The 72,089-nt window shown below is 33.9% G+C and overlaps 3 protein-coding genes and 1 long non-coding RNA gene across 6 annotated transcripts; 2 read left to right on the top strand and 2 right to left on the bottom strand.

The window, feature by feature from the left end:
• The first annotated feature begins 21,079 nt into the window (after positions 1-21,079).
• Positions 21,080-25,032, top strand: LOC114173768 (ankyrin repeat-containing protein At2g01680-like). The gene is made up of 3 exons (XM_028058355.1): positions 21,080-21,650; positions 22,665-23,074; positions 23,940-25,032. Exons 1-3 carry the CDS (start codon positions 21,344-21,346, stop codon positions 24,807-24,809), a joined length of 1,587 nt encoding a protein of 528 aa, XP_027914156.1. The 5' UTR covers positions 21,080-21,343; the 3' UTR covers positions 24,810-25,032.
• Positions 25,033-26,101: 1,069 nt separating this feature from the next.
• On the bottom strand, positions 26,102-44,014 carry LOC114173670 (protein VAC14 homolog). 2 transcript variants are annotated; one of them, XM_028058179.1, is made up of 20 exons: positions 43,524-44,011; positions 43,288-43,401; positions 43,125-43,190; positions 42,312-42,401; positions 42,110-42,229; positions 41,987-42,015; positions 41,719-41,861; positions 41,535-41,629; positions 41,124-41,210; positions 40,867-40,974; positions 40,627-40,718; positions 40,424-40,505; positions 38,217-38,282; positions 36,360-36,475; positions 36,122-36,242; positions 35,029-35,190; positions 34,743-34,871; positions 33,565-33,633; positions 26,825-27,115; positions 26,102-26,624 (listed from the first exon to the last, which is right to left on the bottom strand). In XM_028058179.1, exons 1-20 carry the CDS (start codon positions 43,611-43,613, stop codon positions 26,523-26,525), a joined length of 2,172 nt encoding a protein of 723 aa, XP_027913980.1. In that variant the 5' UTR covers positions 43,614-44,011; the 3' UTR covers positions 26,102-26,522. The 2 variants fall into 2 exon arrangements, with proteins under 2 accessions (XP_027913980.1, XP_027913979.1); XM_028058178.1 differs by having other exon boundaries at positions 26,381-27,115; positions 43,524-44,014.
• Positions 44,015-61,351: 17,337 nt separating this feature from the next.
• LOC114173167 lies at positions 61,352-62,571 on the top strand. Of its 2 annotated transcripts, none has more exons than XR_003602456.1 (2): positions 61,352-61,483; positions 62,263-62,571. It is a non-coding gene; the product is annotated as an uncharacterized LOC114173167 (long non-coding RNA). The 2 variants fall into 2 exon arrangements; XR_003602457.1 differs by lacking the exon at positions 61,352-61,483 and adding an exon at positions 61,491-61,767.
• A 2,004-nt stretch (positions 62,572-64,575) lies between these two features.
• On the bottom strand, positions 64,576-68,857 carry LOC114168468 (tRNA:m(4)X modification enzyme TRM13 homolog). Its single transcript, XM_028053303.1, has 10 exons — positions 68,680-68,857; positions 67,962-68,135; positions 67,822-67,887; positions 67,387-67,722; positions 66,846-67,098; positions 66,644-66,701; positions 65,578-65,664; positions 65,342-65,473; positions 65,090-65,228; positions 64,576-64,969 (listed from the first exon to the last, which is right to left on the bottom strand). The coding sequence occupies exons 2-10, from the start codon at positions 68,036-68,038 to the stop codon at positions 64,750-64,752; spliced, it is 1,368 nt and encodes a 455-aa protein (XP_027909104.1). The 5' UTR covers positions 68,039-68,135; positions 68,680-68,857; the 3' UTR covers positions 64,576-64,749.
• Positions 68,858-72,089: the final 3,232 nt, after the last annotated feature.

Below are 72,089 nucleotides of genomic sequence, written 5' to 3'. Positions count from 1 at the left end.
AGGCTATATTGGCCTGCAGCTGGTAAGCAAGTCTAATTTTCTCTACTAATAATTCATTAACATCATCAATAAAAAAGGCTGAGGGCTATGATGCAAAATTGAACCACACAAACTTTCAAAATCACTATGCAAGGCCATAAGAAATTGAACCAAACATTGTGATTCCTTATGGGTAATATACAATGCAAAAAATACTTAATTATGCATGCTCAATCAAGGTAAGTTGATCCCATAGGGTTGTCATGAAAAAATAAAAGTCCTAAAGCTCATATCATTTTGCTTAAGTGCACAAATATCTGTCTCAAGTTAATATTGTTTGGCAAAATTAGACTATGTATACAATCGAGATAATTGATCCCATACCTCCTTTGCAGTATCATGTTTTTCTTATTGAACACCAATCTTGTGACAGAATTATTGACCCAAGTTATAATTTTAGAGTTAACAACTTCCCATACCTCTAAAGCAATAGCATAATCATCGACTTTGGTTTCAATCGATTTTGCCTTAATACCTAAAATATAATCCCAAATGGACTTTCCATGAAGAAATTTTTTCATAACATAACTCTAGTAGGAATAATTTTTACCATCCAATTGCACACTAATAGACTAAAGAGAATCATCTTTACAAGTCGCCATAAAAAATAGAATACAAAACAAAAATTCGAACCACATAGTGGAAGCAACGAAAAAAACATAATACAAACTCAATATTAGACAATTGCAAATACCTTAAAATGACATAACGAACATGATGCAGAACCTTCAAAAATGCCTTAAAGTAGAAAACAAAATTGCGATCTGGTGAAACTTAAATTGTGAAAGAGGCTCAAGGCTTAGGATTTAGGAAAGAGTATATTCTCAATCATAAACTTTGTGCAAGAGGATAAGGTCTTAGGGCTTAGGAAAGAGAAAATACTACAATAATCTCTTCTCAATCATAGATCGTTTAGGGTTCTTGATACCATGTTGAAAACAAAGAAATATATGAAGAAGGGGATTGTGTAGTATTGATTGTGTATAAAATATTACAAGAGGTGTGTTATATATACACACAAAGCTAACCCTAGAAACCACTAGTAAATGGACGTATACTAACAACATATTCTTGGATTTACCCCCTAGAAAATTGTATGTATGCAATTTGTTTATTAGCAAGACATAAAGCAATGCCAATACCCATCTCTTCGAAGGTTTGTCCTCTAGTTCTTCAACATTGAACTCTTTCCCATTTAGTTCTTCCCAAGTTTCAATTAGTGGAATCTCCACAACACACAAGCTACCATTTGAAAGAAATGTTGCCAACTGGTCCTTCGTGTTTTTACAATATACTACCATACTCGAACATGAGAAGAGAATTTCAGGCTAAATAAGGTAACAGTAAGGAGTGGAGGTAAATGTAGCCCCAATGCGTGCATGAAGAAAAAAAAGGAGAGTGGCATACTTACGATGCTGGCAAGGGCTCTAGATGCGATAGGTGTAGTCATCGGTGGTTGGATTAAAGAGGTGTAGGGGTAAAGATGAATAAGGGATAGAAAGAGAGAAATAAGAAAGGGAAAAAAGAAAAAAAAATGTAAAAGAAAACTAAAAAAAAAATTACACTTGTTAGTCATTTATCAACTAGCCACGTGTTAGCCAAGTGTCCACATCATCTTCGTCGCTACATAACTCATCAAAAAATTAACTTTGTTCAAAATGAAGGATGTATTCCATGCATCTAAAAGATATAAGGATGAATTTCATACGAGTTTTGAAATATGGACAAATTTCAATTTCACCTATAAGTAGAGGGTCCAAAAACATATTTAACTCTTTAAAATACAATTTGCGTGTAAATTCAACAATGGTTTTAGTGAGAACCATTGATATATGTGATTTTTTTTTAAATTTGATTTGTTTTTTTTTTCTCAAACTTTAAACTTTGAAGAATTTAATTCAAACATAGATATATAGGCACAATTTCTTATGAATTACCATACTGCAAACATAAATGCATAATTAAACACTAAAAGAAATTTCATTGAAGTATGTAAATCATTATAGATATAACAAAGTGTTAAGTAAAAATTAAAAGTTTTATAAAGATATAACTATAAAAAATATACTATCTTGTCATCTAATCTAATGTGTGATGAAAAATTACATGTGAGACAAAGAGAGTTCATTGTTCGAAAGATAGAAGAAGATATTTTAGAGTGTTTACTACTAATATATCTAATTATCGTTGTAATAATTAATTTATAATCACACCTCAATTAACTTAAAAAAACTAAATTATTGTGAAAAGTTTTGTGGAAAGTTGTATTTGCGAAAATTGAAAGTTACATGTCCCTTCTACTATATATCTAAGAAAATGTTAGGATAATGAAGTTACTGAAGTAGACATTCTCCTTCATTGACACGTGCGCTAGAGTAATGGTATTTTGGTCATTTTTCTGTTGTAGTGTTTTTGGCGGTGCAGTGTGTTAAATGGTCTGATAGACATTTGCTGTCAGATTTCAAGATCCTTCTTCTCTAAGCCAAGTTAGTTGTGTCCTTCTTCTCCAGGCAACTTTCTTCTTCGTTCCTCCTTCTTCTCTATTTCTCCTTCTTCTTCATTCCTTTCTTATTCTCCGTAAGTTCATTTTCTTAACTTCTTCACTACTTTTGATCTGTTGATCGTTGTTGTTGATATTTTATTTTATTTTTATTTAAAGTTAAATATTTTGTATTTATTGTTTTTTGTTCTTCATGCATTTTTCCTCTTTATCCATTGTTTTTGTACTTCATCATTGTGTTGTAGTATCTTTTAAAAGACGTTTATAGAAGTTTCCTTTTGTTTCAGATATTATTTGTTCATCGTTTTTAGAAGACGTTATGATGTTTTTGTTGAAAAGAAGTTTTTTTATGCTTTTTGTAGGATTTTTTTTTGTTCATTATTGTGTTCTTTTTGTTTAGAACTTATTGAAAGTCTTTTTTAGTTGTATGCACATTATTTGTTGACGAAAGTTTTTATTTATTTATTTATTTTGCGCTTTATTTTGTTGTTATTTTGTTGAAGATGATTCGTACCTTGATATTTTGTTTTGTTTATTTTTAGTTTATTTATTTGAAGTCGTTGTGTCGTTGGTTGAAACTTAACACCTAATTTATTATCATGTATTAGATGGCAAAAAAAATTGATATGATCAAGGATATTGATGGAAGAAGGGAAATATTGAAACTTGTTGTCAGAATCATAGATTTGTGGTATGTTGAGTCATGGGATTCCAAACGAAGTATGGAAATGGTTCTGACGGCTCAAAAGGTAATGTAAAGTACCATATTTTAGCATGTTGTATATTTTATTTTATAAGATGACAACTATATTTAACCATATGTGTTAATTTGTTCTTCATGGTGATCTTATTGTTGCAATGATTAAGAAGGAAGATATGGGTGTTTGGGAAGATAAGCTAAAAGAGGGTGAAACTTAAATAATGCATAACTTTAAACTGTTGAAGAACATAGCTCAATATAGAGTTTGGGAGCATCCATTTAAGCTGTTGTTTATAGGAGCAACGTCTATACGACCACAACCCATTGCAAGCATACCTAGAAAGCTTTGGAAGTTCAAAAGTATAAGGGATATCATTGATGGAAAGTATTGTGCTGATTTGTTGGTTGGTAAGTTTATTGTTGTATCCTAATGTATGTGTCCTATATTTAGTTTTTTTGTTGATTTTTTTCTTTTTTTACATGTTAGATGTGATTGGTGTGCTGGACAATGTAGAGGAGAAAGTCCATTCGAAAAATGTTGTGTTTGACCTCAGATTTGAGGTTGGTTTCATTATGTATGGTGTTTTATATTTACAGTAGTTTTTTAATTATTTGATAACTATTTTGTAATGTGGTGTTGTTATGTCATTAATGCAGTGGTGTTATAATCTGTTGCACATTGTGGGATTCATATTGTGAGAAATTATTGAGTTATTGGAGGACACGTCAAACATTTAATCTTGCTATTATTCTTACTCAGCCCAACATAAAGGTTGCATCAGGTATGAATAAAGTCATTACTATATTTAGATTATCATTATTATTTAATCTAATTTAATTAGTTTGTATAGGTCCATGGCCAGTGTCACTGTCTAATTCTTGGAATGGTTCGAAACTTATAATGGGCGATGACATACCTGAGCTGATTGATTTTAAGAAGCAATTTGCATAGTATGTTTATATGTTAGCCATCTATTCTTCATTAAAAGTTGTTTTCATAAACACTAACTAATGTGTACTGTGTAGAACCTCTGGCAGTGAAACTTTTGAGGAGGGGAGTCAATATAGTGGCTCTTCGCAGATTAGTCATGTTTATAGGTTTATGTATAAAACTGTTGTTAAAAGTGTTTCAGAGATTATCATTGTATTAGAGGTAGTTCTCATGTTTGTAAATTTCTTTTAAGTCCATTTTCTAATTGTTCATCATATTATTGACCTTTTTTGTATTGATATAGGAAATTTCTTGTGTTACTGTTGCACGTATACTTAAATTTAACTTAGGAAATGATGGATGGAATTATTTGGTGTGTAACGTATGTACGAAAAGAACTCATGAAGTTTGTTCTTTTAAGTGTCTTAGTTGTGATGCTTTTAACGATTCTCCAAGAATACAGTTATTAAATGTTAAATTTATATGTTATACCTTATGTCATAGTGTTAATTCTAATATAAATTTTTGTAGATACAAGCTGGAAATTCAAGTCACTAATGGGAAAAAGGTGGCCAATTTCATGCTTTGGGACCAAGATTGCATGAATTTAATTGGTGTATCTGCTGCTGATTTGAGAAAGAAAATGATCAAGGTAGAAGAAATGCAGTCTGTTTTAGAACTTAACTTATTTTACAAGAAACATTTTTGTAAACAACTTAGTAATAATTTATTTTGTTGTACTTGGTTTATATTAGCATGGTGAAGACGATCCTAAGTGTTTCCCAGAGGATCTAGATGTTATTTTAGGATGTACTTGGGCTTTTAAGGTTAAGCTACAAGGAAAGAACCAACCTGCCTCAGTTATGAGAGTTTCTACTAACGTGGAAATTATTGATCACGTTAAAGCACTACTTGGACAAGAGGAGGTAGTATTGCAATATTTTGTAGTCATAACCTGAAATATGAATCATAGTTTTATTACTAATTGATTTTGTTTATAACACTTTGCAGGCAAGCCAAGTTGGTGAATGTATGGTTAGTTGTCCATCTAACATAGTTCTTGATATTTGCAATTCCTCGGTAAGTATAGTTGAATTTAATTTTGTTTCTTAATGACAACAATGATAGTTTGTGTTTTTAAATTCTAATTGCAAATGAATTATGCAGGCAATGGTTATTGGTAAATGTAGCAATGCCAGTGTTTCTGATGTACCAACTTCTAGCGGGACTTCTTTAGTAAGTATTTCAAATATGGTCATTTTGGTTGTAAGATAAATTGTTATACAATGTTTGAAATTAATTAATTATATATATATATATATATATATATATATATATATGTTGTCAGGCAATTGAACTTGCTGAATGTATTGGTAATGCTGCATGTGACTTAACAGCTGATACTGATAGTTCATTGGTAAGTATAATTTTAGTTCAGTTAGCATAGTAATATAACTGATGCCTTGAATCTGTAACATGATTATGTTCTCATTGAAGATGTGCCTTTCTTCCACCGTTGATGATGAACCTGATATAGTTTTCTGTATGACGCCTACTGAAGATGTTTGTGCTCCCATTGATGATGTTCAAGACATTCCATCAAGTATCATGGAGTTTGATTTTCTGGAGGACATTCCTTTAGCTCAGTTATCAGCTACAAAGACTACAAAGCCAATCAAGAGTATCAAAAAGGAGAAATTATAAATGTATTAATATGGCCAGGAAAGTTTGTTAAAATGTTTTTGAAAACCTTTTTATCTTTGTATACCATATTGTAATTTCTATCGTAACTCATTCTCGGTCCTGTTTTGATGAATTCTAATTTTGAATTTAATGAATCACCTTTAATAGTTTTAAGGGTGCAAAATTGTAGAAGACAATTTCGAAGAATGCTATTATAACGTGATTGTTATTATTATATTTTAGATCTTTTTTTTTACAAGTAACTATATTGTTAAATTATGAAATTACTGCTATCTGTTTTGAAGTATTATTTAGTAATGACTTTAGATAAAAAATAAGTATAATGACTACTACACTTTTCGTTTATGGCTTATAATCAAGATTTTCTTTATTAAACTTCAATATTAATGAATACTACCATTAATTGACATTACTATGCAACATAATAATGATACTATCACAATATTGATAATGAATAAGCGCCCCAAAATAGATTTGTTGATTACAACTATAATAATACATTGTTATTTATAATTGATTAAATTGTGTGAATAAAGAAGTCATCCATGAAATATAATAATACAACACACAGGCAAAAATTGTAATAGTTAGAACTTAAGACACTTTTTGGTTTCGATGGGATGTTTTAGGATTCTTGAAAGGACATTCATATTGATTGAGAGGACATGCATTTAAAACTAATACTATTGTTGAACATTTAAATTTGGCATAAAAGTATGGAATGTACTATTACGGAGAAGTTGTTGATGGGTTTCCCTCATCAGAAAAGTATTGAACCTAATATTTCATTGTGGTATTAACAAGGTCATCTATAAATAAGCTACATTGAAAATGCAGGATAAGTGAAAGATAAGACATGTTAAGGTGAAAAGACCTCCATTTAATAACCCTAATTATATCGTGCGTACTAATATTAGTTTATACAAGTTTTATTTTTGGCGGTAAAAATTGATGGATTGTTCCATCCAGTAACATATACACCAAAAATTTGAGTAATGGTAATCTAATGAAGAATTTTGTAAAGCAAGTAGCAAAATATGGTAGAACACCAGATTTGTGAGGTTAGTAATGACTTAGAGCAGACAAATTTTATACTTGAGCAATGAAGAGTATTATTTGGCTAGTGGGTGATTTTTTAATTTCATCTACAATTGTTTTCTAGGAAGTTCGTCTTAAAGCTTTAATACCTATTACAAAACCTCTACATAACATTTACAGATTATTGGAAATGTTATATTGTTGTGTTAATGTTTTTCATGTACTGTTTTATCTATTAGGATGGATAATGAAAATACCAAGTTCAGTACAAGTGCAAGACTAAAAAGGAAACAAATAATCCAACAGAAGAGGATGAATGCTACGTGCATACAACAAAAGCACCCTGAAAAGAAAAGAAGAAATTGTACACCATTAGCTGATGTAACAAGTTGTTTTCTGAATGAAGAAAGGTCTCATAAAGAATTACCAATAAAAGGTCCACAACCTACTTTCGTGAATGAGCAAAGAGATATTGCTGGAAGCAGAAGAAAGCAACAAAATCTTCTTCGGAGGTTTGAAGCCACTGTTAATATGGTCACAATAACCAATGATTCCAACATGCCAACTTAATCAGTGCAGTTAGAAGATATTGATGAACTAGAGTTAGACCGAGATAATTCAGATTCATCTAATTTCCATGTACAAGGTAAAAGTAAGTTATAATAAGGAAATGAATATTGATATACTTTGTCAAACACTAAAATTATATCAGTATGATTACAATTGTATTAGATGAATACTTATTTTGCAAACAATCATGCAAAGTATGATATGAACTACGAATTCCTCAATCACAAAGAAAGATAAGGCTTCTAAAAACAATTATTGTAATATATTTTTACAATCATCTATGATAATATAAACTCACTAAGGTATTCATTTACGAGTTGTATGCAGATATAGGGGATCCAATCTATATTTGTCAGCATTGTAAAGGTCATATGTGGTATAAAGAACGTATTGACAAAACTCATCGAAGTATTAATCCCAACTTTCAACTGTGTTGTGGTAATGGAAAAGTGCAATTGCCAATGTTAAAGACCCCCTTGATGAGCTTCAACAACTTCTATTTCAATCTGATTCTAAACAAAGTCGAAGTTATCAACAACACATTAGAACATACAACATGATGTTTACATTCACATCTCCTGGAGCAAAAATTGACAATAAATATAACAATGGACGTGGACCACCAAATTTAAGAGTTCATGGCCAGTCATGTCATCGAATTTGTAGTCTTCTGCCACCACTTGGAAAACAGCCAAAGTTTGCTCAGCTATACATATATGATATTGATAACGAGATACACAATAGAATTCAATCTTTGAGGTAAACTACTATTATGGTTCCAGATTTTATTATATGATGAGGATATTGTTTTGATTTGAAATTCAATGTCGGTGTAGGAACCATAATGATATTGATGCTGAAATTGTAAGAACACTAACTGAGATGCTGGATAAGTACAATGTGCATGCCAAATCTTTCAGAATGGCTAGGGATCAATATGTAGAACAACCATTGTTAAAAATAAATTTGTCTAATAGCTCAACTCAGAAAGGGATCAGAATTGATTAATGAGTCTTTCACTTGGTTAAGTGGAATCTTGAAAGAATCTTTAAGTCTTATAACCCAATTAATCAATTCTGATCCCTTTCTGGGTTGAGCTATTAGACAGATATGTTTTTAACAATTGGTATCAGAGCTTCTTTATCTTCTCTTACAATCTTTCTTGATTACTTTAAACAGTCCATTAACACAAAACTGCGAAATTGATTAATTGGGTTATAAGACCTAAAGACTCTTTCAAGATTCATCTTAAACAAGTGAAAGGCTCATTAATCAATTCAGATCCCTTTCTGGGTTGAGCTATTAGACATATCTGATTTAACAACCATTTCATGATCTCAAGTTAAGGCTTATAGTAGATAGGCAAAAAGATGGACGAATATACAACATGCCAATGGTTTCAGAAGTAGCTGCATTAGTCATTGGTGATGTTGATAGCACTTCTCCTAAAGATATTATTATGGAAAGCAGAACAGGAAAGCTGCAAAGAATAAACGAGTTGCACACCAGTTATTTGGGTTATCAATATCCTCTATTGTTTCCATATGGTGAAGATGGTTATAGGCATGATATTAGTCATCGCGATTCTTTGGCATCAAAACGTAATCGGTTAACAATCAGGGAATGGTTTTGTTTTAGAATTCAGACTCGAGATTGTGAGGCAATGACTATTCTTAGATCTAGAAGATTGTTCCAACAATTTGTTGATGAGGGATACACAATGATTGAGTTAGAAAGGTTATCATTCATCAGAAACAATCAATCCAAGTTGAGGGTTGATAAGTATAATAACCTTTGTCAACCAAGTAATGAAAGCCAAATTGATGCCTCTAAAAAAGGAAAACGATTTGTGCTTCCATCAAGCTTTGTTGGTGGCAGAAGATTTATGGTTCAATTATATTTTGATGGAATGGCAATATGTGGTCATGTAGGATTCCCATATCTATTTGTAACTTTTACCTGCAGCCCGAAATGGCCAGAGATATCTCGAATATTAAAGACTTTAAAGTTAAGTCCTTTAGACCGGCCAGATATTATTGCAAGAGTATTTAGAATCAAATTTGATGAGTTGCTATCAAATTTAACAAAAAAGCATGTATTGGGCAGAGTAATAACATGTAAGTATTAATATTTTTATGATTGAATGTCAAAATTTCAATTACTATTTTTTTCTAATAACATAATTCTTAATTTATTTTTGACAGTCATGTATAGTATTGAATTCCAGAAACGTGGTTTACCACATGCTCATTTGCTAATATTCTTGCATCCTTCTAGCAAATATCCAACAGCATTGGATATAGATAAGGTCATTTCAGCTGAAATACCATGTGCCAAAAAGGAGCCACAATTGTATGCCTGTGTCAAAGAACATATGATACATGAACCATGTGGATTAGCTAATATATCATCTCCATGCATGAAGAATGGATCATGTTCCAGATTTTATCCGAAGAAATTCCAAAATACTACCACAATTGCAGAAGATGGTTTTCCTCATTATCGTCAAAGAAGCAACGAAATCACTGTTGTCAAGAATGACATAGAACTAGATAATCGTTTTGTTGTCCCTTACAATCCTACAATATTGGTCAAATATCAAGCTCATGTCAATGTTGAATGGTGTAATCGTTCCAATTCTATCAAGTACTTATTTAAGTACATCAATAAAGGATATGATAGAATTACAACTGCTATAGTTTCCAATGGAAATGATGAGAATGTACCTCAACTTGCAACAGATGAAATCAAACAGTATATTGATTGTAGATATATTTCCCCATGTGAATCATGTTGGAGAATATTTTTATTTCCTATTCAGGGAAGAAATCCAGTTGTTGAACGACTACTTTTTCATTTGCTTGGTGAGCAGTCAGTGTACTTCAAGGATGATGATGATATTGATGAAATCATGGCAAAACCAACAGTTAAGGAGTCAATGTTTACAACCTGGATGGAGTGCAACAAAAATAATTCTGATGCAAGGAATTTAACATATCCCCAATTTGTATCTAAGTATGTTTATAACAAGAATCATAGATGTTGGAAACCAAGACAAAAGGGAAACACCATTGGCAGACTTATCTGGGTTCTCCCAGCAACTGGTGAACTATTCTAGTTAAGGAGGATGCTAACAGTAGTAAAAGGTCCACAATCATATGTAGATCTTCGAACTGTTGACAACATAATATATGCTACATTTAGAGAAGCGTGTGAAGCTTGTGGATTTTTAGCAGAGGATACCGAATATGTCGATGTTATTAAGGAAGCTAAAGATTGGGGATCGAGACACTTCTTAAGGAAATTATTTGTAGTCATCCTCATGTCAAATAGTGTCTTAAAACCTGAAGAGTTGTGGAGTAAAACATGGGAATGGCTGTTTGATGGAATATTATACAACAAAAGGATTATTGCTACAAATCAAGGTAGAATCAATTAAAGCATATAAAATCTATGTTTCATGTTTCAAGTATGTTAACTAAATTTTTCTGTTGCAGAACTCAATCTCAATATTGAAACTCTTCAAAATTTGACCTTGATAGAGATTGAGAAGCTCTTGCAGAATAACAGGAGAACATTAAAGGAATGGTCATCTATGCCTTATCCCAATGATTTTGTGGTAGATTATTGTGGAAATAGATTGGTATATGCAGAACTTGATTACAACAACGATGATAAGCTACATATATTTGAATCTAACTTTAACCGTATGGCAAGTTTGTGTTCTTTTATACATGCATTATTCATCAAGACATTAAAATATAACTTAATAAATTCTGACCAATTGCAGATGAGCAAAGACATATTTTTGAATAGATAGATGTTGTCCATCATGAACAAGGGGGATGTTCTTTGTACGGTTATGGAGGAACCGGGAAAACTTTTATGTGGACAACCTTATCTTTTGCTCTTCGATCTGAAGGAAAAATAGTCTTAACAGTTGCATCAAGTAGCATAGCTTCTTTGTTATTGCCTAGAGGTAGGAAAGCTCATTCTAAATTCAAGATTCCAGTTCCTACACTAGAGCACTCTGTTTGCAACATTACAAAAGGTAGTGAACTATCAGACCTGATGAAATTGGCAAACCTTATAATTTGGGATGAAGCACCAATGGCACACAAGTATTGTTTTGAAGCATTGGATCAAACTTTAAAAGACATCATGAGAGAAAAGAACAAATCTGATTTAGTTTTTGGTGGTAAAGTAGTAGTTTTTGGAGGAGATTTTAGACAAATACTTCATGTTATTCCACGTGAAAGCAGGTCTGATATTGTTCATGCTACTATTAACTCATCATATCTCTGGATCATTGCTAGATTATGAATTTGACAAAGAACATGCGACTGTGGCAAAATGGATTACAGCAGTCTACTATAACTGAAATTGAAGAGTTTTCTTCCTGGATAATAAAAATTGGCAATGGTTCATTGAATGAACCAAACGATGGATTAGTTGATATAGAAATCCCATCAGAATTACTAATACCAAAATATAATGATCCTATCCAAGCCATTGTCAATAGCACATATCCAGGATTAATGCAAAAATACAAAGATGAAGGATTCCTCATATCAAGAGCTATTCTAGCCAGTCGAATTGAAACAATTGATGAAATTAATCAATCTGTTTTGGAATCAATTCCAGATGAGCCATTATTCCTAATTAACAATTTACTAAATCATCACTGAGATCTCTCAACTTAATCTGATCCATGTATTTCTGGAGAAATTAAATAATACCCAAGCTCTAACTGCATAGATACCTCTGAGCCAACAGAAGTTGAAGCATACGATGGTATTACACCAGAATTTGTAAATTCTTTAAGAACATCTGGACTACCAAACCATAGTATCAAGCTAAAGGTTGGTGCTCCAATTATGCTTTTAAGAAATTTGGATCAATCTCAAGGTTTGTGTAATGGTAGCCGATTAATAGCGACTAAACTTGCAAACCATGTAATCGGTGCAAAGATTATTACTGGAAAATCAAAAGGGACACAGATTTACATTCCACATATGTCCATGTCACCATCCCAGTCCCCTTGGCCATTCAAGCTAATTAGAAGACAATTCCCGATCATGTTGTCTTATGCTATGACCATTAACAAATCTGAAGGACAATCTTTATATTGTGTTGGGTTGTATTTGCCAACACCAGTTTTTAGTCATGGTCAATTATAGGTTGTAGCTTCTAGAGTTAAAATCAAGTCAGGATTAAAGATTTTAATCCATGACAATGAAAACAAACCTTTGACTACTACCACAAATGTAGTTTTCAATTAAGTTTTTAACAATGTATGACTGCACTGTATGTTAACATACCTGTGTGCTTGTATTTTGTGAAAAATACCTGTCAGAGACTACTTATGAAGATATCAATGGTTCATTGTGTTGCATTCATATGCTAACTTGGTGTCCTGTTTTGAGCTTTTGTTTCAATGCATTGCAGGAAAAGATGGAGATCCAAGTAAATGGGTTCCTACTGTCATCATATACGTTGGTTTATCATATCTTGAATTTACCATTTTATTGCTTGAAGAGATGCTTATTTGGCCAGATGCATTAAAATTCTAATCTACCATACACCAAAATAACAAAACAACATTTAATAAATGCATAGATTCAACAAACTGATGTTATTACTTATTATTCACACCAACATAATTATTTGGCACACCTAGCACAATCAGGTCAAAATGGTGTTCATGTACGTTCGTATAATAATTAGTTATCAAAATAATTATTTTTGAAACCTATATTTAGCCCAATTGATACTAAATATAGTTACTAAACACACCACCATAATTATGCCATGGACCTTGCACAACTGTGACGTTATTAATTTTTTCAGGTAAACCAAGACTCTAAAACCTATAACTAGCCCAATTAATAATGAGTATTTACTAACCAAACCACCATCATTCTCTAGCGCACCTCCCACATATTTGACATTATTATTGTTATAAGCTCTACAAATGGTGATCCATTTTCATATATCAAATATGAATTGTAATTATGACTATCCTAACCTATATTAACTACATCAAATCACGACCTTTCGAATTAGTTTTTCAATTCAGTTTTGTATAATAATTGTAACAAATATTATTATCTTTAACTTATTATAGTTTTTATAAATATTTAACATTATACTCAACCTTAATCGTAGACATTCAATTATTAATTTTCATGGTACACATTATTAAATTAATTTAATTTTTTTTAGTAAATAATATTTCGAACTGGAATACTTATATTCAATGAACTTGGATGGATTTTTACGTAATAATAGTTATATAAATTTCCAATTTTATTTAGAAATTGCTATTAAGAATAGTTGATTAACTTTTAATTTTTCTTCCTCTACGTTTCATATAATGCAAAATTTGATAATATATTATTTTAATTTATTCAAACTTATTTGATATTCAAATAATCTATCCATTCAGAATTTTAATTTGATAATATATATTTTTTTTTATTCAAATATTTTCTTTACTCTAATAATCTACTTAAAAAAATATAAAGTACTAAAATGAAATTATTTAACATAGACCAATCAAAAATACTACATATAATTACAATACATACTCTATTTAATATTATATATTCAGGTCTTCATAAACAAAGATGCAAACATAACAAAAAACATTAATATTCACATACAAAATATTAGACAAACATTAATGCCAACATACCAAAAAATTTTAATGTTGACATACAAAATATTAGACATGTTGAAATAAAGAAAACCAAATACAAAGACATTGTTCATAGGTCCCATACATTCGTTTTACAACCAAAATAACAACAAACATTTATACATGCTAAATCTTCAGAATTTGGATGACGTTGGTTTGGTCAGTCTGCACCATAAATCGAACACGATCTCCAGCAACCAACCCATTCTTCTTACAGTATTTCTTCCAACCACATGTTAGATAACACTCAAATGAACTTCTGCCTGTCCATCGAATCTTGCAGTTCCAGTATTGTGAATGGCCATTTGTTAGAACATAATTGTTTCTCCCCTTCACCAAGCCTTCTTTCACAAACTTCACATCCAGATACTACATTGAAAGAAAATGTGTTAACAACATAAATATAAACCAAAATTATAAACTCATAACTACAACTATCAACCATACCAAAGAAGATGATCGAACATCATAAGGATTTAATATTTTCTCACAATCAACATAACCAACTTCAACTTTGTTGCTACAACCATTGTCAAAATCTCTCTTATAATCAATTTCAACTCCTTCTACCGAGAAGATCCTGTGAACAAATACATTGTTTCCTACATAATTTAAATGTAGGAAACAAGGAGAAATGAACCCACAGTATGCAACATACTGACAAAAACCAAATAATACCATCCTTCCACCCTCATTTGTGTCCACATATATTTCAAAAAATTTTGTCAAAGGATCGTACAACTTCACCAGATCGTTAAATGAAATTTTTTGCTGACAGAACATTTGGAAGTAATCGGGCAAGATTATCAACAGCTACCAGAACAATCAATAGAAACCCTATATTAGTAAAAATAACTCCAAATGTACACTAAAAATTAAAAAAAATGACTAAAGTTCCATACCGTGTTTGGAATGAATTGCACTCTAAATACTTGGAAAAATCTGACTGAGGACAAAAGGTCACATGCTAGACCATTGTTTCTTCTACCAGGATACACAACTTCATTCTCGTCCAGATCAAACAACCTTATGCAAAAGTATTGATTTCCACAATAAAGGCTACAGACGTAATATACATCGTTTAGCTCATAAAACCACATCAACTGCTCTACCGCACAGAACTATCTCTGAGGAAGAAGAGTTTGTTCAAACTCTATGTTGATTGTAACATCCTGGTCGGATATTATTACTTTAAATAATTAAAATAGGGATATAAGTATAAAAGCGCATTTATGATAATTCATTTTCCCAAACGCAGGAAAATTTAAAACTTTTATTTCAACGCGCCAAACTAAAATAAACTCGCGGCGTTCAAGTATTACAACTATAAAATGTTTATAAAACTAATACAAATAATTCATAATCTGCCCATAGAAAACCAGTGAAAATCCCCAAGTGTTTCCCACTCCGTCTCTACGTATCCACCTGCTCACCTGCATCAATCCCTACTCCCATGTAACAAGTTACATGATCATCGCCAAGCACACATAGATAGGGTGAGCTCATGTAAATAAACAAATAAAACATTACATTAAGTAAAGCATCTCAAAACTATAAAACGTGTTAGCAAATTTCCCTTTTTCTCAGTTCCCCGACTTTCAACTCTTTCGTTAGACGTCTATTAATTCTACTCCCTTTGGTGAGTCCATTGATTGATCTTTGCTGCACGAGTGTCTACTCGTCCCTCCGACTACAGGCCACCACCTAATAGTCCACACGCGGGAATAAATTTGCCACGACCTCACACCGCGACACCAAGTGGAGTTCCCCAAAACGAACAGGAGTTCGTAGTTGTCTTTAGACTACCAAACTCAATTAGATGCACTAAAGAGGGCAATCATCTGAAACCTCGTCGTACGAGCCACGATCTCGCACACTCCACTGGACTTCCTAAACTACCAGGCTACAACCTAGAGTGGCCACGTGTTACCCCAATACAAGATACACTTGTAACTAGGCCCCCAACCAAAGCATCACATCATGAACATCACCTAAAGTTGTGTAGAAATCCTCCTCGCGTACCAACTCTGCACCAAAATCGTCTAGCGCACCTCTCGCGTCGCTAGGCAGAACCTGGTTCCAGACCGCCTGGCGGGCATCTCACACCGCCAAGCGCAACGTGCCATACCAAAGCCTTGTCGCACCTCACACCACTAGGCGCCATAGCTCTCCAGAGCCTTTACCAGATCTTTTTCGCTTGGCGGGATCACATTTTTCGCCAAGTGTCATGCGTTCCAAGCTTCTCTAGTTTTCCCTTATCATCTGGCAACACACCCCAAGCTGCCAAGCAGCACACCCCAAGCCACCAGGCAACACACTCCAAGCCGCCAGGCAGCACACCCCAAGTCGTTAGGCACCACACTAGTAGCGTCACTACTACTGGTTTTTGGCACTTTGAAACAAGTTCCAAAGAACCCCAAGCACTATACATACAATCCATAACATGAGATATGTTTATTCAGTCATAATCACATGACTGGATCATAGTCCAACACAATCCTGAACAACCAAACAATATACAAAAGCACGAAGAATACATAACCATTGCCTCAAAATATCGCAAGGGCAATAAAACAATAATAATGATAATAAAAAAACAACAACAACAATAATAATAATAAAACAAAATAATACAAATAATAATAATAAAATAAAGTGAGACAATAATAGTAAAACAATAATACTAATAAGATAAAATAATAAGATAAAACAATAATAATAAAATAATACAATAATATAAAAAAATAAGGCAATAATAATAAATAATAATGATAATAAAATCATAAATAAAATAAAACACTGATAATAATAAAAATAATAATAAAATAGTAATAAATAAAATAAAATAATAATAATAATAATAACAAAAAGATAAAGATAATTATAAAATAAAATGAAATGAAAAATTTAATAATAATAATAATAAAATAATAATAAAAATAATAACAAAATAATAATAATAATAGTATAAATAATAATTATTATTATTATAATACTAATAATAATAATAAAACGAAATTTTAAAAATAAAAATAATAATAATGAAAATAATAATAAAATAAAATAAAACAATAATAATAAAACAGTAATGTTAGTAAAATAAAATAATAAAAAAAATAATAATAATGATAAAATAAAGAAATAATAATAAAACAATAATAATGATAATAAAATCATCAATAAAACAAATTAATGATAATAATAGCAATAATAATAACATAATAGTAAAATAAAATAAATAAAATAATAATAATAATAATAATAATAAAGATAATTATAAAATAAAATTAAAATGAGAATAATAGTAATAATAATAAAAAAATAGTAATAAATAATACTAATGTAAATAATAATAATTATAATAATAATAATAAAAAAAACAAAATTTGAAAATTAAAAATAATAATGATTGGGTCACAAAAGCCAAAAAGAAGAATCATGATAATCATAGCAATGATTGAGTCACAAAGAGAACTCAATACAACGAAAACCACAAGCACACACATACTCTCTAAAATCACTTACTACAAACATCAAAACATTAAACGATACAAGAATTTGATTCAGGAGAAAGCTTTCATGCATCAATATATAACACAATTGCATATAATATCATTAAAATAAGAAATTGCATATAACCTAGTTTCCTTAGCTTTTTTTGGACTTGTTGTGAGTTCCCTCAATCCTCACCTTACACTCTCAATTTTCGTATACCTATGGCTATGCAACAATAAAAGTCCCTAAACCACTATTTATTTCTCTTAATTGGCCACTAATTGTGGTCTTAATGAGAGGTAAATGGTATAAAACGAAAATACCATTAAACTTGAGTTTAATTGTCAATTCATTGGCAATTCTATGATGGTTTTTCAAGCCCCCATCAATCAATATTAAATGTCATAAAGACTCTCACTACCCGCATTTATTAATTATTTATTTATTTAATTAATTAAATTTCACGGATCTTACATTGATCACGTTTCCTCTTGGATCACTGAAAAAATGTGTCCCCATTAGTAGAGATTTATCCCATTGTTCATAAAATCCTTCTTCAAACTCCAGACACTCTTGTCATACAAAAAACCACAACGATCCTTAAAAATAAGAAGTGTATAAAATATAATGGACATGGTTGAAGCAAAGGATGACAGAAAAATTAAAACTTTTGTCCAAAAACTAACTGTATACATCAAACACACAAAACATAAACAAAATCAAACATGCAAACGGACTAACCTCTAAGGGTTCCATCACCATGATAGAGTTCTGGTAGAAATTGGTGAAGCTGAAAGCCTTGGAGGTAGATATTGATCGTCAGACGCTTCTGTAACTCGTGAGGAAGATTGATGTTCTTCTTCGTTTCTGAACAAAATAACCTACAGTCTTCAAATCTCCTTTTAACTAAACTAAAGGAAACGTCTCTTACAACTCCAAACGTCCTGACCTTTAGAATAATAAGCTGGAGAATATCAATCTGAACACGTTGATAAGACAAACCATAATTCCTTTTGCTGCCATCTCTTCGTATTCCCGTCAATATCTTATTTGGAATTTAATGATATTATTAATTTAAACCAAAAAATACAATTTCAAATATCTACTAATAGGTTCAATCACCAATTAAAATATTAATGACATTATATATCAAATTTAATAGTAATGACATCAAATTTAAATTTAGCAACAATTAATAAACTTTTAAATCAATAACATTACAAATATAACCAAAATTAAAAAAATTTGAATATAGTACATCAAATTAATTAATTCTTCGTAGTTATAGTAGATTATATTTACTTAATAATTGTAATAATTTCATATACTCAAATTAACAAATCAATCATTTAAAATCATTTAAATCGAAATAAATCATTTATATACAATAACATTAACTAACAATATGTATTACAACGAATCAAATTACATATTACAGCTATACTTAAACCTACCTTACAACTAATTCATCATGAAATATACTAAAAAACATAACATAAAATAATAATTAATTTCAGCTAATTATATTAATAATATATCCTTAAATCAATCTAATCGGTGTATATAATTAAATTAAGTATTGAACTTTTCAAAATATTTTTTTTTTCTAATCATTTATTTATACATAAAAATATAAAAATCATTTTTTCAAGATAACCAAAAGCAAAACGACACACGGGTCTCCTACTGGTTGTTTATTGAAACATTAGACATTTGGAGACCATCCATTAAATAGAATTCTATAATATTGTACTATATGTCTAGCTCACTCTTCTTTGTCCAACATGGGTGCTCTTCTTTTACTCCTACAATTTGAACAAAGTAGGGTTTAAAATTAAAGAATTAAAATCAAATTAATGAAAATGAATTATTTGGTGGAAGAAAACATATATATCTCTTTATTGTGATTTGTTTCTTCATTATTATATGGATATTTATCCTTACCATAATGAAGAAAAACACTTTCGAATTCATGATGTGTTCGTCTTTCTTTATTTATTTTTTATTAACTATAGTTCATTTAATATTCAAAATGGAAAATATCAACTAATATAATTAAGGTAACAATAAATATTTAAAATAAGAATTAGAATATATTTAGATGAATAATTAAATTAAGTAATGTATTCATTATTTTCTATAAACAAGATAATTATACGTAATATACTTAAATTTTTAGCATGTTACGAAAAATCAATTTTTAATATTCTTGTTTAATATCACTACTTTTTTCTTCATAAAATACTTGTTTAAAAAGGGTAATTACATATAGTTTTTTATTTTTTATTATAATTAATTATATATGTATATTCATAGACAATGATAATTAGAAAAACATATCACAAAAAATATTTTGTTTATTAACTTTGAATTCTTAATGGTAAAAGAAATTAATTATTTTTGTTCTTTAATATATTACAATCAACAATCCTACTAAATATAAAATACACTGTGATTGGAGAGAAACTTTTGTGCTTATATTAAAAATAATTGTAAATTAATCATTTACAATTATAATATAAAGCTAACGTAATAAACATTAAACACCAAATACATTTAATATATAAGACATATTTATTTAATGGTAAAATATTTATAATAAAGTGAAATTCTAAACATGATAAAACAACAAGACAATAGTCAAGTACGATAAAGTTGGTGCAATAGAGTGAGTATCAGTTAGATCGTATTCAGAATTAATTTGATGGATCAAATATAATTCGAATTAAAAATTTTGAAAGTTATATCTGATTATTTAATTTATAAGAATTATCAGATTCAGATAGTTCGAGTTATAAGCTAATTTGGTCAGATTTTTTAGATTACATATTTATATTAAATTAGTTTATTTTAGTAAAATAAATTATTTTTATTTTAAATAAATGACTTAAATATAATGAATCTTTAACATAAAAAAAAAGCATGTATAATTTTATTAAGAATTATTATAATAAATTATAATTTTATATAACATACTGTTAAATTTTAACAAAATAATATCATTTAAAATATAATGTAAAATATAAAATATATTTATAAATTATGAATATTAAAATATAAATTCAAATTGAATGTGATGTCATAAAATTTTAATTCATTATTTCAACTTGACCACAATTATTTATTTTTTCTAAATTTTATTTATTCAACATTATCTATTTATCATCGATTATTTATTTATGTTCAAATGTCTGATGCATTGGGTGGGTTGTGGTGGGTTTTGACGAAAACGGATAGTGAAAGCAGCTTAGTGAAGAAGCAAATGCAATTTTGATGAAGAGAATAGACAGAAGAGGACAAGGAAGAGGCACTGTAGATGATGACAATGGAGGAGGAATCTGCTTACTATATAAACAAAAAAACACTCACACTCACATGCATTCTCTGTGCAACACGACCCCACCATTCCAACACCAAACAAATAAATACCAAATACTAAAAACGCGTGTCTTTGCCAACTTCTCATCTCTTCGAAACTTAGATACTGCCTCTTCTCTTCTCTTCATTTCTTCATTCAAGTTTGCTTCTTTATCTATCTCTATCTATTTTGGTTCACACCATAAAGTGCAACACATCACAACGCAACGAGGTTGAGAAGAAGTGAAAGTTGAATCCTGGGTGGTGCAGGTGGTGGTGGTGGTGGTGGTGGTGGAGGAGGAGGATATTATGGACTCCAAGGCGATGACTTTCATAACCCACCAATCCATTTTCAACTCTGTTCGATGTGGGGACCTTGAAGGGCTGAAGGAGCAGATGAAGAATTGCACGGGTGAGGGATCGTCAGAAGGGGTGATTTCGGAGGTGATGTCTATGCAGAACGATGCAGGGGGAACTTTGTTGTATATAGCTGCTGAGATTGGTCATCGTGAGGTGTTCAGCTTCTTGCTTCGTTTGTGTGACTTGGAGGTGCTCAAGATCAGGGCCAACTCTGATATGAACGCCTTTCACGTCGCAGCCAAACGTGGCCATCTGGGTTGGTTTTTCCTTCTGCTTCTTTAGTTTCTTTTTCTACTTTTTCGACTCTTAAATTGGGTGTGTCATTTCTTGGAGTTGGTTATGGATTTTGCTGTTGAAGGATTGTTGAATCAATTCACAATAAACCCATTTGAAAAAAAAAAATGAGATTGGTTGTTTTGCTTGATGGTATGGATGCATTTAGCTCTCTTGGTTCGCTGCTTTTGATGTTAGAGGAAATTCAAAAGGGTGGAAATCTATAGTCTGTATTTTGATAAATCTGTGAACAGCACCCTAATCACAATATGATAGCACTTATTCCCAATAATCAATTTTGATTGGGGAATTTTCTGAACAAACATGTTAATGACAGCCTTCTAAAGTCCCAGGGATGAAAAATCAGTACATCACTAGCATCAGCCAAGGGCTTCATAAAGGTTTTGTTAGACTTACTTATCCAAAATGAGGCAAACCATTCTCAGATGTTGCGAAATGGAGTGTTTAAGAATTGCCTTTTCAGCCTCCATACCTCATATTCCACCTTCTAGGATCCATTTTTCCTTTCTTTCCTTTTTCAACATATTACAACTTGAAAGATCAAATATTATACTAGAACCATGAATTGCTACATATATGCCTTATTCGATATTGATTTTATTTTCTCTTTTGTTATGCTTTTAAATTGATCAAGTTCACCACGGGTGTCATATGTCAAATTATAGCACATCCTCTAGAATTTCAGGATAGTATCTGTAGTGTGATTACTGAGCATTTACCACTATCAAATTCCTCGCTACAATTTCTGTTATAGTATTTATAGGTCCTGAAATGGAAAGAAAATATATGTTGGGAGGTCTCCCTCTTTGACACTGAGATTAGTCTCTCATTTATGAGTAAATTGTACTGAGGGAAACAAAAGTAAGTGCAAAAATTGAGACAAAGGGAGAATTATCACATTACAATTTTCTTCACTGCTATGTTGATGATAATAAGGATTTCAATTCTGATATATTGACTGTGAATCTTTGTCCAGATATCGTAAAGGACATTTTGAGTACCTGGCCTGAGGCTTGCAACATATGCAACTCCTCTAACAGTAGTGCCCTATATTTCGCCGCCGTTCAAGATCATTTGGATGTAGTAAATGCAATACTGGATGTTGATGTGAGTTCAATGATGATAGTAAGGAAAAATGGGAAAACTGCACTGCATAATGCTGCTAGGTATGGCATCCTTCGCATTGTAAACGCACTGATTGCCCGTGATTCTAGAATAATCTGCATCAAAGATAAAAAGGGTCAAACTGCACTGCATATGGCTGTGAAAGGACAAAGTACTTCGGTGGTGGAAGAGATATTACAAGCTGACCTTACGATATTGAATGAACGAGATAAGAAGGGAAACACTGCTCTTCACATGGCTACCAGGAAAGCGCGTTCACAGGTCAGTTGAACCATAGTTGATTTCCATTATTCCAAGCTTTCTTCAGTTTTATTATAAATTGGTCCATCCAATCTTGCATGATGTTGTGATTATGATAGCTTCTTTGTTTTGTTGACCATAAACAATATGAGGACGCAGTTCTGTCTTGCACAGTATCCTGTATCAGCATGTATTCTTGCATTTGCTCATTATTCTTGAGCATAAATGCTCAGTTTGATGTTCATGCTGTTATTTGTCTGTATCAAGCATTTTTCAAACCGTAAACTACCTGATACTTGTATTCAAAATTTGTTTATACCCTTTAAAGAGATTGTTGGTGCTTCAGCTAGCAATAGCAGGACATATTCTGGATGCCCTGGGATCAGGTGTGTTAACAATGATATGCTGCAAAATCTACTTCAAGGAGAAGCAATTCAAACATCTATTGATAAGCTCTAGTCATAGATGACCCGGCAAGGGATTTTAACCCTGTGATGTTGCATGCTAGTAAAACAGTAACAACAAAATAGCACCACGCGGCCAATCTTGGATTTTCAGGAATGGCCTAGGCAACCTTAACCGTTGGTCTATCTCCATATTGTTTTTGTGCATGTTTTGTTCAGTGTTCAAGGCTTTTGGACCCAACTCAAACAGAAATCTGTAGCTTCTACATCATTTATTTGTATTTGACAACTGTGTGTACATAACACAAAACCAAACACGCAGTTCATGTTATACAAAATGAGATTCATTTGCTCTAGTACTTTACATCCTGGTATAATAGGCAAAATACATGTACAGTTGTTTTTCCTCTCAAAGTTGCACCCTGCATCTCTTGCAATGAATTTGTGCTGTCTCCACTGACACATGGTTGTTATTATTTCAGATTGTGAGCTTTTTGTTAACCTACACAGCTATAGATGTCAATGCCATCAATAATCAGAAGGAAACAGCCTTGGATTTGGCAGATAAACTGCCATATGGAGATTCAGCTTTGGAAATCAAGGAGGCCCTTACCGAATGTGGTGCCAAGCATGCGAGGCATATTGGGAAAGTGAATGAAGCCATGGAACTAAAAAGAGCTGTGAGTGATATCAAACATGAGGTGCAATCACAGCTTATACAGAATGAAAAGACTCGCAGACGAGTTTCCGGTATTGCCAAGGAATTGAAGAAAATTCATAGAGAGGCAGTTCAGAACACCATCAATTCTGTCACAGTAGTATCTGTCCTCTTTGGCTCAATAGCATTCATGGCCTTATTCAGCTTACCCGGTCAATACCGAAAGAAGCAACCGGAGGCAGGAGAGGCAAACATAGCCCATGATGTTGCCTTCAGTGCTTTCTGCCTTTTGAATGCAACAGCTCTTTTCATTTCTCTTGCAGTTGTTGTTGTTCAAATCACTTTGGTGGCTTGGGACACAAGGGCTCAAAGGCAGGTTGTGTCCGTGATTAATAAGCTAATGTGGGCTGCATGTGCTTGCACTTGTGGGGCATTTCTTGCTATATGCTTTGTGGTGGTTGGAGATGAAACATGGTTGGCTATTAGTGTCACCCTTTTGGGAGCACCAATTCTACTTGGCACTCTAGCGTATTTGTGCTACTTTGTTTTTAGGCGACGTTTTGGACTCCGTGGTGATTCTCAGAGACTAGTCAAGAGACCAAGTGGAAGCAAATCTTTCTCATGGTCTTACTCAGTGAACATATCAGATGCAGAGGATTATGATTCTGATCATGAGAAGATATATGCTCTGTGAGTGAGTTTGATAACTTAGTTGATATCCTTCCACCCATGTGGAAAGTGAAATGTTAACTCACTAGGATTCAGCTAGTAAGCCTTACACAAGAAAATTGGTTGGATATGCTAATACATGAGACTGATTATCAGAAGTCCGGTGTAGATTTATGTACATGGAAATAAAAATATAGAAAGCAAGTCCTGTTTAAGGCTTATTATATCCAGCTCTGGATTTTTTATCATGGTTCTGCTCCATAATTTGGTTTGTGTTAGACTCTAATTCGTTGACTTATGACGCATTATGCATAATTGTGTGACGTTTCTCTGCTGTGAAGTTGATAGGGAAAGAAAGTTGTCTAGAACCTTAATCTGGTTATTCTGTCTTAAAATGATGTCATCCAGATATAAGGACACTTTGGGGATGCACAACTTTTAAAATGGCATTCTTCATATTTCAACTTAAAGTAGAAATTTACTAACCAAAAGTCAAGTTTTACAAAAATTGGATACTAAATTACATTCCTCTTTAAACCTTGATTTCCATTCTACAAAATCCTCGTAATTATATCAAATTTGTACTAAATATCTAGCTTATAAACTTTCAAATTATTTTATATCCCAAGTCCATAAACCCCTCAAGTTAGAATAAAAGTTAGAAGGGGCAAATTAAAATGAAAAACAGACATTAGGTTGGCTCGAAATTGCTTTGGACAAATCAAATATAAGCCTAAAAGTGGAACTAAAATTGTAATTAATTATTCTTTAAAGAGGAAACCGGATATAGAAAATTTGCGGATGAGTCACTTCAAATCGAAATCCAATATTTAACCATTACGTTAACCTTTTTGCATGACTATTATTATTAAAAAGATGACATAACTTAGGACCCAAACACTATTTATTCGTCATATTTGTTGCTATACTCAGGCCAGCTCAAAAAGTCAAGTCACCGCCGAAAGTAAATCAGTGAACAGTCATCATCTAAACAATCATGCAAGTTGGATGATAGAGAAAATGCTTTTACATGTGTCCCACTTCAATTGTTGGGGAATGAATTACTTTAAAGCCAAATCAATATAGGTAAAAATTAGAGTTACTTAAAGCAAAGAGGAAATTCATAAAAACGTTAGGCAATGAATTTACCTAAAGAATTGCTATAAAAGTCATGGTTTAATTACATCTTTCCTACTGCAGCTATAAAAAATCAAATTATAGTATAATAAATACAAATTTTATCTCATGAATCAATTTTATAAAATTTAATTAAACTTAAAACTTCCTGTTGCTAAGAGTTTCGAGTACAAAATTGTATTTGTTCACCCAGATCACAGACTTGATGTCATGAAATTAAACAAAAGTATATGACTGACTATATACAACTGTTGCAGTACACTTTACCTAATTGTGCAGTTTCTTAAAGAAAGTAGCTAATTCCTTATTATGTTTGAAATGGAGGTAGACAAGATATTTTACTATATAAATTATCTACCTCTAGCCCACATGGTTATAATTAAAAAAAATAACAGAACCATGCGGGTATCACGTTGTACAAAAGTCAAAAGAATGGCCAAGGAAAAGCCCAGGCTTATCTTGAATCATAAACACCCATCCCAGCTTCTATAACAGTTTTACTATGATTTACAATTTTACAGATCATAACCGAACCCCGAACCCCTTCAAAGTTCACATACTCTCTAGACAAGACTAAATGAGCAGAAGCAAAATATTAAAATTATAAGCGTAGCTTCCCTAGACCTCTCTTAGATGATCTTGAAGGAGTAACATTACGTTCAACAGACTGGGGTTTTATTGGTTCTTCCTCTCTTTTTGGTTCCTGCATAACAGCTCAAATAATGACAAACATGATACACCAAGGAAAATATACTACGTCAAGAGATTATAAATCAGGCACCATCTCCTCTTCCCCTCCATTTCAAATATTCTCTTTCTTCTATGAATTTTTACACAATAACTTACGTGAAACACGAAAACAAAAAGAGCAAAATCAACATGCAGAATGAAGAGGTCAGCAACCTTTGTCGATGAACTGGAAATATTGCGTGACTTTGCCTGTGTTTTGGCAAGCACCCGATGCTGGTGCTGCATTTGCTGAAATTGTTGTAGTCTTGCAGCAAAATTTATTCCATTACGTGAGCTCCCACCATCTTCGGCTATAACACCATCCTCAATGGTTTGAGATCCATCAGGCACGTTATGAAATTGGTAGAGATCCCCAGAAGGTGTTCTCTTCCATTGCTCACCACTATTTGAATAAGAAGGCACAGCTTTTAAACGAGTTTTTAGTATCTTAAAGGCGGCACTTTGCTGCATAATAGTATTGAAAGAGTTAATATATAAACATCAAAGCATGTACTCACGAAAATCATCTACTCTAAGAGACAATACGATATCATCAACAATAGTAGTCATCACAAAAATCACAATTCTTACCGACCAGACAAACATCTCGATGAAAAAATGTTGCTGACACAATGTTGAGAAATTCTCGAAAGATACTACCAATATTAATTTACATTTTCTCAGACATTAAAATATGGAATGGGGAAATTTGAAAAGAAGGAAATAAAGTACAATATCTTCAATCTCCTCTGATATTTTAGCATTAAGGACACTCTCAAGTTGGTTAATGAATATCAATCCCTCTTGTTGACAACAAGTTTCTAAGTGAGTAATTCTGATTCACGTCTTGTGTATTATCCATGAAAACATCATTACAATATATAGACTCCAGATTGCCTTTTCATCTCCAAGCTTTAATCTATGCTATCAAGACACAATTATTACAAAAACATAACACACTAATGACAATAAAACTCAACTTATTACCCATAAAACAGCCCATTTAAGTTTATTCCAATACCTCTCAGATTGTCTATAAGTTCCTGGAATATAACAGTAGGAAGCCCCTTAGTCGAATATCAATCACTTGGAATCTGACAGGAACATGACTTTTAACAATAAAAGACCACTTGTCTAGCTTCTTTCTAATGAAGTGTTCAATGTTACGTGTTTTGCTGCATTATGTTGAACTAGATTGTGTGCAATGACTGACTTGTCATCACAAAATAACTTAACAGGGATCTCAAATTTAATTGAGATCACCAAGAATGATCCCCATCCACAGCCTTTCACGTCTTATGCCATAGGTTGAAACCCAACTTCTACACAAGATCAACTTCTACACAAGATCAAGTGATTATCTTTTGCACTCCTCCAAGTCACAAAATTTTCTGCCAAAAACATTTCCTAGCTGCGATTAACCGACATATGTCTTAAGAAAGTAGAATTTAAGGCCTAACTCAACCTCACAAAACCGATTTGTTAAGGTGAGATTTGCAACCACCTATATATCATTATTTGATCATATCTCTAGTCGGTGTAGAATTTCCAACATGCCCCCTCATGACAAAGACTAAACATCTCAAGTGTGGGTCTATGGGAGGACCCAATAGCAGATGACACAATAAGCCAACAAACATGATTAGGATAGGCTTGTAGCACACAATAATAGACCACTTGTCTAGTAGACACTCATCTAATAGGCTAGATACTCTCTGCTAGATGCATGGGGTTGAGACTCGTCTATGAGCTACAAGGGGTCGTCTAAAGCCCTTTTTTAGCCTCCAATCCAGCTCCAAAAATCATACATTCTAAGGCTTCCTTGCATCTAACCTTTTCAACTCACACTAAACCAAAGCACACAAATTTCCTGGGTCTTGCAGAACATCCATCATAACACAAATATTATCATAATTAATCACCACTGGCTCATGCTGCGATTGAACAATAGACTGTACCACAACAGGTTCCACCTTCCACCATAAAAGGTGGAACCAAAGGCTCCACCACAAGTTTCCCCATAGGTTCCCCCATAGGCACAGGCTCCACCTTAGGCTAAGCTAGAGAGTCTTAGTCCCATCGTGTGCACCATCACCTTAGGACGATAATGATATTGTATTTTTACGCCAACTGTTTTCTCCGCACCAGTGATAACATTCACATCTTGTTCTAACCGTCCATAATTAGATAGATCACGACCAATCATTTTACAATTTGAACAAAATAGAGGCAATTTTTCATACTCCACATCAACAATAAAAGCAAATGTTGACCTTTCCACAATTTGATTAGGCAAATCATAAAACAAATCAACATCAACCAAAACACATGCAAAGAAACCTTAAGACTTATTCTTGGTATAATCATCTAAAGATAAACGTGTATCAATGTCACGTGCTACTGAAAAAATCGCAAAAATCGCTTTCGACTGCCAATACTCCAAAGGAAGGACAAGAATACGAATCCAACATTGAGTTTTCGTGAGTTTCATGGAAAATGGGAAAAAATCTCTTGTCCAAGCAAAAACACGAATAATACAAAGAGATAAATTCCAAGTTCCAACAGTCAAAACCATGCACATGTCTTAAAAAGCAAATTCATAGAAACCTTTACCACCAAACAGAATAGCCTTCCATTGACCCAAATGTTTATAAGTCACATCAAGTTTTTTACGAGGATCCATATGTGTAAGGTTTATCTCCTTTTGTCAATAAATTGCACCCATTCAAATGACTTTTACATTGCTCCAAAACAACAAGATAAACTACCTCAGCAATCTACACAGAAACCATATCTCCCTCTATAAAAGGAGAAAGCAATTAGAGAAAAGTAATATTACACGCATTATTAAAGACCTAGGCAAAGGTATATTTTTGTGCCCACACATTTGAAGAGGATTTAGGGCATAGATTGTTTTCCCTTATCTTGATCGTGTAAGCAACCCCCAAGGCATTTGATAGGCTAAAGAAGTCATACATATGCTATGCCAGAGGCAGCTTCCCCTTCCTCCAACCAGCAACCCATACACGAACAGTCATATCTCCAAACCAGGACCGCATGAAACTACCTGCACTGTAATGCCAATCTGCTGCAGCAAGAAGATCTGCACTGTGTTATGCTCCTGCTCCAAGAATCAGCACGTGACTCAGATCTGCACTTTAAACAATCGCTCATGCAAGAACCCACATACTAACACTCCACACAACACCCAATAAGCACCTCTCCACGTAATCAAAGATCCACATGTGAAACCTCAATTCTATACTTGAATCCTGTAATCCACGTGCTGCAAAACCAAATGCCCCAGGTAGCACCCAGCATGTTGCGCTCCACATGATGAAAGCACTCCCAATGCGTGAAACCTATATGAAAATGTTGTTCCAAACAAAAGCCATGTGTTGATCCCGCCAACAACCACGTGAACACGGAAAAAAGCGTGGGTCCTCCAAGGATGACATGAAATGGTTGATCATGAATCGAACAAGTGGGAGGGCCACCTGTAGAAGATTTTCCGACGCTCAAGGCACTAAGAGCAAAATATATGAATATATAACGTATGAGTCTAAGGTGGAAAAATTTAGAATTGAAGTTCACAATGAAGTGTTAGGGTTTCTCTTTCTCTAGCAATGGTGATCTCTTGTGGTGATGCTTGGTGGATTGGTATCTCCTGTTTACTTGTGACTAGTCATCTAATTGATTCATGAGTGAGCTAGGTGCATGTACATTGTTGGCATTTGTGGTTTCAACGTTTTCACCTGATTGGGTTGTTTGAGTGCTTGACAATTTACCACATGGCCCAGATGCAGATACTTTTGTGCTTGCAACGATTTATGGCTTGTTTATTGGATGCGCTAGTGGTTCTGGCCTTCGTCTCCTATTTGTTGTTGATAGGAACAATGCAAGGATTGTTGGTTGCGGAGTAGCAGTTGTTGCGCTTGTGGTCGTTGTGTTGGACGTGTTGTTGGTTGGATCGTGGCAGGTGCTTTTCTACTCACGTGGCTGAAAACATATTTACATTTCAGATTATTGTTGGAAAGGGGTTGGTGCGGTGCTTTCTTGTGTGCTAGAAGCAATGTGTTGGCTGGACAGAAGTGGTGTGCAAGTTGGCTTTGCAGGATTTTGTGGCTGGAGCAATTTGGATTCAAAGACAGTTGGTTTAACGGTTGGTGGGGGTGGCTCATCGGAGGGAGGTATGTTGCATGGTGAGGTGTAGGTCTAGCTTCTTCTTCGAGTATACCTTGGGATTGGTTACAGGGTCCAAATCAGGGAAAATTATTTTCCCCTAAATCCTCTTCAAATGTGTGGGCACAAAAACGTATTTTGCCTAGATCCTTAATAATACGTGTGATACTTCTTTGTCACAATTACCTTCTCCTTATATAAAGGGAAATAAGACCTTTGTACAAATTGCCAAAAAGGTTTATCTTGTTGGCCTGGAGGAGTGCAAAAATCATTTGCATGGGTGTATTTTGTTAGCAAAAGGGGATAAACCGTACACATTTGGAACTATGTAAAAAACTTAAAGTCACTTGGAAGCATTTGGGTCAATGGAAGGCAATTCCATCTGCCAAAGGGGTTTGTGAATTTGCTTTTTCTTCTTTGAAAAGACATGAAAAGGGTTTCAGCTATTGGAACTTCAAATTTATCTCCTGACATTCGTCATGTTTTTGCTTAGACAAAAGATTTTATCTTGGATTCTATCAAACTCACGAAAACTCAATCTTTGGAATATTGGCAATCGAAAGCGATTTTCTCAATAACACGCGGGATTGATACATATTTATCTTTTGATGATTATACCATGAATAAATTTCAAGATTTCTTTACACGTGCCTTGGTTGATGTTAATTTGCTATTTGATTTCCTAATCAAAGGAAAGGACGGGATTTGAATTTATTGCTGATGTGGAATTTGAGAAATTGCCTCTATTTTATACAAATTGTAAAATGATTGGTCATGATCTATCTAATTCTAGACAGTTACGACAAGATGCCAATGTTATTTTTGGTAGGGAGAAAACAGTTGGCATAAAAATAAAGCAACAATATCATCCTAAGATGGTTGTGCATAAGGTGGGACTAAAGGCTCTCTAGTTCAGCCTGTGAAGTTTGTGGTGGAGCCTATGGTGGAACTTTTGGTGTTGCCTATAATCGAGCCTATGGTTGAGCCTATTGTAGTACTACCTCTTGCTCAGTTACATCCTGAGCCAATGGTAGTGGTGATTAATCAAGATAATACTTGTGTTTTGAATAGATCTTCTCTTGTCAAGAATTTGGATATTTCTACTGGTGGTGTGTCAGTAGAGTCTAATTCCTTGGCTGATATGCCTTCTTTGGAGGATGTCACTCCCAATTTTACAAGTTACTTTTCTTCAAAGGTCGATCTCTTCAAAAAGCTAACACTAAGTAGTATCTCTTCCTTTGAACCTATGTTGGAGCTTCCTCCACCAACCATGAATAATATTTGACACTTCAAGTAGAGAGGGAAGCTTCTCCTTCCCTAGGATGGTAATACCCAAATAGGATTGAGTTTAGGCCAAGGAGGAATTTACAGAATTTTCCTCTTTCCACAACCTCAACATGCACAATGGCCATCATAATCCATTAAGGATTCCATGGTACTTTGATAGGCAGAGACAAATAAATACCAAGCACTTAGGCCCACCCTCAAAGGCTAGCAATTAAGAGAGGAAAACCAACCACTTAAATACTCCAGCAAGTATCTCATACTACTCAATGTGACACTTAGACACCCCGTAATACCAAAATTCCTATCCAGTACCTTGTGTTCTACGAAAATTCCTTCTAGCATGCAGCAAAATCCTTTTTTCAAAAATGTTAAAATAAGAGAGGGGCATAGGCCAAATCTCTAATGTGTGTAAAGCACATAGGGTTATGCATTTATAAATAAGAAAAACAAAGAAATGGGCGTAAGCTCATTATATCTAACAAAAACGAAGGTTGCACTCAATCCCACTTCTCTTTGCGCAAAAGGATAAAACATTTAGTTATTGCTTATTTTCAAAACCAAAGAATGCCACACCCAGGTCATTATGGTTGAATCTTCACTGTCCCACCCCTTGGGTGATTTAGGAAAGAACCCCCTCCATCAATATGATCAAACCTCAAACGTCCTTTAAGAATTTTTTTAATGTATTAGCCTTTGCTCCATCATAGATAATTACAAACATATGGACCCACCACATAGATAAAACCATTAGGACGCAACAGTCAACCATAACTGAAAACCATAGCATACCCAAAAACACAACTCAAAACAAAGTCGCAAAAGTTGTAGATCCAGGACAGAATGGAACTGAACTACTTGACACCATCCCTTTGAATGGAATAGATGGTGTCTGACAACCCTACCAATGTGTTCAATGGCAAGTGGGTCTCGCAAGAAGTAGGCACATACACTGGGAGTAGAAGTAGGCGCACAGGCCGTCCCATTCATTTAAGTCCATACGCAGAAAACAAATCTGCACTGAAACAGTCTGCTCATATAGCCCATCTTAAAAAGTCTCATTTTTTGCAAACTGAAACCACAAAGTGCAAATCTTCTTTCCCAATTAAAATGTAATTACTAAACATATTCAAGTGTCCAAAAGATTACGTTTCAATCCAACCAACATCCAGGATATAATAAAGCTCTCCAAGATCGAGAGCTTTGCTACCAAGTTGAAAAAAGATACTGTCGTTATTAATTTACATCACTAGAATTACATTTTTTTTCAGTCATCCTATTACCAAGGAACAAAATCCCTATTATTGGAAAAAAAGAGACCGAAATAAGCAAAAAATTACAGTATCTTTTTGGATCATCCAAGATACTATGTTTAGAAGGATATTTTAATACATCCTATTACAAGGAAACTACAACTTCTCAACAGGTAAAAGAAATGTTGCAGATACCTGAGGAAGCAACATCAGAAGACCATACAATGCCTTGAATAACCACATATATCTTCCAGGTTCAAGAAGCTGCAAAAACAATGACGTCAGAGCATTAGAGAAACCATTTAAACATAATTATCCCTTACCAGAATCTCATGCAAGAGAAAATTAATCATATCAAACATGGAGGAAATGGAAAACTCTTACACGAGGAAGAGCACATGAATAGTATAAGGTGCCTGTGTCAATAAAGGACACTTCAAAGGGATTGAGAACCATATTAAAAATTCCTATATATGATTTTATGTTTATAGAAACAACCAGGCTTTCAAATTACAAAACTGATGTATTACATTTTTCCTTCCCTTAAAGGGGAACCAAACACTCAGTCAAAGGGTTCCACATCACAAAAAGTGCTATATGGACAACGTTACAATTGCCATTGTGATAAGTTATTAGAGTGGGGTACAGCATGGTAAATCAACTCCAAAAATGGGATCTGTAATTAAAATTTGATACATAAAACAGCAAGGCTCTTTTTGAGTATGCACCCTTTGGTATGCAACCCATAATATTTAGGAGTTACAATCACTGTATTTTATACTGAATGCTCAACATACATGATAAACAGTGTGAGATAAATTATGAGTACTGCCTATTAGAGAACTCATCCTAATAATATGTTAACTTTCACCTTTCAAGTTAAAAACAAAAACTTACCGCATCAGATGTAATATTTTGGATGATAAATGCCAACAGGAGGTTTGATACAAACAAAAACCATTTAGTATTTGGAGTGTCGTAAGATAAATGAAACCTAAAGAAAAACTATCAGGTATTGGAATAACATAATTGTTTATATTTTAACGAAAAAAATAATAATAAACATAATCCACCATTCAACAACTCCATGTTATTAGAGATATAGAATTTATCCTTTAGATAAGTTTAGTCAGTTGTTCAGTTTGTCAGCCAGTTGTTCTGTCTGTTATGTTATACTCTGTAACTGATACTTGTACTCTCAGTTTACCAATGTGATGAACAATTGATCCTATGTCTGCATTCTCTCCTCCTCTATCTGAAACTTTTCTCTGTTTCTATTAGATATCTATCATATTTTACCAGATTAAGTAAAATATATGTTATTCCAAGAATTAAAAGATACAAAATACACGAAACATGTTTTAATTATGCACCTGCAATCGAAGATACGCAAAGATTGGAGTTTCCATCAAGCGGATCAATTTATCCAGTTGGACCAATAGTTTGACATTAATATCCTCCTCCACCAGTGACTGAATCACAGTACTGGCATGTTGGTAAGTCTGTCAGGAAGACAACTTTTATTTTACTAAAATGTTGTATACTATCAACAAAAAGAAACTGTTTACAATGAGTGTGTGAGGCACTTGTGCACTTGCTAGAGAAAGAAAGAAACTTGGAGAGGCAACATATAATCAGAATCTCATTAGAGAGACCTACCTGAGCTAAAAAGCATAGACTTATAATTGCCATTGGAGAATGACACCAAGAGGCATACAAAGAATCATATAGGTCCTTCCCGGAAGGAGTTACAAGTGATTGCTTCAAAAGATCTCGAATCTCAGATAATTCTGATGATGTAAGTAAGATCAAATTCAAAGCCTGAAATATTTTAGAAAGGGGAAAAATAAATGCAGATGAATACTGCTTCATTACATGGGACAGTGTACCTTCAGACTAAAGAAAAGGAAAAAGAAATACAATGGAACAAAAAAAGAAACAAGCAACAAAATATAATATTGAAAATAGTATCCAAAACCTGGTCATCCCAACACCATCCAGGAAGTTATTAATTTCAATTCCATAAAATAGATTGAAGCCTACATTGCACATTTTTGGAAAAAAAAAAAAAAACATTTTCCTACCAAATAGCATAAGCTTTGATCTTTGAAATCTCAAGATTAAAATTCCATTACAGAACAATGTTGTTTTAAAAAGTTAAATCCATCAATTTAGTACTCCAAAGTTATGAGTCACCATATGGTTTTTTTAAAATTTCGGTCAGTAGTCACTCAAAATCAAAATTACCAAAATATTAGACCTCAAAAGATCTTGTCAATTTAGAGCTTCAAAGGTTTAATCTGTCACCCAACTAATCCCATGATATCTAAAATGTCATCATATTGGTCACTATGGAGGACTAGTGGTTCAAAACAAGAATATTTGAAGGTGTAATCTAATGACAGATTAAAGGAAAAAACTAAAACGTCACCACATCAGTCTTTATGGATGATTAAAGCAGGATTAAAAAAATATCTGAGGGATTTAGTAACAACTTTAAGTTTTAGGGACTAATTTTGCAACCAACAAAATCCTTTTAGAAACTAATATGACTTGTTGAAGGTTTACTATGGTGACATAGACAACTTTGGAGGATCAAATTAAGTATATTGTCTATTAAGCATGAACGCTCAGTAAATCCACATTTTCCATCAGTGAGATGTGTAAGACTGCATAAAACCAAACAAATTTCCCAATAAAAACAAAGAAAATACACTGCAGGCAGTGTTTAGCACTTGGAAAAGTCACAAACCTGAACCATAATTGATGCAAAGTCCAAATCAGATTCTCCTTCTAATATTGCAGAAAGTTCCCGGTATACTCTCTCAGCATTCAAAAGAACACAAAGGCGACGAATTATCAAAGCACCACGCCTGGAATTTATAATATAAAATTACAAAATTTAATGAATGAAAAAGTGGATATTAGTAGTAAGAACATATTTTAAGAAATTATAACTATAATTCATAGGATAAAAGAAAATAGCTTACTTCTCCAAAAGAGAATTATCTAGTTGGAAACTGTGCACTAGAAAAGCAACAAGCTGCCGGAAGTGGAGGGGATCCCTTGCAATGCATGCATGAACATCAAGAACTAGAAGCACAACCTATTTAACATTACCGAAGTGAAATGAATCAAGGACAATTCAAGTGAATTAATAATTTCCCAAATTACACAAATAACATACCAGGTAAAGTCCAAAGTTACAACTTTTTTTATCCAGTCAACTCAAGCAATCTTTTAAAGATCAAAGAAGAGATGGAAAGAACTAGATAATGTTCAAAATATTGGTCAGATCAACCCCAATTAATTACTCAATTTGTTTAACCACAAATTTGTGGTTAAATCATGATCAAACTATGGTTTAACTAGATAATATTCAAACCATAGACATAGCTGATTCATGATCTCAACCAGTTTAACTGGATGATTTGATAAAAAATTTAAACTATTGTTTAACAATCAAGAGAGCATATGCAAGATATCTATATATATGGCCTTCTTAGGAAAACCAAGTATACACTTTATTTTCAGGCACAATTCTTTCAATAAAAAGAAAAACATCACTTCAAAGTATTTGTAAGGACATATTGTTAGAAGTTACTGTTCCTAATCAGCAATTATGCGGCAGAGTTGTAACTAACATGCTTCCCAAATGAAAAAGTGAAAAATAAAATTTGAACTTTAAAGCATCAGTGTTGTGCACTCATCTTTCTGATGTTCTCCAATTTTATTTTATAATCTTCCACATTCTCTCTTTCTAGAAAAATGCATATCTTAGACACACAATGGCCTAGTACTAGACATGAGAACCATTGGAGGATGGAAAGGGAAAGGGCAACAGCCAGCTTTTAATCATTATCTAGGCAACTGAAGCATTACCAAACATCATGTTTTCCCAGTACAATATTACTTGCAGTGCCATATGATAATTTACCCCTTCCTCCAGTAGGGTATGAGCTGAATGGTCATGTTCATTTTGTCTGAGAATGTATTGTAAGAGGCTAAAAGGGAATTTGAAGTCTCCCTGACCAAAAAAGAAAAAACTGCCCAATCTCTTTTGTCTGAGTAAAATACAATGAACCCCGTGATTTTCTCAAATTACACTTTCACCTCCTGCTTTTTTCACCATTACAATGACCTCCCTTATTAGGGGGTGCAACAGTATGATTCTAAAACTTAAGGAGGTGCATGTATAATGTAAAAGGGAGAGAAATGTAATTATTTAAAACAAAGGGGATATTTGTGTAGAATTAAAAAAAAAAACTAGGGTCTCAGTTTAATTTGAGAAAATCTCAAAGGATGCCAATATAATTTACTCTAGAACAAATTGTAATTTTTAATGTTTTGACCTGTAAATAATACTCTCCCCAGCCCTCAATATGAAAAAAAAAATACTTAATCCATCAAGAATAACAAAATTGGTTTAGATAATTTTACTCCAAAAAATGCACACAACTAAATAGTTTTAGTTGTCATATATACTAACACTATACATAACTTGATTGAGAGATAATTTCTCCACCAATGAATACACCCACTTGCATAGGGTTAGGGTTTAGGGAAAGACTGGGTGTTTCCCTAATAGAGCTCCCGATAAATTAGGGATATAAAAGGAGTTAAGCTATTAATACACCTGAAAGTGAGTCTATTTCTCTTACAATTGGGACCAAAATAAAGGGCTTGAGAGAGCATTAGAGAACCACACATCTGAGTTAGGGTCGTCAGCAACTTAGCATCTCAACTAATTGTGATTGTCCAAGTTGAAATGATATACATACACACTATAACTTATCTATGTTGGTTAACACTATAATGGTACAAAAAAGTTATCACCAGGACGCTACCTTATCAGAAGAATCTGAAAGTGCTTTGAGTAGGGTATCAAATATGTCATTCAGAAATATCAAAACCTGATTCAGACAACAGATGCAAATAGTGAGCACAGACATAACAGAATAACACAATTAAAAAACATTTCACACAAATTGAAAAAGTAATAATTCAAAAGGGCAGATGTCATGTCAATGGGGAAAATTTTACGCGAAAAGGAAAAGATTGCGAAACTAGAAGGCTCAGGTACTGCAAGGGACATACATGGACAAGGATACAACATAAAATGGAGAAAAAAAAAATTAAAAATGCAGGTCATGGCACTGTATAATATGCGTAAAATTAGCAGTTTTTGTTGGCATCAGTCGTTATAGCTGATTTCAGGAACTAAAGGTGGATGCTTTCACTTCAGAGGAAAATCATTTTTAATTTAGTACATCCACTATCAAAAATATTTTATTTCCCAACAAACAACTTTCCAACTGCAATTGCTTCAAATTAGCACAAAGGGATAAGGTTAACAAAACCATAAACGTAATTAAAATGAACATAAAATAAAATTCTTAACACAAGAGGATTTATTCTAAACATAATTAACTGTTACAGTATATCTTAATATTGTAGTATTTCAATTTCTATTGGTATAAAAGTTGTAAAAACAAAAAGTGATAAGAGTTGTAAAATGCAGGTAAAGATGTTGAGTGTCCATGCCATGCTCAACATGATTACATGTTTGACAACTGGACAATATATCATGGCCAATATTTAGATGTATAGAGCTGTCTTGACACCAAACAATAAGTTTGCACTCATGTATTTGTGTGTTTTTGTGCGATAAGAATAAAATGTCAAGTGTCCAACATGAATACATGTTTGACACACGGACAACACAACATGGCTACTATTTAGAACTATCATGCTTTCTCAGCCCAAAAAATAAGTTGATACAAACTGTATTTATGTGTTTTTTGTGTGATTGCTGTAGTTATAAAAATACGAAATTGATCCAATTTATACATGTATTATTAGGAATTTTTTATTTATTCTTGTATCATATATTTGTTATTAGAGGATATCAAATCCTTTTTATCAAATATAAATAAAGCACCCGTGCTATCTTATAATACAGTCTTAGCTCTACGTTTCTCTCTTTCTTAGAGTTTAAGAGTGATAAACAAAGAAAAGTGAGAGTGCCATTAATGGGATGTTAAGATGTGTGGCAAGGCTACCCTTACACAAGAAAGGACAGGATATTAAATGATTAAATAAGAGGAGATATTAGTGTGGTACTCATTGAGAATAAGATGACAAAAAATTGACTACGATGGTTTGGATATCTGCAAAGAAGGCCAATGAAGGCACTTGTGAAAAAAGTAAATCGCATGCCCTTTAGCCCTGTAAAAAAAGGAGACCAAAAATGGAAACAAAGGGAATTATTATTAAAAGAAATCTCAGTGTATATATCCCAGATAATTTGGTTTTTAACTTAACGGTGTCATGTGATCAACATAGACGACCTCATCCAATAGGATAAAACTATAGCTGTTCTTCATAATAAAGAAAGTTATTTTGTTCAGTTGGACTGTCACGACAACATCAAAATGATTTGCAGAATTGAAAAGGCCTGGCTGTTAAAGCTTAGAAAACTAAAGAATCCATGGCTCGGTGTTTTTAAGGGTTCCTTTTCCCAAGAGCTATTTTCAACTTCTGATGAACGCAGTAAACAGATTTTTAATTTTTAACAGATTTTCTAATTCTCTAATTTAAAAAATAAAAAAGAGCTATCTCTGGAAAAAGCACAAACAAGTATGTCCTTAGTGGCTAAGATATTTTTTACCATAATAAATTAAATCACGTCAAAAAGTTAAAGTGGATCCCTTATTTGTGGAATAACAAAAAGGAAAGCATAATATTATTTGATATTCAAGCATAGGGTAAAATTATAAAAGGAAAAAAATAGCATTAGTTACTGATTTCAGCCAAATAACTTCTATTATAATTCAATGAAATAAATCTCTGGGCAAACGTATAATCAAAGGCTAATAATGGTACAAGACATAAACAACACAAAGTTTCTAAAGATTCCTGAAATATCCAAATAGGTGTGGAATTTAGATCTAAGACAAAGATTCCAAATAAGCATATTAAGAGACTAGATTCATTCCATATAACAATAGAATCCTCAAAATATAACAATAAAAGCTGAATTCAATCAAATCACCTCACTACGATGTCTGGATAAAAGGGTCGACATCCAGTGCAAAGCTTCAATTCGAGTAGCCTCCCATTCACTAGATAGTTGCCTAACCAGTCAAATCATTTGAAAAATCATTCTCCGGAATAAACAGAGAAAAATAGAGTCAGCTAAACTAAACAGGCCCTCAATCATAATTGAAAAGCAGCAATTTTCAGAAAAAACTACACCTCCTAGCAATGGACAGGATTGCTCCTACATCAAATGCGTCAGCTGGATCGGCCTTGATTGCACGTAGCTCTTCATTGGTTTCACAAGCAACCTAATACATAAGCCACAAAAGAGTTCTAAGCCACTGCTTTCCAATGCAGGCAACACCAAACCAAACAAATTTACCGGGAATAAAAAAAGGTAAATTACCAAAAAACAGGGTAAAGACAGGGAAAGAGTGAAAACACCAGTAAGCCTACCACTCTAATTTTATCTTCTTTATCAGATATACACGGCAAAATGGCTCCAAGAATGTCAGCATAATATGGAACAAGCTGATCTCCACCAAGTTTAACAAACTCATTTATCTGTTAAAACAAGAAAGCACAGATACTATTTAAGGAAAATAATAATGAACAACAATTCATAATAACTTTGACAAGATGCCAACACTAAACAAAAGTTTGATTACGATAAAAACTTGTTAAACAAGCCAAAACATTGCAACACAACTCACCCACGTGATAGCTGTTAACCTAGTAAATTCATCTGGAGAACCTGCCCTTTGTACCAGTATTTCAGCCATTCGACCATAATCTACAGACTTCAAGAGTAGCACTGCTTGAGTCAGAAAATGACAAATGAACAAAACATATTGCTTTTGTTTCAGTATATTAGGTGAAAATGGTGCACAGTTGTACAGCACAAGAAGAAGTGAGCAAAAAGATGAAACCTAAAAAATGCAAGGATGGGGAAAGACAATCAACATGAATGAAACCTAAACAATGGAAAACATATAAAAGCAGAAAATGGCAGTAGTAAACCCTAACTGGGAAACTAAAGCAGAAAAACAAGGCCAAAAAAGAAGAATTGCGATCTGAATATATTCAAATGAAAAGGAAAAAAGATACATTGTCAGAAGCCTTACTGGTGAATTTTTAATCTCCTGAAGAAACTCCGAAAGAGCTGAATCAGCCTGTTGACGTATTTCATGACTTGAATCACTCAGCATATTAAACAAACCTGAGATGTTCATGAAGATTAACTGTTTTACATAGATTTTCTCAAGAGAATATAAATGTAAAAAATGACTCTTCAACTAATACACTTACCATCAAGAAAATCAGGAAGAAAGCCCAGCATGTCAATATCTGGGACACTGTCCAGGACAGTAATCCATCCAACCAAAAACTGACGAACATATGGATTCAAAACATTCATGCGCTCCCTCAGCAATGGTATAAATTCTTCAATACTGATGATCAAGAGATTAAAACGGGGGAGGAGCATGAAGCATTACAAATTGCCTCTTTCGAAATTTAAAACACAACAGGATACAGTCGTGCAGAAAAACATACAGCACAGAAGTAAGATGTGCACCTGAACTGATCACTTTCAGTCACAATATCCTGTTTGAATAAAGTAACATTTAATCATTAGTTAATCAAAAGGAACAGTAAACCTGCCAAAGGATTGTTGGAGTTCAGGAGAAATTTATTATACCTTCACAAGTCGGTCTAAGAGATGTGCAGCACTTTGTACATTGGCATCTGAGTCTGCAGAAAGCTTGCATAAGGCATCAAAGATCTGGTTGAAGAATATAATAAAATCTCCTCTCACAACCTAGCATCAAAACGTGATGACATTGGAGAATTGTACATTAGAGTATTAATAGTTTATATAGGTAAGCAGAATTGATCCTCACCTTTGCTATGTTGTATAATGCTTCACAAGCATAATAACGTACTCTGCTATCTTGATCAGCAAAGGAATTTAATACAGGAGGTACAATTAGCTGTCAAAAATGTATACACACATCAATTTCATCCTTATAGTTTAAATAATAACTTTTGGTTTATTAAACCTCATCCTAAAATTTTGACCCATGGGAAGATCAGCTTAACCATAAAAAAGAGAACTAGCATTCAAAAGTAATTAGCATGTTTCATGTCAATGACTAAAGTGAAGCTACACCTATTATATTTCATTCATTGATATGCTTGAAATTGCAGTTTCATAATGCTGTGGTTTTCAAAGTGCCTAGTGCTACAGATGCTAGAAAAATGCCGACTAAAGAATGTTTAAAACTACTGCAAAAGGTCATCATATCTGCTTATGAATTACAGGACAAATAGTTTTGCTGAATATTACTGCATATCCAAAATTACTCATATAGATATACATCTAAATATGAACTTTGAAGTTGAAAAGTCACTAATTTATGTATAGGAAATTTGAAAACCGTATCCCCCAGAGAGCTTCTGATTCATAGGTCTGAACAGATGAAAATACATACAGTTCTGACATAACTTATCAAGTCAAAGTAAGTAACAAGTATCTTATTTTTATTTTAACCATATTAAAGAGCATTAAAAGGTTATTTGAGAAATCCTTAATCCCATGCAATAGGAAATTAATCCAACCAGTGAACACTACCAAGCTTCTAAGGTACACCACCCAAAATGAAATTTGAGTAATTTAATATGACAAAAATAGCAAGTGATTGCCATCCCCTTACCTCGAGATGCTGAGCAGCTTCAGTTGTCAACCCAACAGTGGCAGCAGCTAAGCTTATCAACCCTCCCTTCAATAAATTAAATTTAAAAAAAAAATGCTCAAATTATTAAATTCAAGATAGAATTAACCCAAATTAAAGATTAAAAAAACATAATTAGCACTACCTTACGGTGATTTGCTTGTGGCGAATAAGTGAATTCGGTAGTCAACAAACTGATCACAGCAACTATCCTATCATGATCCCCAGCAAAAGCAAGCTGCTTCACTATCCCCTCGACCTATAATAATAATAGTTATAACACAAAACCCTTTAAAATCATCAATGTACTCAAAACACACCAAATTGGAAACAGGAGAAAAAAAGGAACAAAAGTCACAATTTTTTATAATAGAAAGCAACCTCCAGTGCTGCATTCTTGCGCTTCTCGTAGAGCTTGTCGGCGAGGTTGCGAAGCACGGCGGGCGGAATCACCGAGAGAGCTTCGGCCATGGCAACAACTTCGCAATCGAAATTCGAAGAACGAATCGAGAATCAAATTCATTTGCGGATCTTCTCCTGCTCCAATCTGAACATCCTCGCTTCTTTTTCCTTACGAAACGGAAATCAAAAAGTGCAAATAAAAAATGGCGAGTTTTTCAAGGAGTTTCATTGGCGTGGAAATGCGGTTGAGTGGGAAAACTGAAAATCGGATCTGAGGAAAACGTAAATGGAAATTGAAATTGTAATTGAAACTGAAACCTATAATTCTCTTTCACTTTCCTTCGGTAGTTTTCGGTAACCTTTTTTGCATAGTTCACGTTTTTGTGAGATTGAAATTAATGAGCAGTGAGTAACTTAGAGGGGTTGTTCGTGATTGTTGAATTTGATGAAAGAGGAAAAATCACGGAAATATCCTTAATTTGTGGGTATTGGTATAGTCACTCTTTTTTGTTTTCGCAACATAAAATCTTTAAGAAACAAGTTAAATTCTATTTTAATTTTTCATCTGATGCATGTATTTTTTCAGTTTGTTCATTTAAAATTTCAGTTTATTCATTTATATTTTTTAAGTGATTTCTAAACTTTATCACTTTAAATTTTTGGTGGAGAAAGATATGTAAATTTTTGTAAACTCCTCTCCTCACAGTCATTCTTGCGGAATAAAAACCTTCGGGTTTTTATTTGATTCAATATTTTAAATATATTAACAACATTAAATTTAAACTGGAAATTAATATTTTAAATCACTCTAAGAGGCCAAAAAAACTAACTTATTTTAAAATTAAAGAACAAACTGATTACAAAAAAAAAAATATGAACAAAGGTAAGATTTTGCTTAAAATGTATAGTTTACATTTTACAATAAATAAATATGATACAAACAATCTGATTCTATGTCTTGAAAAATTCTATAAAATCCTCTTTTTTTTCATATAAAACTTTTTCATCTAAAAATTAAAACCTTTTCTACTGATTACTCAAACTTATGTATTAGATTTAGTACTTCTAAACAAAGTTTTAGTCATAGATAAAAAAGAATAATATAAATGCAAAGAAATACTTCCTTAAATGTGGACAGTTAAAGTTTCTAAAGAAATTTCGTTATCCAGAAAATTGAAATTTCATACCTATTACATAATTACCCTAAATAAATTAATTTAAATTCTAAAATTTTACATGCATATATTTTTTATATTATTTGTAAGATCCAATTATTTATGTCCAATGTTTGATGGCTATCATAATCTGTTGGGCCTAAGACTGATCCATAGGGATGTCCAAAACTCCTAAACAGTCCTAACACTCTCATTATGCTCATTTTCAGAAAAACCTTCTCCTTCCTCTCTTAGAGATGTAACGGTACTCTACTAGGATTTGATCTCCACCTCTATCAAGTTCACTCAAGCTCATTCTACTCCACGTAAGTCGACCTCCAGCCCCTTATACTCTTCCCTTTAGCTCTATTTTTTGGTGGAGCAACTGAGGTTCATAGGTATAACCTCGTTTCCTGTCCAGGTCAGTGTTTCCAGCTCTTGAACCTGCTTTTGGAGCTACTATGTTTCTTTAATGAGCACCACTGTCTTCCTCTAACCTTTGTTCGGGTAAAGGAAGTTAGGGTCTTTCATTCTTTCCGTAAATCTGCCTATTTTCAGCTTTGTTTCATATTTGTATGGCTTGTGTGCTACTGTGAACGTATGGAATGCCTTGTTGTGTTGTTTAGATGTGTATGTATGGCTGATGCAGGGAGAACAGTGGCGAGTACTGATACTCTCGCCCAAGCGAGCCTGTCTTGCCTAGGCGAGAATAGCAAAAATAGACCCAGGTTCCTACTAGAGCTCTCGCTCAGGCGGAGAGCTCTCGTTTTGAGCGAGGTACTATCTCGCTCATGCGAGAGGGGCTCACCTAAGCAAGAACTCGTGGGAGCTTGATGTGTGTCACTGTAGTTGTAGCCCAAGCGAGGAACCTCACCTTTGGGCAAGGGGTGGTCTCGCTCAGGCGATGAGGACGCGAGAACTCGCGAAATTAGCAGAACTCTCTGTTGGCAGTCTCGCCTAAGCGAGGGCCTGTAGCTTAAGCGAAAGACCCTTTTCACCTGAGCGAGGGTCCATGGCTTGAGCAAGACTGGTGCAGGGATTTGCTCTATGCTTGTTCTTCCCTCTATTTTTGGTTGGTGATCACTTGTATGATTGTATTACTCTGTTAAGGCATGAATTGGTTCGGTATGCATGCGTTAAGTGGTTTATGGACTGGAAATAATCAGTTTGGTATGATCTTGGTGTGGAACATGAATCAATGTTTGGTTATAAATGTTGGCATGGGATTGGTATGCATGATAACTATATGATGGGTTGGTGAGACATGATTTTTATGTGGTTTAGGACGTAATTCCATGAATCTCTAGGTGAGATCTCATAGTGGTGCCTCATTGGTCAGGACGTAATTCCATGATGGTTTCATGGTGGTGCCTCATTGGTCAGGAAGTAATTCTATGATGGTTGTGTGGTGGTGCCTCATGGTCAGGATGTAATTCCATGACCCCTGTTAGTGGGAGCTCATGGTGGTGCCTCATGCTTAGGACGTAATTCCACGAAGTTCGTGGTGGTGTCTCATTATATAATTTAGTAAGGATTCAAGTAAGGATTGCATCCTGATGTAAAACCCACTAAATTTAAATAATTAAATAAATAATTATTTAATAAATACGGGTAGGAGAAGCCTTTATGGCATTAAATATTAACCTTCATGACGTGGAAAAGCACTAGCTCAAGTGGTTGAGAGTACTTTGATTGTGTGAGAGAACTTGAATGCCATTAAATGTATGCCATTTATGTTATTTTATTTTATAATGTGATTGGAGCATGATAACTAGGATATAATCTTTGAAGTATGAATTTTATCATGAAAGATGACTTAGTTGAAATGGTTGTGCACTTGAATTGCAATTGTGTGGTGATGGGTTCAAACCTTGGCTTGGACAAGACAATAAACGTTCTTTTTTATCAATTCTAGTTTTGGTAAGAATGTGAAGGGGCAAGAGAAACCCTGGCTAGAGGAGTAGCCAAGGGTGCTGGAAAATCAAATAGAATAGCAAATTGAATGGCAATTAAAACTAAGCTTAAGGTCATTTTCGTTTTTTTTTATTAATCACCATTAAAGCATCATTAAGGGGAAGAATTGAGGGAGAAAGAGAGCACCCTTGAGTCTGATAGTTTGAGGGTAGTGAGGAAGGTTTTGACAGAGGAAAAAACGTGAGTTGTGAAGAAAAAAAGAGTACTGGTTTGGAGGAGAATCAAGGGGAGTTCATCAGTGATCCAAGGAAAAGCCTCAATTTCCAAGTTTAAGCGAGGGAACCAGGTTAGGGGAGTTCTTACTGCATGCTTTATTTATGATTCATGTGAAAATGTGTTCTGGGGCATGTTGGAACTGTTAAATATTTGAATTTTGGTTTGGTTTGCATTTTCTGGATTTTTCCAGAAACCGCCTGACGGCGCATGAACTGCCTCCAGGCGGCACATGTAGTTGCGCCAGTTTTCTAGGTTTATGGATGAATTGCCTGGCGGCCGGGAGTGAAATGCCAGGCACTGTAGATGCTGCTATTGTTTTTCTCAATTTTGGTTGGATTGTCAGTGACATGAGGAGGTCTGTATCGAATTGTTATCTATATGTATGTTTGGCTTAATGTGATTGGTTCTTAATGTTTCAATTGGTGGAATTTTGTGGCCTTATATGATATTGGGGTTATGGTTCATGCTGGGAAAATTGGGAATATTTATGTTGAAGCATGCCTATGGAGAATGCACTATTTATTAAGATTTAAGTTAATATGATCAAGTATGAACTCTTTACAATGTGTGCAGTTGAAATTATATATGAACGATGTTGTATGGTGTGTATGGGATTAGATAGGGTCACGATGAGTTTGGGAAACCTGGACAACCTTGGAATTGGTGTGCGCTGCCTGGCGGTATCGTGATTACCGCCAAGCGACATCGCAGAGGTAGGAACCACATGTCTTTATTCCGAGTAGGACTTTAGTATGTAGTTAATTGCACCTATGGTATGTAAAATTGTGTAAGTAGATATGGAGCGTGAGAATAAAACTTGATAGATGAGGGAATTGACTATAACTATTGAAGGGGTAAACTGATTTGGGTACAATTATGTGATAATGGGGATATAAGCATTAAACTCTATATGAATTGTATGCTGGAATATGGTAAGGGATGCATGTACAGGAGAATCGGTGATTTGGACACTATAAGAGGGAATTGGATGATTATAGATTTGGGTCAAATAGTAAAATGACTTATAGGAAAGGTAAAGTGTAAATTCAGTTCAATAAACAGGTCTGGATGCATGAAAATTATGTTTATTGGGGGTATGGCTAATATGCTACATTGTTTGTGTTATTTTAAGAAGTGTGTGTAACATTGGTAGTTATATTATTTGCATGATTAGATGGTGTGGATGATAATATGGTATTGAATCATGCTTGGTGTGACATATTTGTGCGATACATTGGTGTGTGGTATGAATTGGGATCTTGATGAGATGCCTCGAGCCAAGGGACCTACAACAAGAGCCATGGCTAGGAGAATACAAGAGGAATAGGCCTTAAATGCGCATGCAAGGCCCAAGATGAACTTCACATGGGCCAAGGAAGATGTGAAGACCTAGCCTAGGACATTTTGCTTGTAAATACTAGATTAGGATTTTATTTTGGGCTTTGTATTTTGGGCCCAGTAGAATAGGGTTTTCTTTGGGCCATGTATTGGGCCTTAGAGGAAATTGGGCTTTAGAAGTAATTTTGGACCAAAAAGGGGAATTGGGCCAAATGGGCCAAGAGTAGTGTGTCTACTCTAGAAAAGCCTAGAAGCTTCTCAAACTTGCTCTCCAAGGATGAGAGTTAGTTTCCCATGGCAAGACAAGTGTGACTTGCTTAGGTGGCAAATCACACCTCCCACATGCTCCTTTTTAGCTCCAAAATTCAACTTTCTAAATTCCTTTTTCCCTCCACTTTTTGGAGACCCCTTGGTCTCATTTTAGCCTATAAATAGAAGGCTTAGGAGATGTATTTTTCAGCTTGAAATTGAGTAATGAATTGCTGTCCAAATTTATGCACAAATCTCTTTTGAGCTCACCTTAGAGTAAACTCTTCTCTAGTTTACTCTAGTCTTCTTCATTAGGAGTTGGCCTCACCTCTCTTAAGAATCCTTTCACCTACACCAAACCAAACACCTTAAGCTTCTTTCCTTCATGCTTCCGCATCCAACACCATCCATGGAGCCTCCATTCTTCATGCAAGCTTCAATGGAGACAAGAAGAAGCCATCATGTGGTATCATGAGGCTTGGTTTTAGTGAGTTAAGTGCTTCTTCTCCATTTTTTTTTCAATTCCGTGTTGTTCATCACTTCTCCTACTTGTCTTGCTGTTTTTGTTCATTTTATTTTGAGTATTAATGTCTTTTTACTTTGGTTCATCTTCATTTGCTTCATCTTGAACCATCCTTGTGTGCTTTAGGTGTTCTATTTGGTTTCTACCATTTACTTTTCATTTTAATTCAGTATTTGTTTTTTTTTTTGTTCAGTTCATTCTCTTGATTCTTGAGTTTATTTTGATTTTAAGATCCATATGTTTTGTCTAGAGTTATGTTTAGTCCATATATGTCATTAATTCCTTGTTTAGCTTTTAATTTTCTTTGAATTTGTTGGTGATGTTGCTGAATTTTTTTTTTCAGATTTGAGTGCAGTTTTTAATCCTTAAAAATTAACACTCTCTTCTCTCTTTGAGCCTTGAAAATGAACCTTCACATCTAGATAACCTTAGTTATCTTAATGTTCAGTGGGAATTTTCCTTGTGCTTGCTTAAAATCACCATAAACCACACTAAATTTCCTTTCAATTAATTGTGCTTTGGTGCTTTTTCATTTCTGTTTTTGAGTTCAGATTGCTATTTAGATCTTAGCAATGTCTTAGAGTCAATTTCCATTGTGTTTCATTGTGTTTCATGATCTTCTTTTGATTTCTTTAAGTTTCCTTCTCCTTTGTGTTTTTTGTTTCCATTAAAATGCAAATGATCAAGCATAGTGTGGTGGTGATTCTGTTTTGTGGTGGAAACTAGCTGTTGTAAGAGCTATAAAAAGAAAGAAAAAGAGCACAAAAAGAATACAAACAAGTGCCAAAAAGAATCAAAAGAAAAGATCAAAAGAAAGTTGCAAAAGAAGTACACTAGAATCACTACCATCACTTGAGTTTGAGAGCATTATTTTGTTGCATTTTACTGCTGTTCCAGTTTCTGTCTGACTGCACACTGTTTGTATTTGATTTATCATAAAAAATTGGCCAGTGCAAATCCAAATCTAATTTTTGCCACTTTTAGCTAAGACATAGACGAAAAAGTGAAAAAAAGAATCATTAAAAAATGTTGAGAAATGAAAAAATGAAAAATATCTGAAGCAGAGGCCTGAATTCACGTTTTTGGACTGGCAGTGAGTGAAAAATCAAATTTCAGTGCAGTTTTCTAGCTTATTTTGTTTGTTTTTCATCCATTCTAGTGCCATTCATTAGGTAATTCATTTGAGTGCTTATCTTGTTTCTTTACCTTATTTCTAGTTTGTCATTTCTTTGGTGATCCTTTGAGTTTGTCATGGCATTATTCACTTTTGGTTTAGCAATTATAATTTTGTGCTTTTCTTGCTTTATTTCTTAACCTCTTTTGGTTTGGTTTCTATATTTGGTGCATACTTCTTTTTGGAGGTGATCTAATTTTCCTAAGGTAGCATCCTAGGAGGTGGAGTACCTAGTCCCGAAAGAGAATCCTCTTTGGTGAGATCAAGAGTAAGTGCAAGAGTGAAACACTTGTGAGGACCAAGCCAAGAAGACAAAGCCAAGAAGACCTTTTACATTTTGTGCACTTTGATTGTATTCAAATTGAGTTGTAAAATTGTAATGCTTTCCTTCTTGTGTTCATGGCCTAGTTAGGTGTCTTGGGGGAGTCTTAGGTACTCAATCTCATCTCCTAACTAGAACCTCGTCCATACATTAGTGAAGCGCTTTTGGTGGTGAAGTTTGAAAGTTCCAAGTGCCTTCTACTTCTACCAAAACTTAGGCCGCATATAGCTTATAATCTTTCTTGTTTTTAATTTTCTTGTTTGATAGTTTAGTGTGTGTCAACTTAGTCTTTGAATTAATTTCATTTAAGAAGTTTTGTACAAAAGTTTCAAGTTCCCTTGGCTAGGAAAGACTTGGTATGTAAGCAATCCAAGTGATTCACCTCTTTTTCCTGGAGGAGAACTAAAAGCTTTTGCTATCTACTTCTTCTTTGAAATTTTCTTTTAAAGACCAAAGTCTTCTAAAAAAAATGTCTCAACCTCCTTCTCAATGTATGAGTGCTTCAAATGAAGAAGAAATAAGTTTGAAACAAATTGCCTTTGATTTGAGAGCACTACTACGTTGGAAGGAAGATGAAATAATTGCAAGGGAAAGGAAAAAACAAGAAAGAGATAGGTTTCATCAACTTTTAGATGAAGAGAGGAGGGGAACAAGAAATATGGAAAGGTTGCATGAGAGGATGAGTAATAGGAGTCAACATTTGTACTCCCACACTCCAACACTAGTCACACACTATGAAGAAGATAGTAGACTAGTTGACAACTTCTATCAACCTCCTCCTCCTCTAAGAAAAGAAAGAAGAGATCCTAGGGAACCAAGAGCCATTAGAATAGACCTCCCTCACTTTTATGGGAAAGATGATGTTGAAGCTTATCTTGATTGGGAAATGAAGGTTGAGCAACTCTTTGCTTGCCATCAAATAAGTGAGGAGAGGAAAGTACCCTTAGCTACCCTTAGCTTCCAGGGCAATGCTATGTATTGGTGGACTGCCCTCGAAAGAGATAGGAGAATCAATCAAAGTCCCGAGGTTAAATATTGGAATGACCTCAAAGGAGCCTTTAGGAGAAGACATATTCCCTCCTATTATCATAGAGAGCTAATGGATAGGCTCCAAAGACTCCATCAAAATAAAATGAAAGTGGAAGAATATAGACAAAAGATGGAGTTATATATGATGAGGGCTGGGATTAAGGAGTCCAAGGATACCACCATTACAAGGTTTCTTAGTGGCTTAAGTCTTGAGATAAGAGATAGAGTAGAATTGTTGCCCTACCAAGACTTAAATGACTTGGTTCAACTTTGCATAAAGGTAGAGCAACAAATTCTAAGGAAAAATTTTCGAAATGACTACTCTAACTCTTATACCAAGAAAGAATTCAAGAGGGAGGGTAAACAAGTCAAAGAGGAACCCTCCAAAAGTTTCAAGGAAAAGGAGAAACCAAAGGAAGGCACATCTTCACACACTCGCACTAGTGAAATCAAATGTTTCAAGTGTCTTGGTAGAGGTCATGTTGCATCTCAATGCCCCACCAAAAAGACCATGATCTTAAGGGGTGTTGACCATTATAGTAGCCAAGATGAGCAAGAAAGTGAGAGTGAGACTTCTAGTGAGGAGTCTAATGATGAGGCTAAGAAAATTGCCTATCCTTGTGAAGGAGACCTTCTAATGATTAGAAGACTTCTTAGCAACCAACCCATTCCAAAAGAGCCAACACAAAGAGAGAACATCTTTCATACAAGATGTAAAATTTTAGAAAACACTTGTTCTCTCATTGTTGATAGTGGTTCATGTTGCAATTGTTGTAGTACAAGGCTGGTTGATAAGTTGGCTTTGACTATCATTCCCCATCCAAAACCTTACAAATTGCATTGGCTTAATGAAAGTGGGGATTTGACAGTCCAACATCAAGTGAAGGTCAAGTTATCCATAGGGAAATATGAAGATAGTGTGCTATGTGATGTAGTACCTATGAAAGCTTGCCATGTTTTATTGGGAAGACCTTGGCAATTTGACAAGAAAACCATGCATAATGGTCTTACCAATGAAATCACCTTCATTCACAAGGATAGAAAATTTGTCTTGCATCCTTTATCACCATCCCAAGTGGTAGAGGATCAAATCCAAATGAGAAAGAAGTTGGAAAAGGAGAGAAAAGAGGATAAAAAAAAAGTCCTCCCTCTCTCCCAAAAAAAGTAACTAAAGATGAATCTGAGGTGGGAGAGATTGGTGTTCCTTCTCCCAAGGTCATTCAACATGAGAACATTTTGACTATAAAATCTTTGAACCAAGTTCTCAATGATGAACAACCTTCATGCCTCTTGTTGTGTAAAGGAACACTCACATGTACTGCCACAGCTCTTGAACTTAAGAATCTACCTCCTAAAATTGAAAATCTTTTGAAAGAGTTTGAGGATATATTCCCTAAGGAAGGGCCTATTGGGCTTCCTCCCTTTAGAGGAATTGAACATCAAATAGATTTAGTGCCTGGGGCTAGTCTACCAAATAGACCAGCCTATAGGACAAATCCTCAAGAAACAAAGGAGATAGAGTCTCAAGTCCAAGAGTTGTTGGAGAAGGGTTGGGTTCAAAAGAGCCTTAGCCCTTGTGCTGTGCCTGTTTTGTTAGTACCTAAAAAGGATGGGAAATGGAGAATGTGCTGTGATTGTAGAGCCATAAATAACATCACCATTAAATATAGGCATCCAATCCCTAGGCTTGATGACATGCTTGATGAGTTGCATGGGTCCCTCATGTTTTCTAAAATTGATCTAAAGAGTGGTTATCACCAAATAAGAATCAAAGAAGGTGATAAGTGGAAAACCGCTTTTAAGACCAAATTAGGACTATATGAGTGGTTGGTGATGCCCTTTGGGCTTACTAATGCACCTAGCACATTCATGAGGCTAATGAACCATGTCCTTAGAGAGTGCATAAGAAAGTTTGTGGTTGTCTATTTTGATGATATCTTGATTTATAGCAAGAGCTTGCATGAGTACATAGACCATCTGAGGTCTGTCCTTACCATCCTTAGGGTAAATAGTTTGTTTGCTAATAAAGAGAAATGTACTTTCTGTGTAGATAGTGTAGTTTTCTTAGGTTTTGTTGTGAACAAAAATGGGGTCCATGTTGACCCTACAAAAAATAAAGGCCATCCAAGAATGGCCTACTCCTAAAAATATTGGAGAGGTTAGGAGCTTCCATGGTTTGGCAAGCTTTTATAGGAGGTTTGTTCTTAATATCTCTACTTTGGCTTCACCCCTCAATGAACTTGTCAAGAAAGATGTATCTTTTAATTGGGGTGAAAAACAAGAGTCTGCTTTTCAACAACTCAAGGAAAATCTCACCAATGCACCCATTCTAGCTTTACCAAACTTTTCAAAAACCTTTGAGCTAGAGTGTGATGCATCCGGTGTAGGAATAGGTGCTGTGTTGTTGCAAGGAGGGCACCCAATTGCTTATTTCAGTGAAAAATTTCATGGTGCCTCCCTCAACTATCCCACCTATGATAAGGAATTGTATGCCTTAGTTAGGGCCCTTCAAACTTGGGAACACTACCTTGTGTCCAAAGAGTTTGTCATTCATAGTGACCATGAGTCGCTAAAATATTTGAAGGGCCAACATAAGCTGAATAAAAGACATGCTAAGTGGATGGAATTCTTGGAACAATTTCCTTATGTGATAAAGTACAAGAAGGGCAAAAGTAATGTGGTGGTTGATGCCTTGTCTAGAAGGCACACCTTGTTTTCAAAATTGGGAGCCCAAATTCTTGGATTTGATCACATTCCAGAAATGTATAATCAAGATTCTGAGTTTTCCTCTACTTATGCTGAATGTATGGAAAGACCTCAAGGAGGTTTCTATGTGAATGAGGGGTATTTGTTTAAAGAAGGAAAAATTTGTATTCCCCAAGGTTCACAAAGAAAACTCCTTGTTCAAGAAACACATGAAGGGAGATTAATGGGTCATTTTGGGGTAGAAAAAACCCTAGATCTTTTAAAAGAGAAATTCTTTTGGCCCTATATGAGGAAGGATGTCCAAAGGCATTGTAATAAATGTATTTCATGCTTACAATCTAAGTCTAAAACAATGCCTCATGGATTATACACCCCCTTGCATATTGCTTCAGCCCCTTGGGAAGATATAAGTATGGATTTTGTCTTAGGACTCCCAAGAACACAAAGGGGTTTTGATTCCATTTTTGTGGTGGTAGATTGTTTTAGCAAAATGACACAATTTATACCCTGCCACAAAGTGGATGATGCTAGCAACATTGCTAGGCTTTTCTTTAGAGATGTGGTCAAGCTTCATGGTATACCCCGCACCATAGTTTCTGATAAAGACACCAAGTTCCTTAGCCACTTTTGGAAAACACTTTGGTCAAGGTTAGGAACTAAGCTTAATTTCTCTACTTCATGTCACCCACAAACTGATGGGCAAACTGAAGTTGTTAATAGGTCTTTGTCTACTATGTTAAGAGCAATTTTGAAAGGGAACCACAAATCTTGGGATGAATGCCTTCCCCATATTGAGTTTGCCTACAATAGAGTAGTTCATAGGACTACTAAAATCTCTCCATTTGAAGCTGTTTATGGCTTTAATCCTCTCACTCCCATGGACTTGTTACCACTTCCTACATCTTTTGATTTTATTCATAAAGAAGGGGTGGCAAAATCTGATTTTGTTAAAAAAAATGCATGAAAAGATTAAAAGCCAAATTCAGCAACAAATAGAGATGTATGCTAAGTACAACAATAAGGGGAAGAGGGAAATGATTTTTGAAGAAGGGGATTGGGTGTGGCTACACCTTAGAAAAGATAGATTTCCTAAACAAAGGAAGTCTAAACTTAGTCCTCGAGGTGATGGTCCCTTTAAAGTGCTGAAAAGAGTAAATGATAATGCGTATAGGCTAGAGTTGCCTGAAGGCTATGATGTGCATGCCACCTTTAATGTTGCTGACTTAATACCTTTTGCAGGTGGTACAGATGATGAGGCAGAGACTACAGATTTGAGGACAAATCCTTCTCAAGAGGGAGGGGATGATGAGATGCCTCGAGCCAAGGGACCTACAACAAGAGCCATGGCTAGGAGAATACAAGAGGAATAGGCCTTAAATACGTATGCAAGACCCAAGATGAACTTCACATGGGCCAAGGAAGATGTAAAGACCTAGCCTAGGACATTTTGCTTGTAAATACTAGATTAGGAATTTATTTTGGGCTTTGTATTTTGGACCCAGTAGAATAGGGTTTTCTTTGGGCCATGTATTGGGCCTTAGAGGAAATTGGGCTTTAGAAGTAATTTTGGACCAAAAAGGGGAATTGGGCCAAATGGGCCAAGAGTAGTGTGTCTACTCTAGAAAAGCCTAGAAGCATCTCAAACTTGCTCTCCAAGGATGAGAGTTAGCTTCCTATGGCAAGACAAGTGTGACTTGCTTAGGTGGCAAGTCACACCTCCCACATGCTCCTTTTTAGCTCCAAAATTCAACTTTCTAGACTCCTTTTTCCCTCCACTTTTTGGAGACCCATTGGTCTCATTTTAGCCTATAAATAGAAGGCTTAGGAGATGTATTTTTCAGCTTGAAATTGAGTAATGAATTGCTGCCCAAATTTGTGCACAAATCTCTTTTGAGCTCACCTTAGAGTAAACTCTTCTCTAGTTTACTCTAGTCTTCTTCATTAGGAGTTGGCCTCACCTCTCTTAAGAATCTTTTCACCTACACCAAACCAAACACCTTAAGCTTCTTTCCTTCATGCTTTCGCATCCAACACCATCCATGGAGCCTCCATTCTTCATGCAAGCTTCAATGGAGACAAGAAAAAGCCATCAGATCTTTGATATCTGTTGAAAGTTCCAAAATCAGTAGTCTTGCGCTACTGGTATGACGCCTGGCGGTGTAGAGCGAGCCGCCAGGCGGTGTAGAGCGAGCCGCCAGGCGGTAGAGTCTCGAACAGTTACAATGGTCATTGGGCGCGCAGGGCGCTTGGCGGTAGAGTGGGTTCCGCTAGACAGGGCAAGGAAGCAGGAGGCCTGGAAGGCGATGGGCGCTTGGCGGCGCGAGTTGGAAGCGCCAGGCGGTGATGGAACAGTGTGGCATTGTGCTAGCGCTTGGCGCCTGACGGTCTGGAGCTAAATTCCGCCTAGCGGCGTGAGATGCGCACCAGGCGGTTTTGGTCCAGTGATGGTGCGCGAGGAAAGTTTTCTACACCGCTTTAAGGTATGATCATGATGCGATGCTTTGGCTAGGGGCCCAGTTACGAGTGCATCTCGTATTTGGGTAACACGTGACCACTCTAGGTAGTAGCCTAGTGGTTTAGGAAGTCCAGTGGAGTGTGCAGGTTGTGGCTCGTACAGTGAGGTTTCGGATGATTGCCCTCTTCAGAGGATTCTGATAGAGATTTGGTAGTCTGGGAACAACTACAGACTTATGTTTGTTTTGGGGAACTCCACTTGGTGTCACGGTGAGATGTTGTGGCAAAGTTATTCCCACGTGTGGACTATCAGGTGGTGGCATGTAGTCGGAGGGGCGAGTAGACACTCGTGCAGCAAAGATTGATCATTGATCTCTCTTAAAGGGTAGAAAGGATAGACGTCTAATGCAAGTGTTGGAAATGGAGAAGTCAGGGATAAAGAGAGAAGTACACTAACCCGGGTTTAAAATGTTTAGATGTTGTATTTAATTGTTTATTGTTGTTAGTTTGGTTTATTTTAAAATGAGTTCACCCTACCTGTATGTGTATGGCGATGATCATGTAACTTGTTACATGGGAGCAGATGTTGATGCAGGTGGGCAGACTGAGACATAGAGACGGAGAGGGGACCCCTTTGGGAGTTTTACTGATTTTTATTTTTGTCATTTTATGGATTTAATGTAATAATTTTTAGAGACACCTATATTACATTTCGGTTTTGCCGCGCTTTATGATTAATTGATTTGGCGCGTTGGACTTTAAGTTTAAATTTCTTCCCGCGTTTGGGAATTTGTTCCTAATAAATGAGGTTATTCAGTTAAATTTTATTTTTATTTATTTTATAAGTAATTTCCGGCTAGGATGTTACACCTGACACTCTAAAGAGTCAGTTAGTCTCACGTAGAGCGTACTGACTCAAGTGGTGTGAGTAGCAGGAAGCCCTAGTCTTTGGCAGGAAAATTGCCTTAGATGTTTGAAGGCTAACCTTGTGAGTGGTATGGTGAAACCCATTGGCAATTGGCTCTGCAGAGCAGTAGAGGCCACCACAAGTGCAAGCATCCGATGAATCCGACTAATTATATATATCTAGATAATCGTGTCTTGAGTCGTAGTGTTTTGTTTGCGAGTCTTCACATGCTTGGTTGATGTATGTATCTTTGGTTGTAAAATTGTATGGTATGATAAAACGTTTTTCTACTTTAGCTTACCCTTTCTGCCTGTTTGTATGTTCTATGTGTGGTTTTCTCCTTTTACGATGATCATCAATTTATTGATGGGAGCAGATGCGAGAACTCCTCGTGATCAATAGGATGATGGAGATTTCGCTGCATAGCTTATCATGGGTCGGACCCCACCTTTTTTGAGTTCCCTTTTAGGGTTGTAGCCCATGTATTTCCTTGCTCTTGGAGCACTTACTTTAATACTGTTAAATCTCTTTCTCTGTGTTGTTATTGGCATCGTGGTGTGTCTTAGTTTTCCTGAATAACTATAAGGAGTAGCGTTTTTCCTCCATGACTTTGCCCTCTTATTATTCATCGTAATGTTTCATTTAATTACGTTATTATTTAAATGGAACGTTACATAATTTATCACCTTCTTTTAATACCTCATTAAACTATATAATTTACTATACCTCATTATTTGTTTTGATAACTATTGTGATCAAAGAGGTTCTTTTACCATTAAAGTATAATTTATACTTAATAATCAATGAAATAGGTAATTTTTGAAAAAAATTACCAATATGGAAGTCATATTAGATTTAGACGATTTAAAAAAAAACTGAGTAGTATATTACGAATTCAAAATAATATAATATAATAACAAAATAACATAAAATATTATGATTTAAATAATAATTATAATAATAATAATAATAAATAGTAATGGAAGTAATAATACTATAAATAATAATACTTTTTTATTATAAAGGTAATTTGATTATTTTATGATTTTATGGCTTAATTATGTTTTAATCCTTAATAAATTTAAAAATTTTCAATTGATTCTTTAATAAATTTTTATAATTTATTAAGTACTTAATAAAATTATAAAGTTATAGAATTATAAAATTATATAATTACAAAATTATAGAACTATAGAATTATAAAATTATGGAATCATATAATCATAGAATTATAGAATCATAAAATTATAAAATTCTAAAATCATAAAACAGTAAAATTCTAAAATCATAAAACTCTAAAATTTTAAAATAATAAAATCATAAATTGTAAAATTATAAAATTTTAAATTATAAAAATTTTAAATTATAAAATAAATTTTCAAAGTGATATTATAAGATAACAACTACATCAGTCTCTTAGAATGTGTTTGTTTTAGGTAGAAATGACAAATAAACTCGTCTCCATGGGTTTTGTTTGAACTCGTATCCGTTTTGACGGAAAATTCTCGCATTGACTGGGTATGGGTATGGGTATGGGTATGGGTATGAGGATGTACATATCCTGCCATAATATTCATCCCTGTTTAAATTATTAAAATATTCACAATTAATTAAAATATACATTTTCTATTTTTTTATCTCTTCTAATTATTTGGTTTGCCATGAAATGCATTCATATCTCTAATATATTTTTCATCTTACCATAACATTTATGTAATTATGTTAAAATGATGTGTGTGAATTAAAAAAAATTATGTCTCACATTTGAATATTTATATTAATTTTTAATATTTTTCTTTATTGTATATTTTTCTTTCACATAAGAATGTTTAATACTCTCGATTTAAGTGTTTAATAACATAAACCTTTCATTTACTAGGTAATATAAAAAAATATTTACTTATTATTATTCATTTTTGTTTCATTTGGAGAACTCTTTTGTTTTGCTATAACGACTTTCGTTATTTCTCAATCATTGAGTATATATGTTGATATTTGAAAAGTTTTCTTAAATCTCTAAGTTATTTTTCATCTTATCATACCCTTAATTATACATTTATTTTTCTTTGTGCGATTTCTTTCAATAGTCTCTCAAATTATTTCTAAGACACACATTTGTTAATTTATTAATATTTTTATTTGTTGTTTATTTTCATCATGTAGAATATTATTTCGATATATTTTATATAATTATTTTTTATTTTCTAACTCATTATCAATCATACTGTAATTTTTTCACTATAATTGTATACATAACTTTTATTTACTACAATATAAAAATTTAATGTAATTGCCATGAATATTTTTTTATATACAAAATCTATGTCAATTTTTTATTATTATGTTTATTATTTGTTCTTTGCGTCATTTTGATCAAGTGATATATTATAACTTTTATTAGTGTATAAAAAATAGATTCATTATAATTTAAAAATTTGAAGTAAACAAACATTTAAAATATATTTTAATTTGAATATTTTTTTCCTTTTATATTTTTTAAAAAATATTTTTCAATTTTATCAACTAGGTTTTATTAATGTTTACAAATTTAATAAATGTTTTGGTTCTCATGAAATTTTATTTGGTATTTGAATCTAAAAGGTAAACAATTATAACTTATTTCAAAGTATTTGATATCGAGAAACAACCATCTTCCTAGTATTGAATATTTGATGATATTATATTTCCTTTACCATAATTTTTTATTATTTAATAAAAAATAATTGAAATTAATATCGAAGTAGTAAGAAAACGGGTACAAGTATGGATATGAGATTATACCCGTTACCCGGTGAGGATGTGGATAGGATAAAAGTTTGATACCCGTTCGATTTGGGTATGGGGACGGGGATGAATTTTTTCTAGGGAGATGGATATGAGATAGCGAAATTCGTTCCCACCCCACCCCATTTCCATCCTTAGTTTTAGGATGTTGCCTTGTTCACGCATGTGTTTGTCGATGGACTTGCACTTGAATTGGGTGTTTGTTTAAGTGGTTGTGAATGAATTTGTGAGTGATGATGTCCGTGAGAACGATCAGCGCACCATGGTGAGATTTGTGAGTTATTATTGTTCATAAAGTGGGAAAAGTCAAAATTGCCCTTACTTTAATTTAAAATAAGAGAGTTATTTGTGTTTCGAGAGATAGTGGAATCGATTCCATAGGTGTTGGAATCGATTATGTTGTGTGAAGAAAGCAATTTTCACATTCTAGATGGGTTGGTCTTATTCAAAAGCCAACACAATCAATTTCGCCGAGTTTGGAATTGATTTTTTGTGGTTGTGTGGATTCTATAATTGATTCCACTAGTATTTTTTTTCATTGCAAAATCGATTCCATTGTTTCAAAAATTATTTTCTTTGGTTTGTTTCATATGTATTTTAATTTTTTACAGTTTTCATATTTTTAGTAAATTGTAGGAATTTAATTTAATTTATGTTTAATAATTGATTATGATTTAGTTAAAATTGACTTAAATAAAAGGAAAAAGTAAAATTTCATATTAAGCTTTTATAACCTTTGTATTTTATTAGTATTAAATTGAAGTATTTTATTATATGTAATATGAATTTTAGTGGAGTGGTTGTATAAGATCAAGGAAATGATTTTTTGACAAAGAAAATTTGACAGACTTTTGACAAAGTATACGTGTCTCCTATGTGTCACAATGTTTTGTTTTTTTTTTTTTATCTTTTAATTTCCAATGTGGCAGGGAATAGAGAAATCATGGTTTTCACTCTATTTTCATTTGGCACTCCTTCTCCTTTATATGTCTCTCTCACTTTCCTCCATATGCTCTCTTCGTGTTCTTCCTCCTTTCTCTGTCTTTCCTTCCTCCTTCCTGCTCCACTACTCTCGCGCATTGCGTTTGTCCTCACTCTTCCATGAACGAGTAAGTTTGTGTTCTTCTTGCGTAGTTTATGGGTTTAGAGTTTTCACAACCCTTTTTTTAACCTTTGTTTTTGCTCTTTCTGTTTCGATGTGTTTTCTTTTGTGGTTGAACCATCCAAGTTTCTTTCATTATACCCATTCATCATTGTTTCATGTATTGCTTATAAATACTTTTATAGATATCAAGACCTGAGGTGGCAACAAATAAATTTTAACATATTGTTGAAACATAAAGTGGTTAAACTCATTCAAGGATATTTAGAAGATGTTCATGGTTTTTTGGAGGTATTGTCCTATGAGTTCATCACTCAAATTATTTTCTCTCTCCGTTGTGTAATTGTATTTCTCGCCCCATGGTTCTTTGTACTTATGTGTTTGAATGTGTCAATCTAGTAGAACTCGGCCCGCCTGACCTGCTAGCCTGCAGGGTCAAAAGGCGGGCCAACCCTCTAAACCCGTGACCCATTATGGTTTTTATATTTCCCTTCACCAACCTGTTTCAACTCTTTATTTTCGTTTCCTTCATTTCTTTTCTCAATTCAAGCACAACACAAACTTACCCACCACCATCTTCTTCTATGTGTGAGGTCGTGACAACACCACCTGCACTCACCACTGTAACCTCCTTGCCATCGGAGACAAAACCTTCCACACCCACCTCCATCTTCTTCTATGCTTGAGGCCACGATAGCACCACATGCACCGACGTTACTTCGGTCCTTCTTCTCCGTTATTGTTCAATGTTCTTCCTCCTCTTTAAATGGATTTTTTTTGTTGTAGGTATTTGAGGTGAAGACCACGATGGATTGATGGTTGCCGAAATGTTGGGAGAGAGTTAAGGTTTTTTGTGAATGCAAATTTGGAATTAAGGTTTCTGATTTGGGAATTGCTTACAATTGGAGTTTCTGATTTTGGGCTTTGCAGTTAGGGTTTATGATTTTCTCATGATTTTTGTAATTACGAATTGAAGATTTTGATTATGCGAGAATCGTGGTTTTTTATTTTATTGATGATGATTGTGAATTGGGTTTCTGTTTGTTGGTTGTAGCCTATCTCATCTCCAATGAATGATTTCATTGATTGTGTTCATCTCTTTTTTTTCTTCTAGGTTCATATTCACAAAACGCTGATTTTTTTTTCTTCTCAAGAACACAAACGCATCTGTGAAGGAGAAGGGGTGAAGGGGGCGGGTCAGCCCGCCAACCGCTAACCCGTCTTTTGGCGACACAGGTTCAAATTTCCAACCCATTTTCCAATGGCGGGCTGACCCACCCCCGATTTCTGCGGGTCAAAAATGGGTCAAGCTTAAATGGGTCGGGTCAACCCATTTTGACATCCATATCCATATAGTACAACATTCCACAAACTACCTATTGATCTCTCACACTTCACTGCATTGTTTTCTCATTTGTGTTATGTTCCCTTTTGCAAGACTAATTAAGTAACAAAACATATCAAATTTCAACAACCAAAATTTCCTTTTAAGCTTGAGATTCAACAAGGCCTTAATTAGTACCTGAAAGGATAAAAACAAATATTATGAAGTTAACAGGCAAAGCAGAAGGCTCCAAACAAGTGAAAGCACTAGCAGTGTTAGTAATATAGGTAGGATTTGTAATGAATTGCAGGATTAGTAAGTCCATTACCAATCTCAAATCCCTATTCAAACAATAATAGTAAGATGAGAAATGATTCTCTTTAAATGGCATTCTATCACAAAGAAAGTTAGATCATGATGTTACAAACCTTCAGGTTTATATGGTTGACTTGTTGTTAAGAACCTTCTTGCAACTAATGTCTTGCATCAAAAGAAACAAAATCTAGCACAGTCTCAATACAAAAGGTTTTTGCAAGAATGAGAAAGGAATTTGGAAAAACAAGAATGCAAAAGGAATATCGAGGTTTCAAGAACTCTAAATCAACAACAACGCTTGACTCAAACACTATTACACTGAAAAACAAAACACAATCCCAGAACTAGGGTTACGAAATCTTAAAAAACCCTAAAGCTAAAAAGAGGGTAAAACCACATAGGAGACATATACTTTGTCAAAAGTTTGTCAATTTTTCTTTTGTCAAAATATCATGTTCCATAAGGTTGGGTAAAAAATATCGAAAAGTTGTGATAACTTTCATACGTGTGGTTAAATTATTATAATTTAATTTAATTTTCAAATAATTTCCCCCTATATAATTTATAATTATACCATATTTATTTTGAAGGGTAAAATATTAATAAGATACTTTTATTTATTAAAAAAAAATCTATCATATCCATCATATTATACATAAACTTTAACAAACCTTCATCTTAAATATACTCAAATCATACCATCTCTCCATTAATCTAAAGAAAAATAAATTCTTCTATTTATCCCCTCCAATCCATCCACCCTGTGTGTTTGGATTACCTTAACAAGATAAATTTGGTTGAATGACACTTAAACTACATCCAATACAAAAGTATCGAAAGTGTTGCTTTAAATGCAACCACAATTTGGATCTCTTTAATACTAAATGAAACAAAAAAGAAAAAAGAAAATTATCAAAAAGTAAGTATGACTTTCAAAATTTTTCAACTGACTTTTAAGTGTTAAAATAGTAATCCAAACACATACTTAACCGTTACATTACCGATTAATAGAAAATTTTAACAAGAGGATTTAATTGAAAATTTTGAATTTAGTAAATACCTAATAAATCATAAAAATTTATTAAAAATTCAATTAAAAATTCTTAAATTTATGAAGATTTAAAACATAATTAAGCCTAATTTTATTCATTAAAACATTTTTTTTATTTTTATCAATTAAATCATTCAATAACTTTTATAAGTTTTCCTCTAATTTATTCCAAAAACCTCACTTTCATCTCTATTTTTTTTCTTCCTCAAATCAACTCATTTCCACTCTCCCAAATCCATCCTCTTATCCAAACAAGTAGGTTAACTTCAAATTATGCAGTCTGATACTTCAAACCAGATTATACTTTTTTTAAGTTGTCTATCTAAAATACGTAATCTGAAAACATGTTCACACATGCTAAACAGTGTTTTTCGGAAAGTGTTTTTTGTCATTTCACTGTAACTAATAATTGCACCAAGCAATTGCCATTAAATAATTCAATCAGAATCCCTAAGACAGTAAGTTGTCATGTTCTGCTCGTTTTACTTAAGTATATCAAAAAGAACATGAAGGTATCAAGCTAACAAAAATATTGACGCCAGCGATAAATGCAAAACAAGAGAATGAAATAAACATTTCAAAATCAATTTGAAGATCTAGCTAATAGCAAATGATTTTCAGGAGAAATGCTAGATGGAACAAATTTGACAAGCTTTGCATCTAATCCATGCTCTCTTAACCACATCAACCTGCCCATGTCAATAATCCACTTGCACTTAAATCCCAATGCTGCTCGTCTATCTGCTTGCATGTCTGAAAGAATTTTTTCAACTCCGTCTGCATATCCATCACCTTGCTCCTTTCTGCAGCCAAAACACAACTTTTGATATACCAGCTTCTATAACTGTTTTAAGAAAATTTTATTGGTAACAAGAAATTAATGCTCAATTTAATGACTAAAGAATTGGATTTGGAAGGATTACATGAATTGCAAATGTGATATACAATTGGTTGTATCAGGAAGATCGGAATCATGATTAGCATCTACTGCCCAGCTGGTAAACCATGTAATGGCATGGAATTCTTCTTTTGTCAACCCCAGATCCAGAAAAAACCTTTTATCTGCAAGGTTACAATTTCATTCAGCAAGTAACCAAAACTTATAATCACATCCACAAAGAGGTTTAAATATACAAACTACAGTATTCAATAGCAAGCCAGAATAAAGTGATTACTTGTATAGTGTTTCCATTGGCAAAGGTGGTGACAACATGTTGCTATAGCTAAACCTCCAAACTTACTGTTAGCAGGGTGCTGTTCACTACTATCTTTTCTATACTCAGGAAAGCAGCATCTCAAAGTTAAATCTGAAAAAAAGTTGCATAACCGTTTATGTTTTCTTCAATTAAACAATCACCTAAAATTTTAGGGCCGGGGCAACACTTATCTAACTAAATTGCCAAAAAGTCACCTGTTGCAGCTCCACATAGATGTTTACCAATGGCCAGAAATGGAACTCCTTGCAAGGACTCAACGGCATTCAAATCTAGATCTTCAACTGTAAAAGTTGGGTGTTATAATTTTCTTGGGTACAAAATTATAGATAAAAAATAGCTGCAATATAGAATTATGAATAAGCCGAAGAAGATATATGAATACAGAAATTTCTATCAGGAGATTAGAAAACCTTTAAAATGATTACAACTTAAAAATGACAAAACCTAATAAGAGAGTTAACAGAACAAAATCTAAATAACTCAACAATATGCACATGCCATGGTGATAATAAAATATAAAGTGCATGGAAATTCAGTATAGTACACGACAATTGTATATTGTTTACTGATCTGATGAAAAGCATGAGGTGAAATAAAATTATGAAGAGCATAGATTAACATATTACCACTGAGAATGCACAAAAGTCTTCAGAAGAAATGCTGGCTGCAAAGTTATTTTGCCAGAAAAATATGAAAGGAGCTAAATTATCATATGCTCATAACATGGTCTGATATGCCCTTGGCCTAAAATTATATTAGTAGGAGCAAAATGAGAAAACTTTTTAAATGGAGCAGCTCTTGGGTATTTGTATATGAAAAGGGGTTCCTAGTGACTTACAAGAAAAGGGGAACAAAGAAAAAACGGCACTTCTTGTTATGCCAGACCATTCTTAAAGTACCCCAATACAGAGGACAGCAAGACTTTACATGCTTAGGCTATGAAAACGAATATGCTTACTTCATTTCCTTAAATAATAGCATCTTCTGCATTGTTTTTTATCAAGAGTTTTTAAACATGAATGCATAAGAATCGTGTGGTGCAGGGGAGAAACAGAGTAATAGAGTTCATTTTGAAACATTTGTTTATACTTAATTAAGATTAAATTTAAAAATCCAAATCCTGTAATTCACAAATTTTTCATATTTAGTTGAAATATGCAATATGATTTCTTCAGTAAAGATATCTAAGCAGGCAAACTAAACCACTATAGGTACAACTTCAGAAAATATCTTCTATAACCAGAGTTTTGAGACTCTTACTGTCTATTCTCAAGCGCTCTAACATCAAACTCTCATTCTGCCGCAGTGATCGATCAGCCTGACAATGGCATTGGCGTGATGTAAATAAACAAGTCAAAGATCACTATAAATGCAAACATCTCCAAAAATTGCCATGCTTTAGAACTTGTTGGAAATAGGAGGCATTTAATGATTATCACTTTTCCAAGTAGCTTAAGCCTACCTTCAACTTGTATGCCTTTCGCTCAACTAGAAAGACTCGTTGGATTCCATAACAATCTGCGAGCATTTGTGTCAAATACCCTCTACCAGCACCAAACTCAATCACTGCAGGGACATCCTCGTCCTTCTTCTCAACTGGTTCCACACACTCAGAAGGTTTCCTTCCATGAGAATTCTTCAGTAACCCAAAGTTTTCCAAATTTCCCACAATAGATGCCTGCTGCATTATATGTTTCTCTTGAAATGGCAATTTCCTGCAACAACTCAAATTATTCAATTTTCTCCCTTCTAGTTTGGGTTGAAATCAACGTCCCCCCACTTGTGATTTGACTTTGTAACCTCAAATATTCAGTTTCATCAGCAGGACTGATGGATAGAAGTAAGCTTTATAATAAAGGAAGTACAGATGAGGAGCTTTCGTGATGAAGAAACTAACCTCGGGGAAAAGTAACAAATAGGAGTCCCCGAGAAAATTATTTTACAACTCATAAGGTAATCAGATTTTGACATCAAATAAATTCAGGGGATTCACTAATAGCTACCTCTCTTCGACTCCTCTTTTAATCCATAGGCTGCAGACCTCTGGCATTTGAACTGAGTCCTGAATATCTTTACACAACGACTCATGAAGAAATTCAATCTTTTCAATCAACTTGCAAAATTCAGGCACACTCATTTCATGAAGAGCATTCCTCTTCATTTCGGAAGAAATTGTCTTTATTGGCAACCTTGAACCATCAACCCCAGATGCCTCCTCCTCTCCATCAGAACCAGTATTGATACCCTTTTGATAGAAAGGTTGGACAGACAAGGACTGAGCCTGTTTCAGCAATGGACACCGCTTAACATGCCCTTTGAGATTTTCCTCAAGCACCGAGCTGCCAAATGTTGAAAAAGAGCTCAAAAATTAGAAGCCTCAACATAAGTTGATACACAGAAGAAAACATGAGAGAGAGAGAGAGAGAGAGAGCAAATACTGGGATGGATCTATGGGGCATGGGATCCACTGGCCTTCGGACCTTGAGTTATGATTTCCACAGAATCTGAGCTCATAGAATTAAAGGGTGAGTGAGTTAAATGAATCAAATTCCATAGAAACAAGGAGAGTGACACTTACAAGGAACCATTGAGAGGACAGTTTGCACAAAATCTGTTCTTGTTAGGAAGCCAGAAGTTGCAGCGCTTGGTCCTCATAGTACCTTGCTTTAACTTAATTCAATCAAAAACCTTAAAGAAAGGCTTCAATTACGGTTTTTAGAAGCACTGCTCATATCTTAGGAGATTGCATCACCTGCATAACGAAGAAAAGAACCACAAATAAAAATTAAAAAAAAGTATGCATTCAATAATACACATATCCAATGCCACCTTCACTTGCATATACCCAACTACAACACATATAACTATGAATTTGTTTGGGTCAACTTTTTCACAAGAACTCTTGAAAGAAAAAGGTTAAGAAGAAAATTAAAATAATATAAAAATAAGTTTTCACATAAACTAAAATTAATTCACATACAAATTAAGATTATAAATTTAGAGAAATTATAACATAGAGTTTTATTTTACTAAGCTAATTTCAAATTTTCTTCTTACCCTAACAAGGATTCTACACGAGATGAAATCCATCTTTGCTGCAAAAACTGTTTCTATTGCGGGGCGGTTATTTTCAAAATTTTCATACTTAATGTGGTACTTGAAGAAATGTAATGTAATACATGAAGAAAAAACTCATTAATCATACATAACCGAACCAATGAACCAATTCATTTGAAGTTTTCAATTTACAAAGAAGTAAAACGAGATAAGAGAGAATCGAAGCTTCGATCACACACCGGAAACACTGAAGCCATCGACGACAGGAGCTATGCTTCGACTCTGTTTCTTCTTTCCCTATTCCGAACAACAAAGAAAGCTCTGGGTAAATTCGCTGTTAGAGGAGACGACGCCGTTTCTAACAAAAAGTTATGACGTCTGGTTAACCTCCGTATAGGAAAAAAGACGGTGTGTTTGTTTCGCTATTCAAAGGCTTAAATTATTTTTTTATTTTCATTTTTTTAATCTCTTCCTTTCCCTACTTTTATAACCATTTTTAGGAATTCTTTTTAAACTGTTTTTTACGTCTTTTTTTTATCTTTCTTGGTTTTTACACACACTAGTCTTACACCGTGTCTTTCGTTTTGTTTTATTTTTTTTTTTCAATTTGAATTAAGAAAATTAATAGAATTGTTATTATTTTTAAATAAATAATTTATTTACATAATTATATATAATATTTAAAGAATGAATTTGATGATATGAAAAAACACTAAATAATAATATTATTGTTTTTATAACGAATTAATCAAAAATAAATAGCACTATTTTAATATTAATTTGTTTATGTTAAAGTAATACATTATAGAAAACACAACTAATAATATTAATACTAATAATAATACTACGATAAAGACTTATAAGGTGATATTTTAGATCTAATATTGATTTAAAAATATTGAGACTCAATTACTTTAATATTAAAATGTTTTAACATAAATAAATTTGTTATAATCGAATTTCATTATCTTAAAAAACATATTATCTTTTTATAAACAATTTTTCTAGAGTTATCTATCTTCTTTTTAAGGGTTTTTCCTCTCTGCTCGTTTAATTGAAGAACCGAGACAGTAGAATTGGTTATCTCACTGAACTTTTCAAATTGGATCAATCAGTTACTTTGTTCACGTAAGTTAAGTTTCAGTCCATTTCTTAGTCTATTTATGTATTTTGTTTTTGCATGTGAGTTTTCTTCCACTTGCATGCATCTTTTTAATCTTCTATATGAGTCTCTGTTGATCAATGATCATAACGGTATGTCTTTTGTGATGTTTTTATGTGTAGATAGAGCATCTTGTGGAGTTAAAGGGGATTTGATTGTATTAGAGTTGTTTGAGTCGTTGTGTTAAGGGAAGCTAAATTTTTACTTTGATGATGTGCTTATTTTATGATTATTGTTGATTTAAGTGGATAGTTGTGAAATCTTGAGTTAGAATTTCTACTTGGTTAGGTTGGTACTGATTTTAGTTTTTGTTGTATATGTGAAATTGTTGCTTATGTGCTTTTAATATGTGATGTTGTGGTAGAACATGTATGGAATGATAAAAATATGTAATTGATGTTTAGAGTGGTTTATCTGTGATGTTAGCTGGTTTTGTGGATTTCATGTGTGATATTTCAATTGGATAATATGACATTTGTTGAGTCAAGAATAACGAATCTTATAATCATATAAATATTTAACATTGAGCATTGACTTAAGGAATGTCAAATTACACAAATCAAGATCAAAAGGAGAAGTTGGAGTTTTATGATACTGTCGAGTGCTACAGATAGCGCTGGGCGCCTCTAAGATAGTGGCTTCTCTGTGTTGGTTGTTTTTGGCGACGGTTCTTCTCGCTGGACGACACTAAAGTCAGAAATCTCATTAACTTGGTTCCAAAAAATTAGGACCACTGGCAATTAGGATGTTTTTTGGCGTATGATGGTCCTAAGTGGCGTATGATGGCGCCACTTAGGACCATCATACGCCAAAAAATTAATAAAGAACCCGAGAGTTCCAAAGATCCCCTCGTTGGGTGACCACTAGACTTGTTGGGCGCCTAGGCTAGAGTTGGGCACCACTTAGTTGGCATTGGGCCCTACTCTTCCAGGGACTTCTCTATTTGAGTGACATTGGGCAGTAGTAAATGGCGATAGGCGGTGGCTGGGTGACTTTGACGATATTTTCTACACTTCATAATGGTTTGTTTGATGTGTGTGTCTGTGTCTATATAAATACACACACACACACACACACACACACACACATATATATATATATATATATGTTTGTGGTATTGATGTTATGAATGTCTGAAATCTATTAAGTTATGGTTTGTGTAAATTAGTGGATTCTGTATAAGTTAATGATTAATAAGGATGAAGTAAAGTGTGATTTATTGTGGGGAAAGGAATTCCATGAGGAAGATCCATTTGTTGTGAGTGAATGCATTGATATAGGAGTTCAAGGTTGGAATTATCCTAATACTTTACTAATCATTAAACTCATATAGAGAATAATGGTTGAGGGCTTGAGAGTGGAAGAAGGTCCTAGTAACCGGTGGCGATCCTGTGTTATGGCCTGGTGATACTAGTAACCGGTGTGAGTGTGTGAGTTTTGGCTCTTACGAATGGTCTCCACTTGATTAGGCAATCATAGGTTGTGGCTAGTGATGTTGCTAATCATGTGTCGAGACAACGAATTATGGTTCGTATTGGGAACTCCACCTGGCGTTACAGATGGTGGTTTGTAACAAGATACTTCTGCATGTGTATTTATGAGTTGTGGCTTGTAGATGGTGGAACCACGAGTTATGGCTTAAGACAACAAAGGATATCTTAAGGTCATCATCTGAGGATGTAGAACGTGGATGAACATGATGGTGATCATGTTTTTCTGGGGTTGGATGATGGTGGTTCTCCGACGGGTGTGTGTGCACACTTTACATTGGTTATATAATTGTTTATGTTATTAGCTCACCCTATCTGTTTGTATTTGACATTGATCGTGTAATTCGTTACACGGGAGCATATGATATTGCAGGTGGAGCTGGTGGGGTGAAGTGCCATAGAGGGGCAAGATGGGAATTTTATAGTTTATTTCTACTATTTTGTAACTCGGATTTATTATTAGTTTTGGAATATGTAAACGTTGAAACGAAATATGGATTTTGGTTTTTAGCGCTCTTAATAAAGATGAAAATTTTCGCGCATTTTGGGAAAGAGTATGAATATTAATTACGAATTTTATCATCATATTATTTTATTCTATTTAAATTAGTAATATCCGGCCAGGATGTTACAATCAACACCTCATTACTATATTTCCCTAGAATCTCAAGAATATTGAATCCCTATACGAACTTGTCCGCTCGTAGTCCAACATCTGTGAACCTCCCCACTCGTAGTCCAACACGCATGAAGTGTAACCATTTATGAACCTTCCCGTTCGTATGTATCACGCCTCTAACCTCACTTATGAACCTCCCTGCTCGTAAGACATTCAAGCATAACATATGAAGAACCCATATGATTCTTATCTCATCACCTCCACAAATAGTTATATATAGCATATAATAACCCTAAGTTCTTAGTGGAAACAAATCACCAAACCATCACACTCACGCATGCAAAACACACAAAAACCCGTAACCTGCCCCTAGACTAT

Source organism: Vigna unguiculata, chromosome 2 (assembly GCF_004118075.2).
Source record: "Vigna unguiculata cultivar IT97K-499-35 chromosome 2, ASM411807v1, whole genome shotgun sequence".
Classification (NCBI taxonomy): Eukaryota; Viridiplantae; Streptophyta; class Magnoliopsida; order Fabales; family Fabaceae; genus Vigna; species Vigna unguiculata.
The sequence above is the reverse complement of the archived record's forward strand: the minus strand, read 5'-3'. Positions and strand labels throughout refer to the sequence as shown.

Bases quoted from the DNA above. Each gene is read 5' to 3' on its own strand.
- LOC114173768 (XM_028058355.1), top strand. From the start codon at position 21,344: ATGGACTCCAAGGCGATGACTTTCATAACCCACCAATCCATTTTCAAC. The intron at 21,651-22,664 runs GTTGGTTTTTCC...ATCTTTGTCCAG, and splicing joins AGCCAAACGTGGCCATCTGG to ATATCGTAAAGGACATTTTG. The intron at 23,075-23,939 runs GTCAGTTGAACC...TTATTATTTCAG, and splicing joins CCAGGAAAGCGCGTTCACAG to ATTGTGAGCTTTTTGTTAAC.
- LOC114168468 (XM_028053303.1), bottom strand. From the start codon at position 68,038: ATGAGGACCAAGCGCTGCAACTTCTGGCTTCCTAACAAGAACAGATTT. The intron at 67,723-67,821 runs GTATTTGCTCTC...AACATTTGGCAG, and splicing joins TGCCCCATAGATCCATCCCA to CTCGGTGCTTGAGGAAAATC. The intron at 65,474-65,577 runs GTGACTTTTTGG...ACTTTTTTTCAG, and splicing joins TCTATGTGGAGCTGCAACAG to ATTTAACTTTGAGATGCTGC.
- LOC114173670 (XM_028058178.1), bottom strand. From the start codon at position 43,613: ATGGCCGAAGCTCTCTCGGTGATTCCGCCCGCCGTGCTTCGCAACCTC. The intron at 42,016-42,109 runs GTATAATAAATT...TTATTCAAACAG, and splicing joins TCTTAGACCGACTTGTGAAG to GATATTGTGACTGAAAGTGA. The intron at 40,719-40,866 runs GTAGGCTTACTG...CTTATGTATTAG, and splicing joins AAGAAGATAAAATTAGAGTG to GTTGCTTGTGAAACCAATGA.